This window comes from Hyperolius riggenbachi, chromosome 1 (assembly GCF_040937935.1).
Source record: "Hyperolius riggenbachi isolate aHypRig1 chromosome 1, aHypRig1.pri, whole genome shotgun sequence".
Lineage (NCBI taxonomy): Eukaryota > Metazoa > Chordata > Amphibia > Anura > Hyperoliidae > Hyperolius > Hyperolius riggenbachi.
This window is the reverse complement of record NC_090646.1, coordinates 120750188-120822276: the sequence shown is the minus strand read 5'-3', so window position 1 is coordinate 120822276 and position 72089 is coordinate 120750188. Positions and strand designations below refer to the sequence as shown.

Below are 72089 nucleotides of genomic sequence, written 5' to 3'. Positions count from 1 at the left end.
GGAGACCAATGTCCAGGAATCAGTGACAAAGCTGAAGCTGCGCTGGGGCTGGATCTTTCAACAAGACAACGACCCTATACACTGCTCAAAATCCACTAAGGCATTCATGCAGAGGAACAAGTACAACGTTCTTGAATGACCATCTCAGTCCCCAGTCCAGAATATAATTGAAAATCTGTGGTGTGAGTTAAATAGAGCTGTCCATGCTTGGAAGCCATCAAACCTGAATGAACTAGAGATGTTTTGTAAAGAGGAATGGTCCAAAATACCTTCTACCAGAATCCAGACTCTAATTAGAACCTACAGACTCGAAGTGTATAGAGGCTTTAATTTCTGCAAAAGGAGGTTCTACTAAATATTGATTCATTTCTTTTTTTTTTTGCTGCCCAAATTTATGAACCTGCCTAATTTTGTTTAAACAATTATTGCACACTTTTGTGCAAATCCAATAAACTTCATTTCACTTCTCAAATATCACTGTGTGTGTCTCCTATATCAGTGTTTCTCAACACGCGGTTCGCGTACCCCAGGGGGAGACCACAGCAGGGGGTACGCAGCCAGGAGGGGACTCAGTGCAAAACAGGGAAGCATGCCCACACATAGCAGCGGGGAGGGGGGTCCACTCCACCCCCTCACCTTGGGCTCCTCCGTCAGCGCTTCCCCCTCCGACACTCATTAATAGCAGCAGCGGCGGCATGGTAAAAGGAACGCGGACTTACTTTCGCGTTCCACACCGGAGGTCCTTCTCTGTCAGCGATGACGGTACTTCCTGTTTATCAGGAAGTAGCTTCAGGCTCAGAGAAGAACGGAAGTAAGTGTGCATTCCTTTTACCATGCCGCCGCCACTGCTGCTATTAATGAGTGTCAGAGGGGGAAGCGCTGACAGATGAGCCCAAGGTGAGGGAGGGGGGAGTGGACCCCCTCCCCGCCACTATGTGTGGGCATGCTCCCCCATTTTGAATTACATCCCCCTCCTGGCTATACTGTGGGCACCCATGCCTGGCTATACTGATGGCCCCCATGCACGACTAAACTGTGGGCACCCATGCCTGTCTATACTGTGGGCACCCATGCCTGGCTATACTGGGGGGACCTATGCCTGGCCATACTGGGGGCACGTATACCTAGCTATACTGGGGCACCCATGCCTGGCTATACTGAGGGCACCCATGCCAGGCTATACTGAGGGCACCCATGCCAGGCTATACTATGGGCACCCATGTCTATCTATACTGGGGGGTACCCATGCCTAGCTATACTGGGGGCACCCATGCCTGGCTATACTGGGGGCAACCATGCCTAGCTATTCTGAGGACACCTATACCTAGATATACTGTGGGCACCCATGCCAGCTATACTGGGTGCACCTATACCTAGCTATACTGAGGGCACCTATACTAAGGGCAGGCACCTATACCTAGCTATACTGGGGTTGCCTATACCTAGCTATACTGGGGCACCTATACCTAGCTATACTAGGGGCACCCATGCCAGGCTATACTGAGGGCACCCATGCCTGGCTATACAGGGGGCACCCATGCCTGGCTATACTGGGGGCACCCATGCCTGGCTATACTGAGGACACCTATACCTAGATATACTGTGGGCACCCATGCCTGGCTATACTGGGGGCACCTATACCTAGTTATACTAAAGGCACCTATACCTGGCTATCTATACTGGGGGCACCTATACCTGCGTTGGGATATATATATATATATATATATATATATATATATATATATATATATATATATATATATATATACACATAAATACACGTGGGGGGGGTACTTGGCTGGAACTGAATTGCGATAGGGGGTACTTGGGTCGAAAAAGTTGAGAACCCCTGTCCTATATGATATATTCAACTGACATTATTTTTTTTTTATCATAACAACCAACGATTTATACAGGAAAATGATGAAGATGAACAAGGTTGCCCAAACTTTCACATCCCACTGTGTAATCTCTGCATATGCGACGATAAATTGGTGACGATCGTAATTTGCTACGATTTAACAAAATTTCACGTACTTTTTGTAATTACAATAGTTATTGAGAAATCGGAATTGCAAAATTACATAATTGCGACTATATAAGAATTTTCGTAATTACAATATTTTTTTGTAATTACGATTATTTTCTTGCTGACATTTTTTGTAATTACGATAATTTTCATAATTATGGTTTTGGAGGTGTGTTTAGCTATTAGAGACAACAAAGAGATGATTTGCATATTCAGCAGTGATGCATTGTGGGAGACCTGAAACGCTCACTCCAACCTGACTAATCGCACATACCTTCTGTTTTAAGAAGGAAAACTTCTGTCAAACACTAATTAGTGACTCCTGCTGTGCTCTGCTATACTATAGCTAAGCACCCTCCTCTATAACGCAAGCCTGGGTACCTGCTGTAACTCAATCCTGGTGCCCACACTCAGGGACGAATCTAGGGGGGGGGGGGGGGGGGGGAGCGGGTCTCTTGCCCCAGGCGCAGTTTGTTGAATTCTTAAAAAGGCGCCAAAACTGGATAGGGAAAGGCAGTCTAGGTGCCAAAACCTGACCTTTAGGCACCAAAACCTGACCTTTAGGCGCCAAAACTGGATGAGGAATGGCAGTTTGGGCGCCAAAACCTGACCTTTAGGCACCAAAACTGGATGGGGAATGGCAGTTTAGGCGCCAAAACCTGACCTTGCCCCAGGCGCAATTTGGTCTAGATCCGTCCCTGCCCACACTTACCCCATGGTGTTTGGCCATACTATAGTCAAACTCAGGAACCACTAGCGCCCACATTACGCACACAGCACTGTCAAATCACAAAGGGCTTTGTGCCCAATTTGCCAGTTTTGGTCATCTTCTGCCATTAGTTTGTGTTTGCGTAGTTATATTAGCCACTCGCCCCATACTATGTCGTTTGTGAAAGGAGGCAAAGCCAGGCATGCTTGTGAGTTGAGTTGAGGTATGCAGCAGTGCGAGTTGTGATGGAGGAAAATGCTGGATTGCAACTCAACCTTAATTCAATTTTGGCAATAAAATTAAGGTGTGGCCCAGAACAGGAAGCTGTGTTTAGACAGGCAGCAACATGACTAGTGCAGGGAGTTGATGGGTATCAGGAGTATTAGGGGAAGTATTAGGAGGACGTTTGGTGTGCGGTGGTGTACAACTTTTTGTTAAAGGGAACCTAAACTCAAAGGCATATGGATGTTTCCTTTTAAACAATACCAGTTGCCTGGCAGTCCTGCTGAACTCTTTCACTGCAGTAGTGGCTGAATCACACACCTGAAACAAGCATGCAGCTAATCCAGTCTGACTTCAGTCAGAGCACCTGATCTGCATGCTCATTTAGGGGCTGTGGATAAAAGTATTAGGCCACATACAGACATCAGACCATAGTCTTTGGAAAATGAAAGATCACAGACCAATCTTACCACCCTTCCTGTAGTATAAGAGCCATACTCTACACAGTCTTTTCTATGGAGCTGAACTCCACATCAGAAAAAAATCATTGCAAGATGCTGCACACACAGATGCTGTACAGACACAAAAGATCAGTATCTGCAAAAGATCTGTTCCTGCCAAAAATCCATTCCTGCAAATTGCAATGATAGTCTATGAGATCTGCAGATCATCATACACACATGATTTAACTGACATTCATCTGCAGATCAGATCCACCAGGATGGATTTTCAGATCTGCAGATCTGCAGATGAATGTCAGTTAAATCATGTGTGTATGATGATCTGCAGATCTCATAGACTATCATTGCAATTTACAGGAATGGATTTTTGGCAGGAACAGATCTTTTGCAGATACTGATCTTTTGTGTCTGTACAGCATCTGTGTGTGCAGCATCTTGCAATGATTTTTTTCTGATGTGGAGTTCAGCTCCATAGAAAAGACTGTGTAGAGTATGGCTCTTATACTACAGGAAGGGTGGTAAGATTGGTCTGTGATCTTTCATTTTCCAAAGACTATGGTCTGATGTCTGTATGTGGCCTTAGAGACACAGGATCAGCAGGAGAGTCAGGCAACTGGTATTATTTTAAAAGGCAAAATCCATATCCTTCCATATCCTTCTCAGTTTAGGTTCCCTTTAAGTAAGGAGATCAGAGGGGGAAAAAATCATGAATGTGGGCTTTAAAAATGAGTAAAAATACTGCATTAAAACATACTGAGTGCTCAAGCAGCTGTTAAAGAATTAAACCTTTGGGACATCCCCAGGCCCGGATTTATGGCAAAGGAGCCTATAGGCACAAATGTCCTTGCACCCTAGACTTCACCCTCCACAAACCTACAAACTCCCTCCGAACTGCACCACAAGTGTGCTGGCTGTCCCAGCTGTCACTTCTCCCTTACCTTGCCTGTCATAGGTAGCTGCACCTGCCCCTTAGCATTAGGTAGCCAGAGCTATTCCTCAGTAACAAGTAGCTAGAGGTGCCCGGGGCCCCCAACTGATCTCTGTAATAGACAGTGAGGGAAATATCTCCATTGGGGAACATTTGGGGTGGCGCTAAATACTATTTCCCCCTCTGAGTCATAGCAACTCAGAGGGAGAAGGAATGTGGGCTCCAGCAAACGCCGGAACCCCAAATTACCTGTGTGCACCACTGCTGCAGTTGCGCCATGCTTCGGCGCTATGCAGTGCTTGGCGGGGACCAAAAAGCCCTGTCTTGCCTTTGGCCACACGGAGCATAATGCAACAAGTAAAGGCCCCTTGATTGTGTTCAAACAAACAGCCTGTGCTATGAACATTTGTATTGTTTTCTCCTCCTCTTGTGTTTCACTTTACCTAGTTTACTATATCCAAAGTTTTACTATATCTGAGTATATTATAACAAGATTTCATATAGATATATATATATATATATATATATATATATATATATATATATATATATATATATATGTACACAGTATATGTATTTATTTTTTTCTCTTGAGTTATCTCCTAGGAAATATTTTTTTAAATTCTTTTTAAAATAAGTTTTCAGCACATTGCAATTGAAAAGGTCCCTAAAAGTAGATGCAAAAATACGATTTAAAATCATTTTGAGTATTTTCTTGCCTGCTGGTGGTTTAAAAGGCATTTTATTGACAAGGAGTGTGGCCCCATTCACATCTAAAAGCGCAAAACCTCAACGTTTTGCGCAAGTGATTTTACGGTGATTTGTGCGATAAAATCAGTGGACACTTCAGAGCGATCGCTATTTCAAGCACTGATCCGCGATCGCTGCAGAATCCCCCAGAAAATGCTGCAGGTAACACGTTTGCGATTGGTGCTAATCCCAAAACGCCCGCGATCAGCGCCAATCATGGCAGTGAGAATATACTGCCATAGGGTAATATAGCACTAGCGCTTTAAAAAGCTTTAGCGCTTTAGTGATTAGCGGGAATCGCCCGCTAATCACTTAAGTGTGAATGGGCCGTGAAGAGAAAAATTACCTAGTAGAAAATTCAGGAGAAAAAGTTAATTGCATATGGGCCACAGTTTAATTTCATTTCTATGTGATTGCAATAATTTAGTTATCATTATGCTTTATTTTATAGAGCACCACAGTTTTATGCTGCATGTGAAGTAAAAAAAAAAAGTGAGACCCTGTACTATCAGGGTTTAAAATAATAATATTAATAATAAGATATATATATATATATATATATATATATATATATATATATATATATATATATATATATAGTGTATATACCCTCTTTCCCTGAAAAAAAGACCTACCCTGAAAATAAGCCATAGTTGGAATTTTGAGCATGCTTGAAATATAAGCCCTACCTTGAAAAATAAGCCGTAGCGGAAGCTAAAGAGGAGGAAGAGGCAGTAAGTGACAGTGTGGTGCAGTGCGAATCGGGCACTGATCCTGTCATCTCAGCACACAGCAAGGTTATCAGCTGTGTGCAGGGAAGACAGGACAGGTGCCTGATCCGTACAGTAGCATACTTTCAAATCCATGAACATCACAGTACAAAGGAACAGGAAATGTTCCGGTGAGAGACACTTTCTTATAGAAATATAAGACATCCCCTGAAAATAAGCCCTAGCACATCTTTTAGAGCAAAAATTAATATAAGACACTGTCTTATTTTCGGGGAAAGACGGGTATATATATATATATATATATATATATATATATATATATATATATATATATATATACATATATATATACTAGCTGGTCGCCCGGCGTTGCCTGGGTATGTAATTGGCTAGTGTAAGCTCTGCCTACTTTTTCTAATCCCAACACACAATTACTCAAGGATGACCTAGTTTGTGAGCTTTGTGGTCTTTGGCATCAATAATTGGCATTGAAATGAAATAAATCTAATTGGCTGTGGCTCCACTCCTTTGAAAATCAATAGGTGAATTTTGATTAGCTTTTGTAGGCTCCACCCATTTTCTGAATATTAATCCCAGTCACCCAGTGACCAACTGTGCAAAGTTTAAGAACCCTACCATTGACAGTGTAAGAAAAACAAAAGTTTGCTTTTAAACTTAAAACAGAAAGAATTTGCGATAATTCAGGTTGGAGTGAGCTTAAAATGTCGCCCAGTGCATCACTGTTCAATATATGCAAATTAACCATTGTTACCCTTAAAAGCTAAACACCTCCAGAACTGCTGGAATGCAATGATGCATCTTCTTGTTAATTTGTACAGAGCCATAATAATCCAACATGCATACAGACTGTTTTGGATTGTTTGATCCTCATCAGTGCATGGCATGGATTAATTTGGCTCTATGCAGTAGGGCTTGTAACACCGAGAGGTACAGACTAACCAGCCAGCTCATGGTGACCCAGAACTCATTGGAGTGTGTAAGGGACTACAATGGTCCTAAAAAGCCCCCTTAGTAAGATGTTAAGAAAAACAAAAGTTTGCTTTCTTTAAACAGAAAGAATTTGCGATAATTCAGGTTGGAATGAGCTTGAGATGTCTCCCAGGGCACCACTGCTGAATATATGCAAATTAACCATTCTGCCCTTAAAAGCTAAACACACCTCTAGTGTAACAGTGTAAGAATGGCTGCAGTTTACATTTCCCAGTGAACTTTGTATTTGTCTCTGCCCCCTTATTGGTTATAGGAATAAAAAGTATCCTATACTTTATTCCAGGTAATGTACTATGTGTGTGCCAAATTTCACTTTACATTCTGGCAGTTAACTTTGTAATTTTCTCCACCCACTGATGTTCTAATGTTTCCCGGGTATCTATTTGGCTGCTGATGGCTGTGGCCACTTTTTCTAACACACAATTGTCAATAGTCAATGACCAAGTTTGTGAGATTTGTGGTCTTTGGCATGAATACTTTTCATTGAAATTAAACACATCTGATTCGCTGTTTGTGGCCCCACCCCTTTTCTAAATATTTAACCCCAGTCACCCAATGATCAACTGTACCAGGTTTGAGGCTTGTGCCATTAACAGTGCAAAAATGGCAGCAATTAAATATTTGCCTTGAAAATCAATAGGTGAATTGTGGTTGGTTTTTGTAGGCTCCACCCACTTTTCTGAATATTAATCCCAGTCACCCAGTGACCAACTGTGCAAAGTTTTAGAACCCTGCAATTAATAGTGTAAGAATGGCTGCAGTTTACATTTTCCCAGTGAAATTTGTGTTTGTCTCCGCCCACTGAAGACTCGGCATTGCCCAGGTATGTATTTGGCTGGTGCTGGCTCCGTCCACTTTTTCTAACCCTAACACAAAATTACTTAATGACCAAGTTTGTGAGCTTTGCGGTCTTTGGCATCAATAATTTGCATTGAAATAAAATAAATCTGATTGGCTGTGGCCCCACCCCTTTTCTGAATTTGAACCCCAATCACCCAATGGCCAACTGTACCAGGTACAGGTGATTAACAGTGCAAGAGGCTTGTGCCATTAACAGTGCAAGAATGGCATCAATTAAATATTCCCCTTAAAGTTAATAGGTGGATTTTGATTGGCTTTTGTAGGCTCCACTCACTTTTCTGAATATTAATCTCAGTCACCCAGTGACCAACTGTGCAAAGTTTTAGAACCCTACAATTAATAGTGTAAGAATTGCTGCAGTTTACATTTTCTCAGTGAAATTTGTATTTGTCTCTGCCTACTGATGACCCAGCATTGCCCGATTATGTATTTGGCTGGTGCTGGCTGCGCCAACTTTTCCTAACCCTAACACACAATTACTCAATTACTCAATGACCAAGTTTGTGAGCTTTGCGGTCTTTGGCATCAATAACCTGCATTAAGATGAAACAAATCAGATTGGCTGTTTGGGGCTCCACCCCCTTATATAAATTTAAACCCCAGTCACGCAATGATCAACTGTACCAGGTTTGAGGCTTGTGCCATTAACAGTGCAAGAATGGCAGCAATGAAATATTCCCCTGAAAAATTAATAGGTAATTTTTGATTGTTTTTTGTAGGCTCCACCCACTTTTTAGAATATTAATCTCAGTCACCCTGTAACCAACTGTGCAAAGTTTGAGAACCCTACCATTAACAGTGTAAGAATGGCTGCTGTTTACATTTTCCCAGTACAATTTGTATTTGTCTCCGCCCACTTATGACCCTGCGTTGCCCGCTTATGTATTTGGCTGGTGTTGGCTGTGCCCACTTTCCTAACCCTAACACACAATTAATCAATTACTCAATTACCAAGTTTGTGAGCTTTGTGGTGTTTGGCAACAATAATTTGCATTGGAATGAAACAAATCTGATTGGCTATTTGTGGCTCCACCCCCTTTCTGAAATTGAACCCCAGTCACCCAATGATCAACTATACCAGGTTTGAGGCTTGTGCCATTAACAGTGCAAGAATAGCAGAAATGTAAATATTCCCCTTGAAAATCATTAGGTGAATTTTGATTGGCTTTTATAGGCTCCAACCACTTTTCTGAATAATAACCCTAGTCACCCAACAACCAACTGTGCAAAGTTTGAGAACCCTACCATTAACAGAGTAAGAAAAACAAAAGTTTGCTTTCTTAAAACAGAAATAATTTGCGATAATTCAGGTTGGAGTGAGCTTGAGATGTCTCCCAGTGCATCACTGCTGAATATATGCAAATTAACCATTGTTACCCTTAGAAGCTGAACACACCTCCAGAACCGCTGGAATGCAATAATGTGTCAGCTTGGGAAATTGTACAGAGCCATAATAATCCAACATGCATACAGACTGTTTTGGATTGTTTGATCCTTATCAGTGCATGGCATAGATTAATTTGGCTCTATGCAGTAGGGCTTGTAACACCGAGAGGTACAGACTACCCAGCAAGCTCATGGTGACCCAGAACTCATTGGAGCGTGTAAGGGACTACAATGGTCCTAAAAGCCCCCTTACTAAGATGTTAAGAAAAACAAACGTTTGCTTTCTTAAAACAGAAAGAATTTGCGATAATTCAGGTTGGAGTGAGCTTGAGATGTCTCCCAGTGCATCACTGCTGAATATATGCAAATTAACCATTCTACCCTTAGAAGCTAAACACACCTCCAGTGTAACAGTGTATGGCTGCAGTTTACATTTTCCAGTGAAATTTGTATTTGTCTCTTTTTGGTTATGGGAATAAAAAGTATCCTATACTTTATTCCAGGTAATGTACTATGTGTGTGACAAATTTCATTCAAATCCGTTCAGCCGTTTTTGCGTGATCGAGTAACAAACATCCAAACATCCAAACATCCGAACTTTCCCATTTATTATATTAGTAGGATATATATATATATATACATATATATATATATATATATATATATATATATATATATATATATATATATACACAGGGCCGGCCTTTGACCTGAGCGACCGGAGCGATCGCTCAGGGCGCCGGGCCGCCGGCTTCCAGGGGGGGGCGCCGCGCCGCTCTCCTGCCCCCCGGCCGCATATTGTTTATTTTTATCTGCTAGCTCACTTGCGGCGGCTTGCGCCGCACGACTGTCTCCCTCTGGCTCCGCCCCCTGGTGCCGCTGGGGGTGATGGGGGCGAAGACCAGAAACAAGTGCTGGAGCCTGCAGCCTCTTGGAGGCAGTGTCTTTGATAGTCTCCGCCCCGCGCTGCTGGCCCCGTGCGTGATAGGAGGAGGATGGAAGCCCGCCGTGTGCCAGGCCAGCCTCCCTGCCTTGACCTGGCTGTGTGTGGCAGTGGGTGACTGTCCCTCGAGACCCCGAGACCCGGGCTGGCCATCGCCCCAAGACCCCAACTGACTGGACAGACCATGTCACCAGCAAAAGTAAGGCTCCGCTCCCCATCCCATATATGTGCAGCAGCCATGAGATGTGTGTATATATATATGCAGCAGCCAGCAGATGAGATGAAATATAATAGATGCAGCAGCCAGCAGATGAGATTCCCAGCTGAGCTGACCACCCTGTGATCAAAGCAAAATGTAACACAACAGACAGCACAAGTGTGTGTGTGTATATATATATATATATATATATATATATATATATATATATATATATATATATGTATATATATATGTATATATATATATATATATATGTATATATATATGTATATATATATATATATATATATATATATATATGTATATATATATATATATATATATATATATATATATATATATATGGGATGGGGAGCGGAGCCTTACTTTTGCTGGTGACATGGTCTGTCCAGTCAGTTGGGGTCTTGGGGCGATGGCCAGCCCGGGTCTCGGGGTCTCGAGGGACAGTCACCCACTGCCACACACAGCCAGGTCAAGGCAGGGAGGCTGGATGTATATAGCTTTGATCATACAGCGGTCAGCTCAGCTGGGAATCTTATCTGCTGGCTGCTGCATATTATAGGCAACTAAAGGGGGATCTGGTAGCCTACGTATACACACACACACACACACTAAGTGGGGGTCTGCCTATATACATACACACTAAAGGGGGGATCTGCCTACACTAGTAGCCTATATACACTAAGGGGGAGATCTGCCTATAGTAGGCAGATCCCCCCCTTAGTGTATATAGGCTCTACTAGTCTTGTATATGTAGGCAGATCCCCCCTTTAGTGTATATATAGGCAGATCCCCCTTAGTGTATATATTATATATACACACACTAAGGATCTGCCTAATATATGTACACTAAAGGAGGGGACTTGCCTACAAGACGAGTAGCCTATATACACTAATGGGGGGATCTGCTTATAATAGGCAGATTAGACCCCCCCTAAAGTGTTTATAGGCTACTAGTCTTGTATATGTATGCAGATCCCCCCTTTAGTGTATATATAGTAGGCAGATCCCCCTTGGTGTATATATTATATATACACTATTTATTTAAGTATTTATAGCGCCGACATATTACACAGCGCTGTGCAGAGTATATATTGTCTTGTCACTAACTGTCCCTCAGAGGGGCTCACAATCTAGTCCCTACCATAGTCATATGTCTATGTATGTATTATGTAGTGCATGTATCACAGTCTAGGGCCAATTTTTTAGGGGGAAGCCAATTAACTTATCTGTATGTTTTTGGGATGTGGGAGGAAACCAGAGTGCCCGGAGGAAACCCACACAGACACGGGAAGAACATACAAACCCCTTCAGATAGTGCCCTGGCCGGGATTCAAACCAGGGACCCATCGCTGCAAGGCGAGAGAGCTAACCACTACGCCACCGTGCTACCCATACACTAAGGGGGGATCTGCCTAATATATATACACTAAAGGTGGGATCTGCCTACAAGACTAGTAGCCTATATACACTAAGGAAGGGGGGGGGATCTGCCTATAATAGATAGATCCCCCCCTTAGTGCATATAGGCTACTAGTCTTGTATATGTAGGCAGATCCCCCCTTTAGTGTATATATAGGCAGATCCCCCCTTGGTGTATATATCTGCCTATATATACACTAAAGGGGGGGGGGATCTGCCTATATATACACTAAAGGGGGATCTGCCTACATATACAAGACTAGCAGCTTATATACACTTGGGGCCCTTTTACAAAATCAGTTGCTCTCAGTTAAAACGGAAAGAAAACTGATTTTCAAAGTAAGTCCCATGTTTTCCTATGGCTTCTTTCACGCTTAACGCGTTTCAACTGAAATCTTTTTCCCAATGCACTGCGTGGTGTGTGGTGTGTGTAGAGAGGATGAACAGGGGGGGGGGCACCAAAATCTGGTTACGCTCAGGGCGCTGTGAAACCTAAGGCCGGCCCTGTATATACATATACACACACATATATATATATATAATTTTTTTTATTGAATGGGTGAACAATAACAGCACACATGCTGAGACGATAATAAACTAGTAGTAGTATGAATATCCACATCAGAACAACACATGATCCAGCACCTGAGAGCGTAGCACGGCAAACGTGTAATCTATGAATAACCCACTGAAGACTTCCCATGCTAATTTTTGCACCGCATAAAATCAAAGTCTATTTGTTGGCTGTGCCTGAGTGAGAGGAGTGCGCTGTGCTTCCTGCCAGTTCTCCTTCCTGCTGCCCCAGCACACAGATGGGCACAGATACAAGCTAACCACAGGAGTGAGAGGGAATGGGAGGGACCACAATCTTGTTTTGGGGTTTCTGGGAGGGAGAGGTGTGCATCTGGCACAGCTGCTAAAAAGCACTCCACCTTAAAAAGTGCAACAAAAACAAGACGCAGCAACACCCAGGGCTGAAGGGGAAGGAAGGGAGGTGTTCGGAAACCCAGCACTGCAAGTCTTCAAATACATCTCTAACACACTCCTATCAGTGGCCTCTTAACCCCTTAATTGTCAGTGTCTATTATCCTAGTCAGCCCGGTTCTACGTATTACTATCACCTATAATACACCATGCTCTGCAGGTTCCTTCACCTCATGACAGTTCTGCAGAGCTGGCTACTTAGCTGTGTGCGCTACCTAAAAATTAAAATGCCAATTAACTATATAGGAAGGGTGAGGCTGATGATTACCTTCAGGTGTCAGTTATTTTTCTTTCCTATAATAGAGCTAGTTAAATTTTGCATCATACTCTGCAGTTATTGTGTCATTTTCTTGGATCGTTAATGATTAAAGTGGAGATATCAGGCATGTTTTCCTATTAAACATTGATAAGGCTCGGGCCAGTTTGTGGAGTACATGCGGTGCAATCAGCAGGGCGGAAATGGCCAGATATCCACGGCCTTGGAGACCTCCTCGATCATTTTCCCTTATTACGAAATCGGCAGTTTCATCATGTGATGGTACATAGGGTCACTTCTCGGCTGCTGTCGACTTTAGTTCTTGGGAGAAAGAATCAACAAGCCAATGTTCCTAATGACTGAGTAAAGCACAGAATATCCTCATCGGAGGTAAACATACCATTTCAGCATTCAAAAAAGATACGCTCAATTTGATTTACTGGGGTAATTAGATTTTATAAATACAGTTAAACCCCGTTAACCAGAACTCAGTTAACCAGAAGTCTCAAGCATCCAGAGAAAAAAAATCTGGCCTCGCAGAATGTGTAAATCTACTTTTACACTTCTTTATATAGTAATAAACCTAATTTACATTAAGTCTTTTCTTTGTCTTAATTTGTTTTTAATTAATATATTTTAACAGGAATACAGAGTTTATGGTACGTGTACAGTGTGGGGTATAGTACTGTTTTTTAGTTAGGCCTATTTCTAACATTGGCTCTCAAGCAACCAGAAACTACACATATCCAGCATTCAGGGTTTTTCCTGTACTATAACATTTGTTTAGACTTATTTAGTTTAGGAACTGCAGTCAAAATAACCTAATGAATAAAGTCAGTGGCCTTTTTCTCCCACGTTATCTCCTAAGAGATAATTTTCATTTTCTCTTTAAAATAACTTTTCAGCGTTTTACAATTGAAAATGTACCCAAAAGTTGGTGGAAAGGTACTATCAAAATTAATTAGATTATTTTCTAGCTTGCCGGTGGTTTAAAAATCATTTTATGACAATGTGTGAAAATATCACCTGGGAGAAAACTTAGGAGAAAAGGTGAATTGCATATGGACCAGTGTTTGCTGTCATTGTAAAATCTTTCCTTTCCTTGATGTACTTTCCGAAATGTATCACAGGGCAGAAATATCTTTAGTGCTGGCAAGTGATCTCTGCAGTTTGTTTGTTACTGAGAGTTCTAACGCCAGCAAAAACTAGTGGGTGGGGGAGAATTCCACATAATAAACAGCCTAGGCTAAGCCTCGGTGGGAGGGTGGGGCTTCATACCATTCCATTATACAGCAATATATAGCTATAGGAAGAGTTTCTGATGTTGAAACCAGGATATTTAACATAAGTGGGTATCCTAAATACTTTACTGCATTCTACCACATGTCCCTACAGTGCCTCTTTATCAACTTAGATTATTTAATGTATCACTGTCTTCCATGCTAATCTGTTTATTCATTTATTTCAGCATCTAAATGAAACATTTTAGTTTGTATCTAATTGATAATCGTTATTTTTGAAGTTCTTTAAACAGTTCCAGGAAAGGAAGTGGAAATACAAAAAGGGAATCTGCCTCTGAGAAGAAGGCTCTCGGCCAATCAGCAGTGCGTGAATGACATAAGTGAGCTATTTTCTCTGAGTTTAGTCTGGATTACTGTAATTGAAAGATGTAGTGAAAAGTGGATAAGAAGGAATGAGATGGTAAAAAGATTTTTTTCATTGAAAGGAAGCCACTATAAAATAACAAAACATCTGCAAGGTCCCACATAGAACTGCTCTCTTCCTCACTCTCTATACATGTAGTGGAAGCTTGATTCGCGAGCATAATTTGTTCTGAAAAACATGCTTGTAATCCAAAGAACTCTTATATCAAAGCGAATTTCCCCATAAGGATCACTGTAAACTAAAGTAATTTGTTCTATAATCCAAAAACAGTTCAGGGACAAACCAAGGATTTTCAAAGGAGGGATTCCTGAAAGGTCTCCCTTAGCCACGCACAATACTATATATGATAGGACATCGTGCTGGGTACACATAATGCAATTTCCCGTCCGACCTGTATCCGATCTGCTCCCGATCGACAACAGGATCGATCAGGAGCAGTTTGGATACAGGTAATAATGAGGACAGCCAACATTGCTAATGAAGGGGAAAGTGAAACATTCACCCAGCAGGGGCACAGGGCTGTGCTCATACCTGACTCTGTTAAGTTCCCCAGAGCTGCTCCATGCTCTGTACACAGGCTGCTGCTCCATGCTCTGTACACACGCTGCTGCTCCATGCTCTGTACACACACTGCTGCTCCATGATCTGTACACACACTGCTGCTCCATGCTCTATACACACACTACTGCTCCATACTCTGTACACACGCTGCTGCTTCATGCTCTGTACACACACTGCTGCTCCATGCTCTGTACACACGCTGCTGCTCCATGCTCTGTACACAGGCTGCTGCTCCATGCTCTGTACACACACTGCTGCTCCATGCTCTGTACACACGCTGCTGCTCCATGCTCTGTACACACGATGCTGCTCCATCCAAATTCAACTGTAGCAGGGAAAGAACGGGCGGCAGTGCTATGAGCTGCAGGGTACCTGCAGATATTCTGGTGTCTTAACTTGTGCCTGTCCCTAGACACTGCACCAGTTCTAGTACCAATGGGGCCCCAGGGCAAAATTAACCTGGGGCCCCCCAACAGACAACCCCAAACAAATCGGTATTAGGGTCCCTTTGTTGCTGCTAATTTCCCTCCTGAGCCCTGAGCTGGCTGCTGGCACTCCCTTCCAATCTCCTCCCAACTTAACTGTTGCTCCCCCTGTAGAGTCTTTGACAGTGTAGTATCTCACCTGCCCACCAGCACGTTACTCTGCCAAAGACTCTGCAGAGGCCCCGAGGAGCAACAGTTAAGATTGGGGGAGACACCTTGGGGGCCCCTACAGGCTCTGGGGCCCTGGGGCGATTGCCCCCTTTGCCTCTATGGTAGCGCCAGCCCTGGGCAGCTGTAATCCCCCCTTGCTTTTGCCTATGCAGTTATAGAAAAATATTTAATACAAAGTACTGTACTGTATTAAATAAAAATGTAAACAAGACTTTCATTATAACTACCAAAATCACTGTTATCTGATGGCTCTCCCAAACCTTTTTATGTGTGTGGCTTATCCAATGACAGTTGCTTTTGCCTCCTCCTGAGGATTTCATGGAAATGGGACTTTGCACATTCTCTACAGTCAGATTAAGTACAATTAAGTACGATCCTGTTTAGCCTCAAAGGGAGAAGAACTATTGTCTCAGTTGTGATGACGTGACACATGCACTGGCTGATTATTTACAGACATTCCCCAAAAACAACCAATTTGGGTGGTTGGTGCGCCGAGCGTGTTGTTGCAAGGTTTGGGGGATTTTTGGGAAAAAGGAGTTGTCCGGATGTGGATGGAGCGAACCGTTATAAAACTCTGTACTCTATACAGTGCTGCTGAAGATGTCAGTGCTAAACAAATACACAATAATAATATGGTGGGACATAAGACTATGACTATGGTACGATTAGATTGTGAGCTCCTCTGAGGTCAGCCAGAAAAGGGAGACATAAGAATGAGGGGGATGCATAGGAGAAAGGGGGATACTGAGGTAGAGGCACAAGTCAGAGAGCCTGGTGGGAGAGAAGAAATGGCAGGAAGACCTCTCATCAGGACACCAGACTTCACCAGTGCTGTTTGGCAGGGCATGCTGTTAAAAGAAGCCACTGAAATCTGAAAGAGGAAAGGGTCATGGGGGAAGACAACAGGGTGGGAGTGGGAGCTGGGAAAAGAAATAAGATTACCTGCAATCAAGCTAATCTAAATTGCTTGGAGCTTGCTTCTCTGCTCACTACAGAAGTCATCTGTTAGCACCTGTATCATTGGCTTCTGCAACAGTAGACTGCCCTGCATTATTGATTAATTACTCTGATTAGGATAAATAATCAATAGTCTAGGGCATTCTGGTATTACAGCAGCCAGTGCACATGGCTACTAATGACAGGCAACTTCTGAAGCACTAAACACATCCTGTCACCTTTTCCTGCTCATGTCTTAGCTGCAGCACAGTAATAATTCTCTCTTCTCACCCTGCTGCTCTGCACATTCACTTAGTGCCGGCTGTGTGTAGAGAGTGAGGAGACACATTGCCCACAGGACAGGAAGGGGTGCTACATCTAGTGCAGGACAGGAAGGGTCAGTGCAGGAAGTAGTACAGTCCCCTGCGCTGCCTGCTGTTATTTTCCCAAATGTTGACTGAACTATGAAAAAAGGTCCCAGTTGGAAGAACACAGTGACTGAGCACCACAGTGGCACCCCTAGCCATGGCTACACTGGGGAATGTGAGCACCCGCAGCCTCATGGTAGTTATGCCACTGGACACATGTAAACGTTTCTTTGCTTGTATAGCAAGACGTTGCCTGTATATCAAGTCAAAATGTAACAAGAGTATTTGCTTGTATTGCAAAGCGCTCTCAAACCAAGTTACTCTCATTCCAAGGTTTTACTGTACCTATAAAAAGTCAGATTATTTGTGTAAACAGTCTAGAGTTAAAACGAAACTGCCGGTATATTTCCCTATAAAACTAAAGTAGAATTCCAGACATGTAGTTCGATATATTTGGTGAAGTACATTGGAGTACCTGCCAAAAGTTTTGTAATTCTATCCAGCCACCCCTCTGTGAAAATTATTATTATTCTATTATTGTTATTTAGTATTCATATAGCACCAACATCTTCCACAGTGCTGTACACTTAACTGTCCCTTAGAGGGGCTCACAATATAATCCTTACCATAGTCACATGTTCATTGTAGTCTGGGGACAATTTTAGGGGGAAGCCAATAAACGTATCTGTAGGTTTTTTTGGAAGAATATGAACATGAACCAGTCAACCCCATCATCTCTTTAGGTGTGAACTGGGGTTGATTTACAAACATTCGTTTATCATGCGGATTAATGCTTTGCGCGTGCAAGGCAGATCGTGTGATAACTGCTGTGATAGCAGTTATCACGCTTTTCTGAATCAACACCCGTGTGCAAAGCCCATTGGATAGTACAGGTCAGCAGCACACTGATGAGCTCATCATTCTGATCCATAAGCAAGCTTACACTATAACAGGGTTTCTTGGGAACTTTGCAGGGGCTCCTTGGCATTTTTTTTGTTGAAGTAAGTACGGTGGCGTAATGGTTAGCGCTCTCGCCTTGCAGCGATGGGTCCCCGGTTCGCATCCCAGCTAGGTCAACATCTGCAAGGAGTTTGTCTGTTCTCCCCGTGTCTGCGTTGGTTCCTCCAGGCACTCCGGTCTCCTCCCACATCCCAAAAACATACAGATAAGTTAATTGGCTTCCCCCTAAAATTGGCCCTAGACTGTGATACATACACTACACCATATAGACATATGACTATGGTAGTGATTAGATTGTGAGCCCCTCTGTGGGACAGTTAGTGACAAGATAATATACTCTGTACAGCTGTTTGGGTTCAAGGTGCATTTGCAGTTTCTGGGGGGGGCTCAGCGCACCTCTGATTGTCGGCCATTCGGAAGCGGCCTGGTGATGCGCTGATCCACCTTTTGCGCAATACTCTGTACAGCGCTGCGTAATATGTCAGCGCTATATAAATACTTAAATAAATAAATGAAAAAAATAATGAAGGGCACTGTATAAGGACATAAACGACCATACCAGCTTTTGAAGACCATGCCACCTGCAAATTAAATTCAGGGGTTCCTTGAGATGCGAAAATTACTTGCAGGGGTTCCTTGGGATCCAGAAAGTATTTGCAGGGTTCCTCCAGGGTAAATAGGTTGAGAAAGGTTGCACTATAAAGACAAGAAACACTGCAATGCAGCTGAGCCTGGTTGGCTCTCAGTGCCGCCCCAGCAATAGTTGCAGGATCTGTTTATTAGCAAGCAAATATGGGTACAGCAGCTAGCTGGTGACTAATTAACCTCTTCAGGACACAGGCTTACACCCCCTAAAGACCAGGCCATTTTTTGTAAAATGGGCCACTGCAACTTTAAGGCCAAGCTGCAGAGCCGCACAACACAGCACTCAAGTGATTCCCCCCCCCCTTTTCACCCCACCAACAGAGCTCTCTGTTGGTGGGGTCAGATTGCCCCCCGAATGTTTATTAATGTTTATTTGTTTGTTTTTTATTACATTTTGCTGTTTTTTTATATTTAGATATATCCAATCCCCATGATCAGCTGTCATAGGCTTCAGCCTATGACAGCCGATCACCGCCGAGACTCAGGAGGGGACAGCCGTGTTACACGGCTGTCCCCAGTACAGCGCTGCTGTAGATCGCAACGCTGTACCCGGTATTTAGATGGCGGTTTAGCCTTCCGACAGTCTCCAAGCAGCAATTGCTGCTCCGCCTACCAAGCAGGAGATGCGCGGCAGTTCCAGGACCTGGGGCGTAAAGTCCTGGGGCTGCCGCCGTGGCCACACCCATGGGCATGACGTGGTCGGCAAGCAGTTAAAAACAATGTGTACTGTATTGGTGATTTATATAAAAAAAATAGATGCTAGATATGATATGGTTCACCTGTGTAGTTTTAACCTCATTTTCTGTTTATCAGGGGTTCCTAAAATAATAGAGGTGTAAAAGTATAACAAGAATCAGGCACAGTAAAAAAAAATAAAAAAATAATAATGAAACTCTATGATTTGCGTGGTCTAATCTCACTGCAAGTTCCTGTCACTGACTGACCACCTGAGACTCCCTTACCGTACTCTGACTCTGCCTGACCACACTGCACCACCATAAAACTAAAAAGTAGATATTGGACTTGATTCACAAAGCAGTGATAACTTATCATGGATGTGAAAAAGTGGTTTGCACGCGTTTTAGCGATAACGTGAATTTATCGCACGAACGTGGAACGTTAATTCGCGTTCGCGCAATAACGCAATAACGCAAATTTTAGCACGCGATAACCATTTTCACGCTACATTTCGCACTAAGCACTTTTCCCAGCGTGATAACAGTTATCACTGCTTTGTGAATAAAGCCCATTGTGGTTGCTTCCATTCACAAAGGATGTGCCTCCTCTTGTTACACAGACACTGGCCACAGGCAAACAACTAGTGCTGACCATTGACAGACAGACACCGGTTACAGGCAGATATCACTCACAGGGCCCTATGCCATTCCCCAACTTGCCAGAGGTGAACACTGGCGAGGTCTGAAATTAGACAATGAGACCGTCACCTAATTGAGTTCTGTTTACTATCCAGCCAGGGGTACAAAACTTGCCTATTGAGTTCTTTTCCCTCTTTCAATTTCCCTGTTTCACAAGCCGAGAAGATATGCTGTCCGTCAACCATGGGCGAGCGAGAACTAATCACCTGCTTAGAGCAGGTGAAAAGTCTCTATTGCCCATATTTTGGCATCTGGGAGCCTTCTTTAGTACTAAGCGAATACCAGGTGTCAGTCTTGGCACTTCTGCCAAGTACCCTTGGCACCTTCACTAGTGCTTGCCACTTCTCACTGGTTCATTAAGAGCTATAGTATTCAGGGAGCTTTGAGCCACCTGCCAGGGCTTCCCATTAGTTTATCTTATCAGCCAATGAGAATCCTCCCTGAAGAGGATTTTCATTGGTCAGGATATTAGACCAATGAAAACGCTCCTCATGGAGGATTCTCATTGGCTGTTAAGATAAACCAATGGGGAGCCCTGGCAGGAGGATCAAAGATGCTTTTTTGGGGTTCCCCGAAGATTTTAGTGCTGAAGAGCTGGCAAGAAATGTGATGTGCCCCCTGGCAGCTGGTGGTGGAGCAGTGAGAGGTAGCATAGATGCCAAGGATGCTATGGGGGCAGGGAGCGGCAGGTCTGGGGATGCCGACAACAGCGTGACAAGCTGCAGTGGTAGTAGAGATGGGAAGCAGTGGCCAGAAGGAGATTCTTCAATCACCAGTATGGGAAAAAAAGTATGTAGAACCCCCTCAGATGAAGCATCGTCTCCAAAGCTTTCTTTAACTCCTTCTCACCCCTTCTCAGCTAGGTCAACCTGTGTTGGCCTCCGCCATAGTAGCCATACTAGCCCACATGATGCAACAAAGCCTTCCATTCTCCTACAAAGTCCTTGTTCATGTCATGGACAAGGGGCTCTTCCCCACCTCTGCCAGAGTCGTAGTGCTGAAGGCCAGCACCACAGCAGAAAACCTTGCTCTCCATTGCCCCTGCACCTAGGAGCATGGCTCAAGCAAATAGCTATTATTCCCAACAAAACTGACAGGTTTTAGGCTAGTCCACCTCCTCATGGGGGATTCTTAGTATTTTCTTTGTTTTCAAAAGTATTTCCTAAACTGCAGTCGCTAAGTCTAACTGCCAAAATAGTGAGTAGGGAGGTCGGCTAGCAGGGGCATAACTAGACTTAACAGGGCAAACATGATAGCATGGGGCCCCCTTGGTCCCTGAACCTCATGCAGGTCACGTGACTGGGAGCCGGGGAATGGCAGCAGAGAGTGTTTTGCTGTGAAGCAGCGTCTGGAAACAGGAAATAATTACACACGCTCCTCCAGGGAGGTTTTGCTAATTGGCTGCATTTGCGGTTGGGGAGAGGGAGGAGTCGGGGTCCCCAAAGCCTCTGGGCCCTCCTGCGATAGCAGGAGTCACAGAGGTGATTGCTACGCTCATGCCGGCTGGTATCTTACTATTTTGGCAGTTAGACTTAGCAACTACCATTCAGGAAATGCTTTTGAAGACAAAGAAAACCCTGAGAATCCCCATAAGTAGATGGACTAGTCCAAAACCTGCCGGCTCTGTCTTACTTTTTTCACTATAGTGGTCATTTGAAGGACAGTTATAACCATAGATTGTGCAGTGTTTTCTGTGTAGTATTGCAAAAACAACAAAAAAAAGATACCAGTGTTGTAAAATACATAATTAATCTTAAACATTCATGCACAGAGCAATTTGAAAGTTCTGGACCATTTGGAAATGTTCCCCTATGTAGAAATAAAGTTTTACTAGTTTGACAGCATGGGCAACATAGTGGCATAGTGGGCAGCACGCTTGCTTTGCAGCACAAGGATCTCAAGCTCAAATCACAGCCAGAGCACTATCTGCATGGAGTTTGAATGTTTGCCTCACATTTGTGCAGGTTTCTTCACACAACCCAATCTGGGTAATCTAGTTTTTTACCACATCCCCAAAACATGCAGCTAATTCAATTGGTTCCTCTCCTTACAAAATTAAATATATAATTGAAAAAAATTGCCTTGTACTATGATAAGTAAACTAAACTGTGGTATGGATTACAATGGCGATCTCTGCTGAGTAGAACCAGATCATCCACAAGGCAACCTAAGTAGGTGCCTAGGGCCAAGTGGATGTCAAGGGGCCTGGCTGCTATCATCTCTGAGTGTCTGCCCTTATTCTAGCTTACCTAAAAGGCTAGGTTCAAAGCAGGGAGAGTCAGAACTACTACCTTGCCTCGTGCCCCATTTTACCCTAATCTATATCTGCCCCTCAAGCAGTGGTGCTCAGCAGAGCTCGAATATTCGAGTAGCTCGAATATTCGAGCTCTTTTTCAGCTATTCGAGCTCGGTATTCGAGCTCCGAATAGCTGGAGCTATTCGAATGGGCTATCCGAGTACACTCGAATAGCCCATTCACTATTCGAGCTATTCGAGCAACCCGGCGCTATTCGAGCTCGGTACCGAGCTCGAATAGCGTCATAGCCCAGATTGATGTCCTTAGAGCCAATCAGAGGGCTCCCAGGCCCTCTGACGGCAGCCAATCACAGAGGGGGACCCTGGCCAGCCCCTACCCTATAAATAGCAGCCGCCATGTTCCGTTTCTCCGTGCTTGCCTGAGACTTGTACAGAGAGAGAGTTGCTCCTTTGTGCTTTGGCTTAGCAAGAGCTCTATTGTGGTCATTTAACTAGCGTTTTTGCTCACATACACCTCCTATACACACCTATATTGTTGTTAGTTATTTAGACATTGTATTTTAGTTAGTAGCTTGTGTGTTACATTAGAGACAGGCAGCTGCTGCAAGCTTACAGGTTTAGGCCTCAGGGGGGCCTTGCCTCTGTGGGCAGCTGTCCTCTGTTTATTTCTCTCATCTATACCAGTATTTCTGCTGTCCTTTACTAATAGTATTGTAGTTATACTGTACTAGGAGTAGGACACTCACTGACTGTCACTGTTTATAGGCTACTAGCTAGCTCCTGCGTGTGTGCACTCACTCACTGTCTGTGTGTACACACACTCTATTTCCTTCTGATTACTGATAGATTATTGTTAGTTAGTTGTACTTACTTACTACTTACTCTTACTGTACCCGTAGGGACACTCACTGTCACTGTTCATATAGGCTACTAGCTCCTGCGTGTGCGCACTGCACTCACTGTCTGAGTGTACACACACAACACACACTCTATTTCCTTCTGATCGCTGATTGATTATCGTAATTAGTTAGTTGTACTTACTGTTACTACTTACTCTTACTGTACTAGGAGTCTAGGACACTCAGTCACTGTCCATAGGCTACTAGCTCCTGCGTGCGTGCACTCACTGTCTGAGTGTACACACACCCACACTCCATTTCCTTCTGATCGCTGATTGATTATCGTAATTAGTTAGTTGTACTTACTGTTACTACTTACTCTTACTGTACTAGGAGTCTAGGACACTCAGTCACTGTCCATAGGCTACTAGCTCCTGCGTGCGTGCACTCACTGTCTGAGTGTACACACACCACCCACACTCCATTTCCTTCTGATCGCTGATTGATTATTGTAATTAGTTAGTTCTACTTACTGTTACTACTTACTCTTACTGTACTAGGAGTCTAGGACACTCAGTCACTGTGTTCATAGGCTACTAGCTCCTGCGTGCGTGCACTCACTGTCTGAGTGTACACACACTAAATTTACTTGTGATTACTACTGATTATTGTAACTGCTAGTTGTACTTCCTGACTGTTACTACTTACTTACTGTACTAGGGGACACTCACTCAGTCACCTCACCAACCAACCCACTCCATTAAAGTACCCCACTTTTTACCCGCCCTTTTAAAAAACTTTTGTCTATACGCCCAAAACATTGAAGATGTCTGGAAGTGGCAGCCAGCGCGGTTTGGGCAAGGGGAAGGGCAGCAAGGGAATCAGGAGGAGAGGGAGCAGCATTGTGGCAAGCCGCGGCCGCGGGCGCGCCACCATGCACAGTTCCGCAGCAGCAGCAGCAGCGTCAGTGGCTAACATTCCTCCCATAGCCACTGGCCGTGGACGCCTTGGGCGCCGCCCAGCAGGAGCATCTGCAACTCACGCTGCAGAGACACAGCAGCAGCAGCGTGTAGCACCTGCTCCCATTTTCCTCCAGCCGGGTCGGAAACGTCCCATTGAGGAAAAGGATGCAGACACTGTGGTGCAACTCATGACAGAGGATGAGCAGCCCGCCATCAGCTCTGCATCCGAGGCCTCCACCCTCACCACCACCACCACCACCACCACCACCCCTGTTCGCAGCAGCCGCCCAGCAGGGTCTGGGGAGGAGGCCAGTTCACCGTCACTCGCCGACCTGTCATTCAGCAGTCTTTTGACCCCAGGCATCATGAGTAAATTGTCTGCTGTTGTTGGCGATCTTGAGGAGGAGATGCTGATGGGCACTTTGGGGGATGAGGGATTGGACAGCAAGACTGTGGCGACAGTCAAGCAGCCCATCCATGCATCAGGAGAGGAGTTTGGGGGGTCCTCATCCCAGCAGGACATGTTTCAGGAGGGGGAGGATGATGATGACCGGTGACAGACAGAGACTGGGTGCCACCACCTCCAGGGGATGTCATCCTCAGCAGCTCTGAGGAGGAGGAGGAGGATGCGCTTGTGGGCCTTGCAAGGAGGCGCATCATTGCAAGCATTGGCAGCGTCCCACAGCCTGCTGGTGTCTCAGGCTCAGCAGCAGCAGCAGCAGCATCAGCCAGTACCACCACCAGCCGCACCCAAGCCCCCCCCCCCAACCACCACAGGGAGACAGGCAGCAGCGCTTCCATGCCGTAGGGGGAAGTTTCTGTCACCAATCTGGCGGTTTTTCACCATGCCCACTGTGTACAGCAAGTACGCCACTTGCAACCACTGTCAGCGGAAGTTGAGCAGAGGTGCAGACCCCTTAAAGTTCAGCACCAGCTCGCTCATCAACCACCTTGCGGCTAAACATTTCCACCAGCATGAGGAGTTCCAGAGGCTGAAGGCATCTGCTGCTGGCAGTGGCACCACACCCATCACTGCACAGCCTTCAGCAGCAGCAGCAGCAACAGCAGCCACCCGCCCTCCTGCTCCTCCAGCAGCACCAGCAGGAGTGCGGAAACGCACTGCTCCTCCCCCCTCTGCAACTCCTGCCGCCGACACTGAGGCCTGTTCTGGCAGCCAGTCCTCAGTGGCCTCCTCTGCTGTGTCTGCTGATTCCCGTGTCAGCAAAAGGCCACGCCAGAGCCTTTTGAGCGAGTCCTTCCAGGGGGTGGTTAGGGCTCTGCCTCCCAGCAGCCGTCGCGTGCGGCAGCTGAACGGCTTGCTGGCACGGGCCATGTGCTCCCAACTCCTGCCGTACACGCTCGTGCAGGAGGGGAGCGACATTCGTGCGCTGCTTGCTTGCGCAGCCCCAGACTGGCAGCTCCCCAGCAGACACTTTTTCTCCCGCAAGGCCATTCCTGCACTGCACCGCTTTGTGATGGCCAATGTGGAGCGAGGGCTGGAGCACGCGGTTGGTGAAAGGGTCCACGTCACCATGGACTCCTGGAGCAGCCGCTTCGGGACAGGCCGCTACCTGTCCTTCACTGTCCACTGGGTCAGCTTGGTGGAAGGGGGTGAGGATGGGAGAGCAGCAGCGGGCACAGCAGCAGCAGCAACACAGTGGGTGGTGCCACCCCGCAGGCTCAGGGGAACTGCAGCAGGTTCCTCCGATCCTCTGCCATCCTCCGGCACACCTGGCCAAACCCCCCGCCTCAGCAGCAGCGTGAAGGCCCGCCACTGCCAAGCGCTGCTGCACTTGGTCAGCCTTGGGAAGACCAAGCTGACGGCAACCCATGTGTTGGCCAAACTCCAGGAGCAGGAGAGGATTTGGCTGACCCCCAGAGGCCTCAGAGTCGGAGAGGTGGTGGCCGACAATGGGGCCAATCTGGTTGCCGCAATAGACAGGGGAAACCTGACCCACATCCCCTGTCTTGCCCACGTGCTGAACCTGGTGGTGCAGAAGTTCCTGCGCACCTACCAGGGGATGGGCGAACTGCTGGAAACGGCAAGGAATGTTGTGCGTCACTTCCGGCGCTCGGCTGCAGCCTGTGCGAGCCTGGAAGACGTGCAAAAGGAGCTGGATCTGCCACGCCATCGGCTGATCCTTGACGTTCCGACTCGCTGGAACTCCACCCTGGCGATGTTGGAGCGTCTGGTTGAACAGAGGCACGCTGTCAAACAGTACCTTGCCCTGGCCACTGTTTCCGCAGCTCAGAGAAGGGACAAGACCAGCAACATCCCGTCCATCGTCCCCGATGATGACTGGAGGCACATGCAGCAGGTGTGCTTAGTGCTGGCTCCCTTCCTGCAGGCCACAAACATGGTGAGCAGGGACCATGCTATGGTCTGCGAGTGGGTGCCCCTGGTTTCTCTGCTGAACAGGGCCCTCGATGCTTTGCTGGAACAGGGAGCGGCAGCCTTGGACCAGCAGGAGCGGCAACCAGCTGCGCAGTTCACCTCTGAGGGGGAGGAGGAGGAGGACTTGGTGGAGGTCCCTGACCTGGCTGCTGATGAGGGGGATCAGCACAGCGCAGCTGAGTTGGTGCGGGGGTGGAGAGAGGATGAGGCGGCAGAGGAGGAGGATGAGGACAGCACTGACGTCGATGTGCCAGCAGACGTGGCCCGCCTCTTCCCAATGGCAGCGCACATGCTGACGTGCCTGCGCAGGGACCCCAGGGTGATCCAGATGAAGCAGAGGGAGGACATCTGGATCAGCATGATGTTGGACCCACGCCTCAAGGGGAAGTTGAGCCAGTTCCTGCCGCCTGCAGGAGGAGACCCAGCGCAACAAATAAGGAGCTTGCAGCAGGCCCTTGTTGAGCGCTTGGAGGAAGCCTTCCCCCAGCCTTCCACCCCCACTGTCCAGCAGCCAGCACAGAGGCAGCAGCAGGTGCCTGCATCCAGCAGCAGCAAGCGCCCCACAGACCTGCTGTCTCTCAGCCACGAGCTCTACAGGACTGTAGAGGCTCCGGCAGCAGTGACTAGAGAGGAGATGCATGCAGCAGCATCCTCCTCCGGTCACAGCCAGCGCCTGACCCGCATGGTGGCTGACTACATGGGGTCGTACAGCGGGCTTGACAGCGATGCCCCTGTTGATCCCATGGAGTATTGGGTCAAGCGCATGGAGATCTGGAGCGAGCTGGCGCAGTACGCCCTGGAAGTGCTGTCCTGCCCCCCTTCCAGCGTGCTGTCCGAGCGCTGCTTCAGTGCAGCTGGTGGCGTGGTCACCGAGAAACGCTCACGTCTGTCTCACAAGTCTGTGGACAGACTGACGTTTCTCAAGATGAACCAGGCGTGGGTGGAAGGCGAGTTCCTGGCCCCTGTTGTCGGCGAGAGGGGGACATGAACTGGCTGCCGGAACCATCGTTAATGTGCCTTACCACCCTTTACCACCTCCTGGCTCCTGCTCACTAAGCCAGCCTGGTTCACTTTGACTATTACGTCGCCTGCAGCCACACATTTTACACCTACAGTGGGCTGCTGTGTACTGCCCTTCTGCTGTCTGTCTGTGTTTCCCACTGCCAGGGTACACAGAATTACCTTCTTCTGCTGCCACTCTGCCACCAGCTATTACGTCAAACAATAGCTATATTGGTTGCAAAACCAAAACCAAACAAACCATTAAAAAAAAAAAAGGTTTAATTTTTCTGAGGTGCCCGGGTTGAAAACTGTGTTGTTCCAGTTGTGTATTGGACACAATGTGGGCTGCACGACCGCTGTCTGGGACCTCCTGTTGTGTTTATTTACAGCCCTGGTATCACCGCTAGGTACCAGGGCTATTATGTCACGCTGCCTACCTGCTGCCACACTCACACTGCTCCTCCATACCTCCTCCTGCTGCTGCTGCTGCTGTCTGTCTGTGTTTCCCACTGCCAGGGTACACAGATGATTTACCTTCTGCTGCCACTCTGCCACCAGCTATTACGTCAAACAATAGCTGCTCGCCTACTCCTCCATTCCTCCTCCTCCTGCTGCTGCTGTCTGTCTGTGTTTCCCACTGCCAGGGTACACAGATGATTTACCTTCTGCTGCCACTCTGCCACCAGCTATTACGTCAAACAATAGCTGCTCGCCTACTCCTCCATTCCTCCTCCTGCTGCTGCTGTCTGTCTGTGTTTCCCACTGCCAGGGTACACAGATGATTTACCTTCTGCTGCCACTCTGCCACCAGCTATTACGTCAAACAATAGCTGCTCGCCTACTCCTCCATTCCTCCTCCTGCTGCTGCTGTCTGTCTGTGTTTCCCACTGCCAGGGTACACAGAATTACCTTCTTCTGCTGCCACTCTGCCACCAGCTATTACGTCAAACAATAGCTATATTGGTTGTAAAACCAAAAACCAAAAAACCATAAAAAAAAAAAAAAAGGTTTAATTTTTCTGAGGTGCCCGGGTTGAAAACTGTGTTGTCCCAGTTGTGTATTGGACACAATGTGGGCTGCACGACCGCTGTCTGGGACCTCCTGTTGTGTTTATTTACAGCCCTGGTATCACCGCTAGGTACCAGGGCTATTATGTCACGCTGCCTACCTGCTGCCACACTCACACTGCTCCTCCATACCTCCTCCTGCTGCTGCTGCTGCTGCTGTCTGTCTGTGTTTCCCACTGCCAGGGTACACTACACAGATGATTTACCTTCTGCTGCCACTCTGCCACCAGCTATTACGTCAAACAATAGCTGCTCGCCTACTCCTCCATTCCTCCTGCTGCTGTTGCTGTCTGTCTGTGTTTCCCACTGCCAGGGTACACAGAATTACCTTCTGCTGCCACTCTGCCACCAGCTATTACGTCAAACAATAGCTATATTGGTTGCAAAACCAAAACCAAACAAACCATTAAAAAAAAAAAAAAAAAGTTTAATTTTTCTGAGGTGCCCGGGTTGAAAACTGTGTTGTCCCAGTTGTGTATTGGACACAATGTGGGCTGCACGACCGCTGTCTGGGACCTCCTGTTGTGTTTATTTACAGCCCTGGTATCACCGCTAGGTACCAGGGCTATTATGTCACGCTGCCTACCTGCTGCCACACTCACACTGCTCCTCCATACCTCCTCCTGCTGCTGCTGTCTGTCTGTGTTTCCCACTGCCAGGGTACACAGATGATTTACCTTCTGCTGCCACTCTGCCACCAGCTATTACGTCAAACAATAGCTGCTCACATTACTCCTCCATTCCTCCTGCTGCTGTTGCTGTCTGTCTGTGTTTCCCACTGCCAGGGTACACAGAATTACCTTCTGCTGCCACTCTGCCACCAGCTATTACGTCAAACAATAGCTATATTGGTTGCAAAACCAAAACCAAACAAACCATTAAAAAAAAAAAAAAAAAGGTTTAATTTTTCTGAGGTGCCCGGGTTGAAAACTGTGTTGTCCCAGTTGTGTATTGGACACAATGTGGGCTGCACGACCGCTGTCTGGGACCTCCTGTTGTGTTTATTTACAGCCCTGGTATCACCGCTAGGTACCAGGGCTATTATGTCACGGCGAGCTGCCTGCCTCATTGACTGCCTGCTGCCACACACTCATCCTCCTCCTCCTGCTGCTGAATTTACCTCCTGCTGTCTTTGTGTTTCCACTGCCAGGGAGCACATACAATGGCGCTTCCAACATGCGTGCGCCCACCAGCTATTTGTTACGCTCAAAAATAGCTGCATTTCTTTAAAAAAAAAATTGAAAAGAGAAATACGTGAAGAAGAAGAAGACGATATTGAAAAAGAAGGAGAAGGAGAAGATGAAGATGAAGAAGAAGATGAAGAAGAAGATGAAGAAGATGATGAAGAAGATGAAAAAGAAGAAGAAGATGAAGAAGATGAAGAAGAAGAAGATGAAGAAGAAGAAGATGAAGATGAAGAAGAAGAAGAAGAAGATGAAGAAGAAGAAGAAGAAGAAGATGAAGAAGATGAAGAAGAAGAAGAAGAAGATGAAGAAGATGATGAAGAAGAAGAAGAAGATGAAGAAGAAGAAGAAGAAGATGAAGAAGAAGAAGAAGATGAAGAAGAAGAAGATGAAGAAGATGAAGATGAAGAAGAAGAAGAAGATGAAGATGAAGAAGAAGAAGAAGATGAAGAAGATGAAGAAGAAGAAGATGATGATGAAGAAGAAGAAGAAGATGATGAAGAAGAAGAAGAAGAAGAAGACAATATAGAAGAAGAAGAAGAAGATATAGAAGAAGAAGATCTAGAAGAAGAAGAAGAAAGATAAAGAAGAAGAAGAACAAGTATATACAGTAACACTACTGAACAAAATTAAGGACACAACTTCTCTTTCCACCTTTTTTTTTAAAGGAACATCCCCACATAATCACTTGCTGTTGTTACTTGGAAAAAAAGATGTTTCTTGCATCATTCACCCTCAAAACAAGTGTTGGAAGCTATTTAAGGCCAATTCGAATAGTCAGCTCGAATAGTGAGCTCGAATACCGACTCGAATAGTGAGCTCGAAGTCCGAGGTCGAATCGAATAGTAAAAATTATTCGACTCGAATATTCGACTGACCTCGAATAATTTACTATTCGAATTCGACCAAACTCGAATTTTAAAAAGGGGTATTTGAGCATCACTACCCTCAAGGTCAGTAGTGAAATAACTAGGGAGTCTGTGAACTCCACACTACAAAGCTGTAAGCGCTATATACAATACATTTACAACTACACCTGTTTGCACCCATTACAACCCTACTGACACCATGCACAGGCAGTCCCCTACTTACAGACCGCTCGAGTTACGTTTCACAGATACAAACAAACTTCATATACAAAATATACAAATCATTTTTAATTACATATTAATTAAAGTACACTGTATTGTTTAAAGTGTTATAAGTAGCTTAAAGTGAACCCAAAATGAAAATTAACTGAAGAGATAAACAATTGTATTAATCCACCTACTCCTAAAATGACTATTTTATATATATCCCATCGTTTTATTTTATAGTTAAATATTTACAAAGTAGATTGAATGTTTTGTTGTCTTAGCTCAGTGGCAACCTATTAAGGACTTGATTCACTAACCGGCGCTAAGCCGGTTAGTGAGCTTTAACAGTTAATGGTCGCAAACCTGGGCATTAGGTGGTTTGCGCCCAAACATTGAATAAAGCCCCGCTCAGTGCGTTCGCAGCGCGGGTAATAGCCCTGCCCTGTAAACGTCGCAACTGGTGCGACGAAACGCTGCAGGTAATAGCCCTGCCCTGTAAATGTTACAACTGGTGCGACAAAAACGGCGCATCAGGTGCCCCTTAAGCAGCGTTTCGAGGCCACCCGATGCGCCGTTTTCGTCGCATCAGTTGCGATGTTTACAGGGCAGCGGGTGCGACGTTAACGTCGCACCGCTCACTATTACCCGTGATGCGCGCTGTGTGCGCACTGAGTGGGGCTGTGCGCGAAGTAGCTTTGAGTGACTGTTAGTGCGCGCAAAGCTACTTAGGGGGCACAAAGTGGCTTTTCACACCGGCACTAACACTTAGCGCTGGTTAGTGAATCAAGCCCTAAGTGTCTCTAAATTAAAATACATGAACTACTGACCTTTCTCTATCTCTCCCTTGCTCTCAGAAGTTGTATTCTGCCAGGAAAACTTTTATGGCTTATATTCCTGAAAAGCTACCAACAAGACAGAAGCTGTCACTTCCATGCCTGAAAATTAACTTTTCCAGGTAGCAAAATAGAACAAGTATTACAGTCTGTTAGTTATATGTTTTGTACTGTTCATACACGTTTATCTCTTCATGTCACATGTCGCCTCAGGTACACTTTAAAACACTTAAAAAGCACATTGAAAACAGCTAAAAAGCATAGTTTATACTATATGTCCAGGGTTGTCTGAAAGTGAGTCATCTACTGTGGGATGCGAAAGTTTGGGCAACCTTGTTAATTGTCATGATTTTCCTGTATAAATCGTTGGTTGTTAGATAAAAAATGTCAGTAAATATATAAGGTAGAAGACACACACAGTGATATTTGAGAAGTGAAATTAAGTTTATTGCATTTACAGAAAGTGTGCAATAATTGTTTAAATAAAATTAGGCAGGTGCATACATTTGGTCATTTTCATTTTATTGATTCCAAAACCTTTAGAACTAATTATTGGAACTCAAATTGGCTTGGTAAGCTCAGTGACCCCTGACCTACATACACAGGTGAATCCAATTATGAGAAAGAGTATTCAAGGGGGTCAGTTGTAGGTTTCCCTGATGTATACCGCAGGACTCAACTTACAAACAAATTCATTTTACAAACAATCTCTAGGAATGGAATCCATTTGTAAGTAAGAGACCGCCTTTACTGTTTCATGCCCAAGTATCATATTTCACGCAATTTGTTTATAGCCTTCCCATGAACCTGCACAGTGCAGGAAGTAAAAATGAAGACATCCTTGCACTGCCTTTGGGTTTGCTGTGGAATTATAACTAAACAATTATTACTCGTATACAAAGAGAAGACCTGCTGTTGATTTTTCTTCTTTCTACAACTGTGGGACCGATCACTCCCACTTACCACTTCCTGTCAGGCTCTTCTGCAGTGGTATGTATCAGTAATAACAGAGAAGGAGCGCATGTTGCTTTTCACCCTTTGTTCGTGCTGCAGTGCATGTTAAATTATTCCCTGAGCATACTGGGAGAACATAGGATCACAGCCATTAATTTTAAAATAGTAACAGAGATTCATAGAAGTGAGATGAGTGGGTGTGGGTGGGGCTGAAAAACATAGGAGAGAACATAGTAAAAAATAGAAAGTTGGGAGGATGCGTCTGGTCACAGTGCGGATTGCCAGGTTATGTCATCACTGGAGATGAATTGCCTGTTTGGAGACACACAAGGCTTGTAAGCTGCAGTCTTGTGGAAGAGACGGAACTGATGGGAGCTCAATGCTAAGCTGGAAATAGGATACTTACTGACTGACCAATGAATGATAGGCTCATTTTTATATTATATTAATAATATTCTTTTAATCCTTCACACTGCTGCCAACCAGTTTGTAAGGTGTATGCGATAAAATTTGTGTCTTATCAACATTTTTTTTATTGTAGTATTGGGTGGACTGAAGGGATCGGAACGACCTGCCTTCATTTCTTGGAAACTGTATTGGCAAGCTCTGAATTCTGTAAATTCTGCAAAGTTGGCATATTTCACCCACACCCTGTGCTACAAGTTGTGGGTAGTCTAAAATATTTCTCAAAACACTACAGTCAACTATTTAAACAACCCGGCCCATATGCAATTAACTTTTTTTCCTTCGTTTTTTCCTAGTTGAGATTTTCACACCCTGTCAATAAAATACTTTTTAAGCCACCAGCAAGCAAGAAAATGCTTGAAATAATTTTGATGGTACTTTTTCACCTACCTTTGGTACTTTTTCATTTGCAGAGTGCTAAAAATTCTTTTAAATACAAGATGAGAATTTAACTCCTAGGAGAAAACTCAGCAGAAAAAGTTAATTGCATACAGGTCACCATGTGTATGATCAGACGAAATTCTCACCAGAGAGCCGCATTTTGGGCTCGATTCTCTAAAGTGTGATAACTGCTATCACAGCAGTTATCACACGATCTGCAGCCCGCGCCACTTTGCGTGCGCAAAGCATTACTCCGTGTGATAAAGGAAGGTTTGCGAGCGATAGCAGTTATCACCCTTTAGAGAATCGAGCCCTTAGTCCGCATCTAGTCAAATGTCCTATAATATAATAATACCCACCGTGTTGGACTTTTCTTCAATGTGTGCTCCTAATAACGCTTTCAGGTGAACCAATTCAAAGTTATGCAGGTATAAAAAGCGCCCTGTGAGGAAGAGAACTCACCCGACTCATGTGACCACTGTTAGATTGGTCAGATATCGCATTGGGCTCTGAATGGTCTCCTTGATGGATCCTTAAAGCATACTGGTACAGACAGCCTCCTCAGTGGATAGCGGAAACCTCATAAAAGAACGCTCCAATAGCATAATTCCATTTAAAAACACGAAGACTTTATTTTTAAAATGCACGACACATGCGGCTTCTTGATTTACATGCTCAGAGGTTTGCCGGCTCTCCCCCGTTGCCTCCCGGGCAGGCTTGCAGAGTGACCAGTGCGACCAGAGTAACTTGTACCCCTGTCAGTCACCACTGTACTTGCTTGTTCATCTGTTAGGCTCCACCCGACATGTTTCGTCACATCTCGCGACTCCTCAGCGGTCTGTAGTGTGGTGGTGTAGAGAGACAAAACATAATCAAATCCATTTTATTTGCAGGCCTGCCCTCGAATAAGGGATTGATTTTGTCCTGTTACAGTATGTTACTGGACAAATTCCCTGAGAAATTCACACTGAAATGTAAAATGGTTTGGGAACTGGAGGTCCAGGAGCATACTGGAAAAGACTGCAAGGAGGCCCTTCAGGAGATTCCTCTTTTTAATGCCATGCAAAAGCCATTGCAGCTACAATTATACATAGGTCCACTATACTCCCAAACAGTTGTATCATGCTGGCCTATTGTCCTCTCCTGACTGCCCTAGATGCAAAAGGGATCATGGAGACTTAATACATATGGTTTGGAATTGCCTCAAGCTTTGCAGGTATTGGACTGCTATGTTGGATGCAGGGGCGTATCTGGGTAATATTGCGCCTATGGCAAACACTGAAATTGCCGCACCCCCCCCCCCCCCCCCCTCTTCCACCATCAGAGCCCTCTTCCCCTCTAAAAACAGCATCCTTTCTTACGTTACTGTGTTATGATTGCCTGTGTTTTTTTGGCTCTGGATATTACTGAAGTTACATTTTTTGGAAATATCTCTTCTTATTTCCTCTCTGTCCTCTTGTCTAACACTAAGCCAAGTGCACCCTATGTACATAAGTTAAGTAGCCATGTTCCCCAGTTAACAGAATGAATCCGGTCTGAGTGACAGAGAAGCACAGGGCAGGCATGGTGGTGCAGCACAGGAGCAAGTATAGCGCCCATGGTGCTGTGGCGCCCATGGCACAAGCCATGCTTGCACCCCTCTAGATACGCCTCTGGTTGGATGCAATGCATAGATTGTATCAGATCGCCATTCCAAGAACAGTTCTGTTGTGTGTACCGGGGGCCTTTGACGATGGTAGCGTGACTGAGCAAATTAGAATGGCAATTCTTCATTCCTTGTTTATTGTGCTGGAATCCTCCAGCTATGGAAAAGTGATCGGCCCCTGCAGCAGTTAGGGGACCTTGGGGCGGTTGCCCCCTTTGCCTGAACGGCAGTGCCGGCCTTCATCAGGCCCCCACATTTGCTATGTGGGTTAAACAACTTACTGATGCCCTTAAAGTGAACCCGAGGTGAAAATAAACTGATGAGATAAACAATTGTATCAATCCTCTTACTCCTAAAAATTACCTTTTTTAGATAATTCATGGGTTTATTTTATATTTTAATATTTACAAAGTAGATTGAATGATTTGTTGTCTCTGCTAAGTCGCAGCCTCTTAAGTGTCCCTGAGTGGAAATACATTTATTTATTTATTTATTGTATTTATAAAGCGCCAACATATTACGCATGAACTACTGACCTTATCCTATTTCCCTCTCTTCTCAGTAGTTGCATTCTGCCAAGAAATCTTTTATGGCTGCACTTTGCTTATTAGTAATGTTACTTATTAGTAATGTTCCGTGACCTGTTGGAGCTGCGGTTGGTGGGCCCTTGAGAAAGGGCTTTTCCTGATGTTCCTTTTCATTGAATACTTATGGGCTTTGTAACATTATGTGTTTCGCTTATACTATATTGACTGTGTCGCTGTGTTTGTATGTATATATTTCTCTGCAATTTTTCAATAAACTCAGTTTTGTTGATCAAAAAAATAATAATAAATGTTATTCTCTTGTGACCAGTCCAGGCAAATCAAGTCATTGCTACTCTGTGGAAATGATCATTTCATTCTGCATAAACTCTTCTCAAGGAGATGTCATGGAGGAATGCAATCAGTTTGATCAGGTGACCAACTTTTAAAGGACCACTGTAAGCTGAAATAAAAAAAATATTAAACTTCCCTGGGGCTTCTACAGCTCCTCTGCAGACATCCTGTGCCCGCACCGGGACATACCGATCCTCCTGTCCCCCCACCACCGCTCACTCCCGTTATCTGCGGCTGCGCGGCCGTGGCTTCATGCGTCTTACTGTTCACATGTTTGGGAGCATCCTGCGCAGGCACAGTACGAGGTTTTGCGCCTGCATAGGATGCTCCCGGGAACATGAGCGGGAGTGAGGACACACATGCCCATGGTCGCACAGACGCAGTGGCCCACGACATTAAAACCACAGATAATGGAAGTGAGCCGCAGCAGGGGACTGGAGGATCAGTATGTCGAGGAGAAGGCACAGGACATCTGTAAGGGGCCGGTAGAAGCCCCAGGTAATTTTAACTTTTTTTTTTATTCTAGCCTACAGTGGTCTTTTAAGTATCTGAATGGCCGGTCATGATCATCTGATCATGTCTGACCTCTGCTTCCTGTTTTAGCCCAAGAAGCAATAGTTAGACGTGATCACATGGTCTCGATTAAACATTCAGAAACCTATACTGTATAGCCACGTGATCAAAAAGCTTCTACACGAATTCTACTACAGCAGAATTTATGTAAAATAATTGTATCATCTTTACTCCTCAGTAGATCCTTTTGTTGGTTTTCTGTAGGCAGCATGTCTAATGGTGATAGAGCCTAATGGAGGAGGAGTGTTGTGTCTGCAAGCGTGTCTTGGACTTTTCCTGGTAGTCCAGGATGTAAGGAAGAACTGGAGAAAGCTCATTTGGCAACCCTGTCATTGAAGAGGTAAATAAAAACTCTATCATAATATTGCCCTTGTTTAACTCTCTAGTAAGGCCACATCTGGAATATGGAATTCAGTTTTGGGCACCACATTACAGGCAAGATATTGCAGTTTTAGAGCAGGTGCAGAGACAAGCAACAAAATTGATACGTGGGATGGAAGGTCTCACTTACCAAGAAAGCTTAGATAAACTGGGTTATTTAGTGTGGAGAAAAGACACCTTAGAGGAAATCTAATTAACATGTATAAATACATCAGTGGGCAATATAAAAGCTTGGCGGGTGAGCTTTTTGTCCCTAGGCTTTCACAGAGGACTAGAGGACATGATCTGCGCATGGAGGAAAAACGTTTTAGACATTTATTTAGGAAAGGGTTCTTTACAGTAAGAGTGATTATGATGTGGAATGCATTGCCACAGGAAGTAGTTATGGCAAATTCTATATCTGCATTTAAAGGGGGTTTAGATGCTTTCCTTACGTTGAAAGACATCCATGGCTATAATTACTAGGTAATGCCCAGTAGTGTTGATCCAGGGATTTTATCTGATTGCCATCTGGAGTCGGGAAGGAATTTTTTACCCTTTTGGGGCTAATTGGACCATGCCTTTCTCTTTTTCGCCTTCCTCTGGATCAACAGGGATATGTGAGAGAGCAGGCTGGTTTTGTACTTGTTTGGTTGAACTCGATGGATTTTTTCTACCCAAAAACCTATGTAAGTATGAAGAATAACAAGTGGATGCATTTTAACTCCGTACTATCCACAATAGGCACCTATAATGGGAAAATGGGTAAGAACCTCCCATTGGATAATTACAGCATGGATGATTATGTTTCCCAAAGAATGAGGTCAGCTGACTACCTGAATATACTGACTGACCAAGTTATTCCATCAGTGAATTTCTTCTTCCCTGAAGGCATGAGCATATTCCAAGATGACAATGCCGGGATTCATTGGGCTCATATTGTGAAAGTGTGGTTCAAGGAGCATATGACATCATTTTCACACATGGGCCCATATGCAATTAACCTTTTCTCCTGAGTTATCTCCTAAAAGATAATTTTCATCTTCTCTTTAAAATAACTTTTTAGCATTTCACAATTGAAAAAGTACCAAAAAGTTAGTAAAAAAGTACGATCAAAGTTATTTTGAACATTTTCTTGCTCACTGTTGGTTTAAAAGGCATTTTATGACAAGGTGTGAAAATATCACCTGGCAGAAAACTCAAGAAAAAAAGTGAATTGCATATGGGTCATGGACTGGCCACATCAGAGTCCAGACCTTAATCCCACTGAGAATCTTTAGGGTGTGTTGGAGAAGAATTTGCACAGTGGGCCAGCTTTCCCATCTTCCAAGATCTTGACAAAAAATTAATGAAACTCTGGACGGAAATAAATGTTGTGCCAATGGAGAATTTTATTGAGATTAGTTTTATCAGTTTGAAGGGGACATCAGGAAGGGGTAAATTGATAAGGATCAGGTTTAAACGCTTAAGCTGGCCATACACTAGGCCGATTCCCCGCCGATTGACAGCAGATTTGATCACTGGGATCGAATCTGCTGTCACGTCGTTCATGGTACACGCTAAATTTCGATCTATTTAGTCCCGAAATAGATCGATCCCGTCGATCGTTCCGTGCGGGAAATTACCATCGATTGCCCACGGGTATGGAGCGCGTCGCTAGCGGCGTTTGAGTGCCTGATGACCAACGCAATACAGCTGCAATACATTACCTGCTCCGCCGGCGCGACTCCCCAGGTCTTCGCTGTCTTCTCCGCTCTGGTCTGGTCTCCGGGTCCGGTATGCTTCACTGAACTTCCTGCCGAGACAGGAAGTTTAAACAGTAGAGGGCGCTCTACTGTTTAAACTTCCCCAAGACAGGAAGAAGTGAAGCATGCCGGACCCGGAGACCAGACCAGAGCGGAGAAGAAGTCAGCGGAGACCTGGGGAGTGGCGCCGGCGGAGCAGGTAATGTATGCAGGGGGGGGGGGGGGGGGGGGAGAGCGGCGGCAGCACCACCACCTCAGATCGTGAATGGTTTCATGCTGAAATCGATTCACAATCTGTTTGCAGTAAAGGCAGCCATACGATCGCTCTTTGATCAGGTATGGCTACCTTTAATGTTGTGTGTGTGTGTGTGTGTTAGGCATCAGGAATGGTTTGCATTAAGAGGGAGGTAGAAATTAGACATCAAGAAGGGATTTTGCTTTAGAAGTGTCAGCCACTAGCTGTAGAAAAACAAAGAAAGAAAATACAAAAATAACTTCACAAGACAACAAATAAGTAGGAATTGTGAAGCATAACCCCACGTTAGCACTGATTTCAGCATTGCCAGATGTAAATGGTCACATACTGTATATTAATATGATGTTCTTGAGTCCACATTCTTTTGGCCATGTAGTACAGTACTAACACAAGATAGATTTATACACTTTGCTTCAGAGATACGTCTCTTTGTTCATGTGATATTGGTCTGCTGTTACCAGTTTCCTATTAATACTTCCCAGTCAACTGAGAATGTGCAGCAGCTCGATGGTCAGAGTGATAGATGCCAACATGCTTCTAAGATATACGTCCGGTCGCTGACATTAGTTATTATTGAGTGTGACCGAATCCAATCAGTCCCTAATCTGGATGAACAATGCCTTCCATTCCTGATATGTCTTGAAGCAGTTACTTCCCTGATTTATATTCCGATGAGATTAGCTCCAACGTATGGGATATATCTCCGCTGACACATTTGGTAAGAAAACTCTCGCGCTGTGTCACGCAGATCAGAGAGAATACAGTTGAAGAATGACATACTTTTCTATCTGAGAGCCCAGCCAGAGCCTCATTTAACCCCAATGAACTGCAGAGCACCCTGGGAACAAATCTTGTAGCAAGTTCAAAGCTCAGATAGGCTTGTTTCACTTAGGCAGAATAATAAGAGCTCCCAAAGGATTGGGAGGAGAGCATGACCCAACATCATCCATTATTGTTTACCGTCCAGGCCCAGTGCATTGTGATTTAGCTATGGGAATGCTATGGTCAGGAATTTTCAGTTTTTTCCTGATAGCTCACATGTTTTCCCAGGCAATATGTATTGTGGTTTAAATCATGTGCAACGCTCATGCAGAGGCATATCTGAAGGAATATAAACCAGTGGTCCATTATATCCTCCTATCTAACTGCAGTGTAACTTTCCTAAAACAGAAGATATTGCTCCCTTCTACCAGTGCTATAAAGGGGAACTCTGCTTGTCAGAAACCATTAGTTAAAAGTCAATCACACAGAATGAAATAACAGCACCCTTTCTATCCCCTGCAGCTCTTGAGCGCTTTGAGTCCGACAGGAGAAAAGCGCTATACAAATGTTCAGATTATTATTATTATTATTATTATTATTATTATCACATCTGTGCCAGTTTCCTGCATCCATTGGCCTATGGCACACAGGTGCCATGTAGAAGAGTTAGTTGTTATTATGCATGAATATAGTGCTGACCACACTGGTCTGATCTTTCTGAGTGTAGCCACAGGGACAGCTAACTGGGTCACTGGCCAGCCATGTTGCCGCCAAAGCCCCAGGGGACTCTCTGTCTCTTTCTTTCTTTCTTTCTTTCTTTCTTTCTTTCTTTCTTTCTTTCTTTCTTTCTTTCTTTCTTTCTTTCTTTCTTTCTTTCTTTCTTTCTTTCTTTCTCTCTCTCTCTCTCTCTCTCTCTCTCTCTCTCTCTCTCTCTCTCTCTCTCTCTCTCTCTCTCTCTCTCTCTCTCTCTCTCTCTCTCTCTCTCTTTCTTCCTCTCTCTCCTACCCTTCCTTAGGATATTCTGGGGGACATCCAAATCACTGCAAGCTGTTGATCATGGCAGAGAATGCAACAGCTCCACTCACATAGCACTCAGATGACCTCTTGGGACGTTCTTCACTATTTTCTATGATCTATGTTCTGTGGCTGGATAGTGTACTGGTTAAGGGATCTGCCTCTTACACATGGGGACCAGGGCTAGAATCTTGGCTCTTCCTGTTCAGCAAGCTAGCACCTATTCAGTGAGGAGACCTTGGGCAAGACTCCCTAACGCTGCTACTGCCTATAGAGTGCCAATAGTGGCTACAGCTCTGGCACTTTGAGTCAGTCAGGAGAAAAGCGCAATATAAATGTTCTTTGTTTTGTCTATTATGTATGTGCCAAAGAAAATTCTGGGTATAACCCCCATTGTGCTTGGTGAAATAAAGAAATGATGATTCCTATAGCTATCAGTTTGAGGCCAAGTTCATAGTGACCATTGGATTGGGTACCCTGTGACAGCAGAAATGTAACACTATGGATCGGGATAGTGGCACTGCGTGTTATGCTTGCATTAGGTTGGGTACAGTGAAGCATACAGTTAATAAAAAGTATACTTCACTCCTGCTGTGACAAACTGCATGCGGAGTGTTACCAAACCGCAACCCGTTATACCGCAAGGCAACCTCTGTACTGTGAACGTTGCATAGGTGGTGCACTGCAGTGTGGTAAGCTGCAGTACAACATAGCTATTACATTGCACCGCAATGCATCACTGTGAATGTGGCCTTACAGATTTGTATTGTTTCTTTTTCAGCTACATTACCATTATCTTTTAATACTGTCTGAATGAAGATAACATGTGCAAATATTTTAAGAAAGAAGACAAATACAGTACATGTAGTGAATATACCGTATTTTCCGCCATAAAAGATGCTCTGGAAAATATAAGACGCACCAGGGTTTAGAGGACAAAAACCAGGGAAAAAATATATATACTAAACCACCCTGTAAGGAAACGCGGAAAGGCCGCCGTCTCTCGAAGTGAGGCGGCTGTTTCCGCGTCCAGCATGGCGTCACAACGCGGAAAAAACGCCGCATGCCGCATAGGCAGTGCGGCGGAATCTGCATTGGTAACGGCGGAGTCCGCATCAGAGGCGGCCCCCGCACTAGATACATTGCATGACAGTACTGGTGTGGCTGGGACTGATAGTCCACCAAGATTCAGACTTACACGCGCGCGAGCACAGAGGCAGAGTTTAAATAGCAGTTAGAAGGGAGTCAGCTGACCAGCTGGGTCAGCTGACAAATTCCACTGCTCCCATTGGACCAGCAATTAGGGAGGTCCTGGAAAGGTCCTAGAGTATATATACTGCTGGTTGTTTACTTGCTCTTTGTCTGGCGTGCGATCACATTCGTGGGACCACCCAGATCCGTAGTCAGATCCGTTAGTGTGCCGGGACCAGCTGGAGCTGTAATCCTACACTAAGCTAGATTCTGTTGATAGCTTAAAGTACTAGTTTGATTGTGATTATCTGTTATGACCTTTGCCTGCCTTGACTATCCTTCCGAACTCTGATCTTGTACCTCAATATTTCTGTCACTCTGTTGCCGACCCCCGGCTCGTTTCTAGACTCCGCCTCAGCCTCCTGATTCTGTACCTCGATATTTCTGATACCCTGTTGCCGAACCCTGCTTGTACTTAGACTCCGCCTTTGTTTCCTGACCTTGTACTTTATCTGTCTGTGTGTGTACGACCTGGCTTGTCCGACCTCGAGAACCGACCTTACCGTTAGAGGCGGTTCCTCGCTCTGTTAGCGACCCTTCCTCCTGAGGGTCACTTCCAGACATCCTTCCTACTGTCAGTCTGACTCCTCCCGTCTTGGAGAGCTCAGGTCTGCGGAAGGAATCTGTGCAGTACTCCTTGCTGCACTGAGGCCTAATCCTCAAAGTGTTACTGTTACACCAAACACTACACTCTACTCAGGTGAACAGAGGTTAGCTATTATATCGGATTATCGGTGAGACTGCAGATCACTTATAATCTGGTATATATCTGTATTCCCAGTGATACTGCAGATCACCGGTAATCAGATACGCTCTGTGCTCACCGATCGTTACAGAACGCCAGACCAAAAATGCAAATGGACGCACACACTGACCGTCTGGGCGCACTTGCCACGTCGGTGGAAAACATCAACCAAGTGCTGGGTAGCCACAAGACTATGATTGATGTCCTATCAGGCTCTGTGCGAACCCTCCAGACATCAGTTGATTCAGTGCGATCCCCTCCTAGTGCTGACATACGTATGCCCGTACCAGATAAATTTTCCGGCCACAAGTCTGACTTTCGGAATTTTAAGAGTAGAGTGTTATCGTACTTCGAGTTGAGACCCCGATCTTCGGGGACTGAGACCCAACGGGTCACCTTTATTAAAACTTTGCTGACTGGTGACTCCCAGTCATGGGCATACAACCTGCCTCCTACCGATACTGCTCTGACCTCGGTAGAGGAATTCTTTAAGGCCATGACCGTAATTTACGACGACCCTGACCTTGCGGCAACCTCTGAGCGGAAGCTCAAACTTTTGCGGCAAGACAGGGGTTCAGTCGAGGATTACGCGGCAGAATTTCGCAGATGGTCAGTCACGGCCAGATTTGATAATTTTGCCCTCATGGTTTACTTCTTGTCTGGGTTGTCGGAGGAGGTCTCCGATTTAATGCTAACCTTGCCCGAGCCCAGGACAGTCGATGAGGCCATCACATCGGCCATTCGAGTCGACCGTCGATTACGCCAACAGAGGCAGATTCGGGGCAGTCACCGTGCCAGCTTAACATCATATGTGGCACCCTCCGCTGCACCCTTAGTAACGCCATCTCCGTCTGTCTCATCTCCTCCGGCCTTGCCTCCACCCGAACCAATGCAGATTGGTTGTTCGAAATTGACCCAGGTGGAGCGAAGGCGGAGAATGACGGATCAACTGCCCGAACAAGTCGGGAAACGAATTTGCCTAGGAGTAGTGGGGGGTGACACCCTAGGCACGCCACTTGCACCCCTTAAAGAAAAGAAATTGCTTCTCCCTTGTACAGTTACATGGGAGAAGAAATCTGTGGCCACTGAGGCTTTCATTGACTCAGGCTCAGCGGCCAATTTTATGAACTTTAAGTTTGCTCAGGAGTTGGGTATTCCGCTCACTCCTGTGACACCCCCCATTCAGGTCACGGCAGTAGACGATTCCCCTCTACAACGGAATCGTGCTCTGTCACAGACCCCGGAGGTGAAGGTCACCATTGGGGTACTGCATGGGGAACAATTATCGTTTTTTGTACTGCACATGTCTACCTCAACTATTATCCTAGGCATGCCGTGGTTGCAACTTCATTCACCTCAAATAGACTGGGCCACGGGTCAGTTAACCACTTGGTCACCTCGTTGTTTTCAGCGGTGTTTGGGGAAGTTGACCTTGGGGCAAACCAGATTTCAGGTGGAAGGGGTACCAGATCAGTATTCTGAATTTTCCGACGTGTTCTGTCCCAAGGCAGCTGATAAATTGCCCCCACATCGTCCTTTTGATTGTCCCATTGATCTCCGTTCAGGTTGTGTTCCCCCCCGGGGTCACTTGTACAATCTATCAGGGCCCGAAAAATTGGCCATGCAGGAGTACATCCGTGAAAATTTGGCCAAGGGTTTCATTCGCCCGTCCCGGTCACCTGCTGGAGCAGGGTTCTTTTTTGTCAAAAAGAAAGACGGAGGCCTGCGACCCTGCATCAATTATCGCGGTCTCAACAAGATTACTATAAAGAATCGCTATCCGTTGCCACTGATAGATGATTTGTTCACTCAGGTTACTGACGCTAAGATTTTTTCTAAGCTAGATTTGCGGGGCGCGTACAATCTGATACGTATAAGAAGGGGCGATGAGTGGAAGACGGCCTTTAATACACCAGTCGGGCATTATGAGTACCTGGTGATGCCTTTCGGGTTATGTAATGCTCCGGCCGTTTTTCAGGAACTCATTAACGAGGTATTCCGGGAGGTGTTGGGGAAATTTGTACTAGTTTATCTTGATGATATTCTTATCTTCTCCAACAACCTCACTGAACATAGAAACCATGTGAGGTTTGTGTTAAATCAGTTAAGGCAGAACTCGTTATACGCAAAGCTTGAGAAGTGCATCTTCGAAGTAACATCTGTCGCGTTCTTGGGGTACATAATTTCCACCACAGGCCTGTCTATGGATCCTGCCAAGGTCTCCGCTGTTCTGGAGTGGCCACAGCCGGTTGGGTTGAAATCCCTTCAGCGCTTTCTTGGCTTCGCCAACTACTATAGACGGTTTATAAAGGGGTACTCCACGGTCATTGCTCCCCTTACCTGCCTCACTAAGAAGGGGGCAGATACCACTCACTGGTCTCCTGAGGCTTTACATGCTTTTGCCACCCTGAAGGGCCTATTCTGTTCAGCACCCATCCTCAGACATGTGGATGCCTCTTTCCCGTTCATTGTGGAGGTGGATGCCTCGGAGGTTGGGGTGGGGGCTGTGCTGTCTCAGCGGTCAGGCTTGCAGGGTAGAATGCACCCGTGTGCGTATTTCTCTCGCAGGTTCTCCCCTGCAGAGAGGAATTACGATATTGGCAACAGGGAGCTCTTGGCCATCAAATTGGCTTTCGAGGAATGGCGACACTGGTTAGAGGGAGCTGAGCATACCATCACGGTTTACACCGATCACAAAAACCTAGAGTACATCGAGGGGGCTAAGAGGTTGAGCCCTCGCCAGGCTCGATGGTCGTTGTTCTTCTCCAGGTTTAGTTTCATGCCTTACACCCCGAGAAACCTGGTGGGAGTTGTCCGGAGTCCACTCCTCGGGGGGGTACTGTAAGGAAACGCGGAAAGGCAGCCGTCTCTCGAAGTGAGGCGGCTGTTTCCGCGTCCAGCATGGCGTCACAACGCGGAAAAAACACCGCATGCCGCATAGGCAGTGCGGCGGAATCCGCATTGGTAACGGCGGAGTCCGCATCAGAGGCGGCCCCCGCACTAGATACATTGCATGACAGTACTGGTGTGGCTGGGACTGATAGTCCACCAAGATTCAGACTTACACGCGCGCGAGCACAGAGGCAGAGTTTAAATAGCAGTTAGAAGGGAGTCGGCTGACCAGCTGGGTCAGCTGACAAATTCCACTGCTCCCATTGGACCAGCAATTAGGGAGGTCCTGGAAAGGTCCTAGAGTATATATACTGCTGGTTGTTCACTTGCTCTTTGTCTGGCGTGCGATCACATTCGTGGGAGCACCCAGATCCGTAGTCAGATCCGTTAGTGTGCCGGGACCAGCTGGAGCTGTAATCCTACACTAAGCTAGATTCTGTTGATAGCTTAAAGTACTAGTTTGATTGTGATTATCTGTTATGACCTTTGCCTGCCTTGACTATCCTTCCGAACTCTGATCTTGTACCTCGATATTTCTGTCACTCTGTTGCCGACCCCCGGCTCGTTTCTAGACTCCGCCTCAGCCTCCTGATTCTGTACCTCGATATTTCTGATACCCTGTTGCCGAACCCTGCTTGTACTTAGACTCCGCCTTTGTCTCCTGATCTTGTACTTTATCTGCCTGTGTGTGTACGACCTGGCTTGTCCGACCTCGAGAACCGACCTTAACGTTAGAGGCGGTTCCTCGCTCTGTTAGCGACCCTTCCTCCTGAGGGTCACTTCCAGACATCCTTCCTACTGTCAGTCTGACTCCTCCCGTCTTGGAGAGCTCAGGTCTGCGGAAGGAATCTGTGCAGTACTCCTTGCTGCACTGAGGCCTAATCCTCAAAGTGTTACTGTTACACCAAACACTACACTCTACTCAGGTGAACAGAGGTTAGCTAGTATATCGGATTATCGGTGAGACTGCAGATCACTTATAATCTGGTATATATCTGTATTCCCAGTGATACTGCAGATCACCGGTAATCAGATACTCTCTGTGCTTACCGATCGTTACACACCCATGGTCCTGGAGCATCTTGTACATGTTCTCTCCCAGATGGTGTCCTCCTGTGTCCCCATGTGTCCTCCTATATCCCCCATGTGTCCCCCTGTGTCTCCCATGTGTCCCCATGTGCCCCTATGTCTCCCCATGTGTCCTCATGTATCCCCTATGTGTCTTCCTGTGTCTCCAATGGGTCCTCCTGCATCCCCTATGGGCCCTCCTGTGTCCCCTTCTGTTTGTTCCCCTTCCCCTGGGTGCCTACCTCCCTCCCCCATGTGTCTCCTGGCCCCCGGGTGTAATTGAATAGCAGCAGCATTGCCTTCGCCATGCTCCTGCGATGATTGCAGACCTCTGCACTCCCCCTGTTAGCCTCCTCTCCCTCCCTCTTGTGTCTCTGCCCCCCCCCCAGGATGTTGCAGTGAGTAGCAGCAGGTGGCAGCTTCCCTTCACAATGTGCCTGAGCCGACTGCAGAGATCCATCTCCCCTGCACTTCTCATTCTAGTGAGCAGCTTGAACTGTGCGTCATCAGATGAAGCCGCTCGCTAAAGCGAGAATTGCAAGACAGATGGATGTCTGCAGTCATCACAGGCACATTGCGAAGGGAAGCTCCCACCAGCCACTACTCACTGCAACACCCGGGGGGGAGGGGGGGTGGGGGCAGAGACACAAGAGGGAGGAAGAGGAGGCTAGGGGAGGGAGAGTGGAGGTGTTCAATCGTCATGGGAGCATGGCAAAGGTAAATTGCCTCTATTCACATTACACCTGAGGGGGGGGGGGGGGGGGAGAAGGTTCAGGTGACACAAGGGGGAGGGAGGATGGCAAACGGGGGGGGGGGGGGGGCAGGCACACAAAGGCAGGAAATCCCCGAGGTGGCAGCGGGTCGGCAGTTCATATCAGCAGGCATTCGTAAGTCGTGCGCCTTGTCGTATAAGATGCAGGGACTTTTTCAATTGGGGGGGAGTGTGGCTTATATGGGGGAAAATACAGTACTTTTTCACATGACTTTGTATAGGTGTGTATACGTCACCCACCAGGAAATAGGACATCGGCCGGGAGCGGGGGTTAAGCGTGGCTTAACACTCACCTGATTGCCGCTTCCAGTGTTGCATCTCCATGGCAACAGGGCCACGCTGTCAGGACTAGAGATGTCGCGAACCTCCGATTTTCGGTTCACGAACACCGTTCGCGAACTTCCGCGGAAGGTTCAGTTCGCATAAACGTTCGCGAACCGCAATAGACTTCAATGGGGAGGCGAATTTTGCAAACTAGAAAAAATTATGCTGGCCACAAAAGTGATGGAAAAGATGTTTCAAGGGGTCTAACGCCTGGAGGGGGGCATGGTGGAGTGGGATACATGCCCAAAGTCCCGGGGAAAAAAAATCTGGATTTTACACAAAGCAGCGTTTTAAGGGCAGAAATCACATTGAATGCTAAATTGCAGGCCTAAAGTGCTTTCAAACATCTTGCATGTGTATACATCAATCAGGTAGTGTAATTAAGGTACTGCTTCACACTGACACACCAAACTCACTGTGTAACGCACCGCAAACAGCTGTTTGTGTAGTGACGGTCGTGCTGGACTGGTGCGCAACATGGCCAGAGTGCAGGCTGTGGCAGTTTTCCAGCCCATATGGTCGCCAGGCTGTGGTAGCTCAATGATAGACCAACAGTGACTGTCAAGCTGATCAAATTTGGTCTGTCCACAATGAAGCAACGATTTTATTATCTTCTTGTATGTAGGTAGGCATAGGTAGGAGTCCCAGTATAGGTAGGTAGGTAGGCATAGGTAGGAGTTCCAGTAGTTAGCTAGGCATAGGTAGGAGACCCAGTATAGGTAGGTAGGCATAGGTAGGAGTCCCAGTATAGGTAGGTAGGCATAGGTAGGTGCCTCAGTTGTTAGCTAGGCATAGGTAGGAGACCCAGTATAGGTAGGTAGGCATAGGTAGGTGTCCCAGTAGTTAGCTAGGCATAGGTAGGAGACCCAGTATAGGTAGGTAAGCATAGGTAGGAGTCCCAGTATAGGTAGGTAGGCATAGGTAGGTGCCTCAGTAGTTAGCTAGGCATAGGTAGGAGACCCAGTATAGGTAGGTAAGCATAGGTAGGAGTCCCACTATAGGTAGGTAGGTGCCTCAGTAGTTAGCTAGGCATAGGTAGGAGACCCAGTATAGGTAGGTAAACATAGGTAGGTGTCCCAGTAGTTAGCTAGGCATAGGTAGGAGTCCCAGTATAGGTAGGTAGGCATAGGTATGTCCCCTAGTATAGGTAGGTAGGTAGGTGTCCCCGTATAGGTAAGTAGGTGCCCCAGTAGTTAGGTAGGCATAGGTAGGTGTCCCAGTATAGATAGTTAGGCAGGACCTGGCTGGCACAGTAATAACAATTACCAAGGTCCAGCTGCAACAGATAGGGCTGTATAATGTCAGTGTCAGTGAGCAACACACAAAAAATAAGCACATCAGGAAAACATTAGAGCTCTCAAAAGAGCTGTTGAGGGGTGCTATTTTAGCAATAACAATCAGCCAGGAGCAAGCCAAGAGCCTAACTAATCTTTCCCTAGGAGAAAAAATCTGCAGCAGCTCTCCCTAGTCTGTCTATTTGCAGCAGGCACATGAGTGAGTGTCATGGCCAGCAAGCCTGCCTTATATAAGGGGGGGGGGCTCCAGGGCTTAGTGTAGCCTGAATGGCTACAATGTGCCTGCTGACTGTGATGCAGAGGGTCAAAGTTGACCCTCATAGTGCATTATGGGGCGAATCGAACTTCCGCAAAAGTTCGCATGGTCCTGGCGAACGCGAACCCCCAAAGTTCGCCTGGAACCGTTCGCAGGTGAACCGTTCGTGACATCTCTAGTCAGGACATGAGGAGATGGAATAGTCCAAAATCTTTTACATCTGTCTGCTTTTTACTACCTACTGTAAGTGGCAGCAGCATAGAAAAAAAAATTATTTATAGTGCATTCTACTCTGGGCGGAAATGCACATTTTATATGTAGGTATGTATTTAAAATTTTTCCTTGATAAGTATTAATACTTTTGATCACATAGAACTGATCTATTTATGGAGAAGGTTTTTTCCATAATAGTGCCCCACCACCGTGTTATGCGTTTAGCGCGCAATGTAAGGCGCCTGAAGGTTTGCACGAGTAAACATTTAGGTACGCGCGCTAACAAAGGTTGTCAGGCGCACTTTGCTGCGTTAGCGCGTGCAAGTTACATTGCGCACCAAACGCATAGCACGGTTGTGCTATGCTTTAGCACGCTTTTGTTAACCAAGCCCAATGAGAGATGATCATTGATCAATTGTTTTTAGGTTTAAAACAGGAAGAAGTGATATATGATCACATGATTGCAACCATCCAATTAGACAATTAATAATAAATCACCTGATCAGAAGCTTTTCCGGAAGAAGGAAATTTGGGCACCCAACAACTAATGGAAGATTTGGGCACCCCATAGGCGCTAATGCAAATATCGGCTATTAGGCGACCAAAGCAGAAATTTGGGTGCACAATCTGAAAATTACAACATTATAGTTTTTTAAATTTTTTATCATTTTGACAATTAGAATGTTATGGTATTATTATTAGTATTAATAATTATCATTTTGACATTTATTGTTTTGAACAATTTAAGGTTAAGAAGGGGAGTTTTAGGGTTAGGCATCAGGAAGGGGGTTTTAGGGTTAGGCGTCAGGAAGGGGGTTTTTGGGTTGGGCATCAGGAAGAGAGGTTTTAAGGTTAGGCGTCAGGTAGGGGGTTTTAGGGTTAGGATTCAGGAAGGGTGGATTTAGGGTTAGGCGTCAGGAAGGGGGTTTTAGGGTTAGGCATCAGGAAGGGGGGTTTTAGGGTTAGGCATCAGGAAGAGAGGTTTTAGGGTTAGGCATCAATAAGGGTGGTTTTAGAGTTAGGCATCAGGAAGGGTGGTTTTAGGGTTAGGCGTCAGGAAGGGGGTTTTAGGGTTAGGCGTCAGGAAGGGAGGTTTTAGGGTTAGGCGTCAGGAAGGGAGGTTTTAGGGTTAGGCATCAGGAAGGGAGGTTTTAGGGTTAGGCATCAATAAGGGTGGTTTTAGGGTTAGGCATCAGGAAGGGTGGTTTTAGGGTTAGGCATCAGGAAGGGAGGTCTTAGGATTAGGCGTCAGGAAGGGAGGTTTTAGGGTTAGGCGTCAGGAAGGGAGGTTTTAGGGTTAGGCGTCAGGAAGGGAGGTTTTAGGGTTAGGCCTCATGAAGGGAGGTTTTAGGGATAGGCATCATGAAGGGAGGTCTTAGGGTTAGGCGTCAGGAAGGGTGGATTTAGGGATAGGCGTCAGGAAGGGAGGTTTTAGGGTTAGGCGTCAGGAAGGGAGGTTTTAGGGTTAGGCCTCATGAAAGGAGGTTTTAGGGATAGGCATCATGAAGGGAGGTCTTAGGGTTAGGCGTCAGGAAGGGTGGATTTAGGGTTAGGCATCAGGAAGGGTGGTTTTAGAGTTGGGCATCAGAGTGGGGAGGATTCTGTGTGAGTGTAGGGTTAGGTTAAGTAGTAAAATATTGTTAATGTATACCAATATTTTATTACAATGATTTACACTATTTACACTTTGAAAACAAAGAATATCTGTAGATATTAACAATAATTAACGTAAGTGGGAGCCCATTTTTCATCGCACCCTTATTTCATATACGCTCTTCACCATGAATTCTGCTTAAAGTTAACGTTTGTAAAATAATCTGATTGTCTCCTATCTGAGCTGGGTCCACAACCAAAGTAACATTACTGCTGGAGTTGTGCTGTAACTGCTACCATTTAATTTGCTGGTGTGATTCCTGATTCTGATTCTGAACATGAATTGTAACATGTTTATACATAATAACTCATAAAAACATACTGCTACACTTTAGCACTTTAGCTGTTTAGTGCTTCTCATAGATTCTGGACAAGATTGCTGTTTATTGTAGCTGAAAACAAGTTAAGAAGTGTGGCGAATTATAAAAAAAAAAAAAAAAGAGAGAGAGATAGAATGACAGTCATTGATGTGCCCATTTCTAGGCTGCACGCATAGCCGGTGGTTTTGTTTTTGGAGATATGCCAATGTCCCACACATGCCGCTCTCGCTATGTGCAGTGTCAGCCCGGTGACATCACTGACAGCAGGCAGGAAATGACAGATTTCTAGGGAATAGCTTCTGCATTACATGTAGCGTGCGGTGTGATTGACAGCCTCTGTTACATGAACACACTCACATGACAGAACACCTGGCTCTCTGCTGCTGCTTCTCATTATGTCATTAAATAATCCTTGTTTTGATGATTTGCTGACTACGTATTTCTGAAGGTAGGGCTGATGTTTACAAGCAGGAGAGCTACAGGATGTTATTATTGGAAACCATTGAGATTCGTGCTATCAATTGTTTTAAAGGAGAACTGTAGTGAGAGGTATATGGAGGCTGCCATATTTATTTCTATTTAAGCAATACCAGTTACCTGGCTATCCTGCTGATCCTCTGCCTCTAATACTTTCAGCCATAGGCCCTGAACAAGCAAGCAGCAGATCAGGTGTTTCTGACAATTTTGAAAGTTCTGAAAAGATTAGCTGCATGCTTGTTTCTGGTGTGATTCAAACACTACTTCAAACAAATAGATCAGCAGGGCTGCCAGGCAACTGGTATTGCTTAAAAGGAAATAAATATGGCAACCTCTCACTACAGTTCTCCTTTAATGTTAGTTCGATCCATTTTATAATTCTAGTTAACACCTAATCCCAGTGTGTTTTGATTTAAAGGGAACCTTAAAAAGAGGAACTTTCGCGAAAATCTTAAAATTTAAAACACATACAAATATGAAGTACATTTCTTCCAGAGTAAAATGAGCCATACATTAACTTTCTTCTATGTTGCTGTCACTTACAGTAGGTAGTAGAAATCTGACATTACCGACAGGTTTTGGGTTAGTCCATCTCTTCATGGGGAATTCTCAGTATGGCTTTTATTCTTTATAAAGACACTACCTGAATATTATTTATACAACGATGCTGGCCAGCCTCCCTGCTCGCTACATACTTTTTGGCAGTTGGACGGAGCAACTGCCATTCACTAAGTGCTTTTAAAAATAAAGAAAACCCTGAGAATCTCCCCTTGAGTAGATGGGCTAGTCCAAAATCTGTCGGTAATGTCAGATTTCTACTACTTACTGTAAGTGACAGCAACATAGGAGAAAAGTAATTTATGGCTCATTTTACTCTGGAAGAAACGTACTTTGTATGTGTTTACATGTATTTTAAATTTTAAGATTTTTAGAGGTCCTTTAAGTGACATCCATGTGACATGATGAGATAAACATGTGTATGTACTGTGCCAAGCACACAAATGTTATGCTTTTCTTCTTTCTCTGCCTGAAAGAGTTAATATTCTACTATGCAACTGACAGTTTTTCTCCAGTCGGGACCCAGTTGGACTTCTGATAAGGTATTACATACATAAAATACCTTGCTCTGGTAAGACCAGTTCTCTGTCTGGAGAGGATAGATAAAAAAAAGGTAAATAATATATCTATGTGAGCACTCATTTGAGACACAGAGACAGAATGTTACATTCAGCTGAGATTAAACAATAAATATGTTTTTTTAAACAGTTTTATACATAACATAAAACTGTGGGATATCTAAAAGTCATTTTTAGGAGTCGGAGGATAGATACAATAGTGTGTTGTCTCCTCACTTTGTTTTCACTTAAAGGAAGCCAGAGACGGTAATAAAGAAAGAATTGATATTTACCCAGGGCTTCCTCCAGCCCTGGGTAAGTATAGATTATTTCTTTATTACTGTCTCTGGTACACTTTACCAGCCTTTCCTGACATTGTGCTGGGGTATAGTTCCACGTGTTGCATCTTTAAAGGGAACCCGAAGTGAGAAGGATATGGAGGCTGACATATTTATTTATTTTAAACTACTTACTTTTACTATCAGTTCATAGATCTTGCCTTACCCTGTTTCGGGCAGACAGTCCCTGTTTCAGAACTGATTCCTTCTCTCCCTCTTTCTTCTTTATTTTACCTTCTTTCTTCCTTCTTTGTTCCTCTTTCAGGACTAATGTACTGATCTAAATAAATATATATTTTTTCTACTGAAAAAATGTACTTAATGTACTCTAAACTTTATTTCTATCCTCTAAATTGATATATTGTCTTATTTTCAAAGATTAATATGAATATAAATATGTTTGTATTATAAAACTATGTCTTTTGCTTTTTGAATTTTTTTGTGATATCATGACTAGGGGTGTGTCAGGGGCGTGATTAGAGGTGTGTCAGGGTTGTGATTAGAGGTGTGTCAGGGGTGTGATTAGAGGTGTGTCAGGGGCGTGATTAGAGGTGTGTCAGGGGTGTGATTAGAGGAGTGTCAGGGGCGTGATTAGAGGTGTGTCAGGGGTGTGATTAGAGGTGTGTCAGGGGTGTGATTAGAGGTGTGTCAGGGGCGTGTCTTAAAGTGTCCCTCTTTCTTATCTCAGAAAGTTGAAAGGCATGTCAGCTGCCTGGGTGTCCTGATCCTCTGCCTCTAATACTTTTAGCCACAGACCCTGAACAAGCATATGCAGATTAGGTGTTTCTGACTGATTAGCCGCATGCTTGTTTCAGGAGTGTGGTTCAGACACTACTAATGCCAAAATAATCAACAGGACAGCCAGGCAACTGGTTTTGTTCAAAAGGAAATAACTATGGCAGCCCCCATATACCCACCAGTGTTATTGATGGATCACAGCTCTTTTGGCAGCACAAAGAGGGGTCTACACAGAATAAGGCAAGTGTGTGCTGAAATAATTGTGCAGTGATGGAATAGCCTACCAGAACACGCGTACCTCATACAGACTACAGTATATTATTTCACAAGCCTATACAGTGCTCGGGTAATTTAATGCTTAAACTATGTTGGTGAGCTAGCTAGATCTTGACTCACCTCATATTATGTCATTTATTTTGTGAAGTTACAATAGCAGGAGTGATCGAGATGAGCTTCAACAACAGGTGGATCCACTAAAAAAGGGAGCACTTCTGATTGGTGACATAAGTAGAGTCACATGATGAACACATTCATTTCTCCTACACGAGTCTGGAGTTACAGGTCTGATTACAAACCATTGACATCAGCTATTGGTAAGAAAAGTGACTCGATTGGTATGTTTTTTATTGTACAACTCGGACAGTACAGATTATCTTTAATGGCACAAGCCTCAAACCTGGTACAGTGGCTCATTGGGTGATTGGGGTTCAAATTTAGAAAAGAGGGTGAAGCCACAGACAATCAGATTTGTTTCATTTAAATGCAAATTGATGCCAAAGACCACAAAGCTCACAAACTAGGCCATTGAGTAATTGAGTAATTGTGTGTTAGGGTTAGTAAAAGTTGACCGAGCCAACACCAGTCAAATACATACCTGGGCAACGCTGGGCCATCAGCTAGTTGATTTATAAAGCACCAACATATTACATGGCGCTGTACAAAGTAAGAAAAAAAAATTGGGGTACATAGTAATACAGACAATGTTATAAACCAAATATGGACGCTGGTACAAATAACAAAATTGGTAATTACAGCGACAAAGGTAACTTGATGAATAAAATGTATAACAGATTGCAAGATACAAAATGAATAACAATTTCCAAGACACAAAAGGGTGTGAGAGCTCTGACCTTGCAGGCTTATAATTTTATTAGGGCACGTTCACATCACAAACGCGGATGGCCATGCGTGCGGACCGCGTGCGGACCGCAACGCGTACGAACGCACGCCATCCGCGTTTGGGTGCGTTGCGTGGCTGATCCCATCACTGAAAAGTGAATGGGACAGCCACGCGTTTTTACAAAAAATGCATGCAGCATGCGTTCCCGGACCGCACAGGTCCGGAACGCATGCAGTGTGAACATCAGACATTGCACTCTATGCAATGTCTGATGTCGTGCGTGTCGGCCACCTGCACGCGTTTCCAAAACGTGGCTGGAAACGCGTGCAGTGTGAACGGGGCCTTAACCTCTTGAGGACCACAGTGTTAAACCCCCCTAAAGACCAGGCCATTTTTTGTAAAATAGGCCACCGCAGCTTTAAGGCCGCACAACACAGCACACAAGTGATTCCTCCCTCCCCCCATTTCTCCCCACCAACAGAGCTTTCTGTTGGTGGGGTCTGAATGGGAATATAATTCCCATTCACCGATCTAAGTCCCCCACAGAAAAAACGACGGTCTCTAATCAGAGGCCGCAGTATTTCTGCAAAGACAAAAGTTTCCCAGCCTCCTTGTAGTTCCTGGAAGCATGATCGCACGCTTCCAAGACTTTTTTGACTGAAATAGTAAACTACACCCACATAAATTTTTTACATTACATTATTTTACATTTTAAATTATCTGTCTCCCTTCCACACCAAAAATTACCCAAATACATGTTTTAATAAAAAATAAATAAATTAAAAAAATTACAATTAAAAAAACAAAACAAAACAACATAAATAGTTACCTAAGGGTCTGAAATTTTTAAATATACATGTCAAGAGAGTGTCTTATTATATTTTTTAAAATTATAAGCTTGTAAATAGTGATGGACGCAAATTAAAAAAATGCACCTTTATTTCTAAATAAAATATCGGCGCCATAAATTGTGATAGGGACATAATTTAAACGGTGTAATAAGCGGGACAAATGAGCAAATAAAATACATGGGTTTTAATTATGGTAGCATATACTAATTTTAAACTATAATGGCCAAAAACTGAGAAATAATGAATTTTTTTCAATTTCTTTCTTAATCTTCCTGTTAAAATGGATTTAGAAAAAAATAATTCTTAGCAAAATGAACTACCCAAAGAAAGCCTAATTAGTGGCAGAAAAAAAGATATAGCTCAATTAATTGTGATAAGTAGTGATAACGTTATTGGCAAATGAATGGGAGGTGAACGTTGCTCGGATGCATACGATTTTCGACACTGTAGGCTGAAGTGGTTAATGAAAATTGTGTATTTTTTAAATTTATCCTGTGGTCCCACCCTTCCTCCGCCACCCAGCCTATCACTGTCAGCCTATGACAGCGGATAACCGCCAAGACTCTGGAGGGGACAGCCGTGTCACGTGGCTGTCCCTAGTACAGCGCTGCTGTAGATCACAGCGCTGTACATGCTAATTAGATGTCGCCTACCAAGCGGAGATGTGTGCGCAGCGTGCGCAAGATCTCCTGCAAAACGAAGCCCCAGGACTTTACGCCAATCGGCGTTAGGCGGTCCTGGGGCTGCCGCCGCAGCCACGCCCAACGGCGTGACGCGGTCGCCAAGTAGTTAAAGAGGGGATTGGGGGAGGCAAGGGGTGAAGTAATATACAGCATTCATACAGGCAGTATATTTCTAGCTTATCAAGTGAGGAGTACGACTTGATCAGAGGTCGAAAAGGGAATGGCCTAAGAAAGTGAATTTTGAGGGAGCGTTTAAAGATTTCAAAGGTTGGTGAGTGACAGATGTGTTGTGGAAGGGAATTCTAGAGGGGGGTAAAGCACATGAGAAATCTTGTACGTGAATGTGAGGAGGTGATTCTAGAAGAGGACAAAAGAAGGTTGTGTGCAGACCTGACATTGCTGTTGGGATGGTATCTGGAAACAAGTGAGGAAATGTGTAGAGGAGAAAGATTGTAGAGAGCTTTGTAGGTTAGCGTTAAAATAAATCCTCTCGCTAATTGGCAGCCAATGAAGAACTTGAGAGGATGTTGACCTTATAGAATTGATTATCCTTCCTGGTTTCCCCTAGATCTGTTTCTGATTGGGTGTTGGTGCCACAGTGAGAGGAGAATGGGGTGGTCAAAGTGCTACTATGCTGCGGCCCATTCCCCTCCCCCATGGGCCCATGCTCCTTGACCCCCTCACCCCCGCCCCTCCAGATGCCACTCCCATTTCTTCCCAGCATGCCATGCTTGATAAGATCACCACATGTGTGCATATGTACTCACGTCTTATTTTTACCTCTTATGCCCTTAAATAGTAAGCTTGTTTTGTCATGGGAGCCCTTTATTCTAGTGTTTCTCTTGATATTATATCTCTGTGTAGGTTTTTTAAGGTGTGCTATTCAATTATGTATTATCTGCTTTACTCTGGTTATTCACGGAGCTGTATGCAGTTATTGTGCGTATTTTCTTACTGTACAGAGAGACAGAAGATTAAAGCATTATAGTAATCAATAATAAAAATGCTTTAGCTATGTTTTATGTAATTACCAGGATTTGTGTGAAATTTTTTGTTTTTGTTGACACATTTGGGCTGGTCTTATAGTGTAAATCTTGTACATACAGCCAAGGCCCTTGATATTATACATTTTGCTGCTTACCTCACTAACAGATTAGCACACGTATGGTATGATTAACTATGCCTTTAACAAAGGATCTGTTTTATTGACATATCTCAAGGGATACTCCTGTAGTAAACACCACATCATGCTTGTGTACCTGTGTAGGCGCTTGGTATCACCAGTATAATCTTTCTCTTTCCGTGAAAGAAATGGAAGCCTTCCTTCATTCTACTGTAAGTTAAAGAGTACCTGTAGTAAAAATAGTGAAAAGAATAAAATGGCTTATTTTTTTTATAATATTAATTTATAAATTATTTAGTCTGGGTTTGCCCATTGTAAAACCTTTCCTCTCCCTGATTTGCCTTCTAAAACCTACTAATCACAGGTGGCAACATCTATAGTACTGGCAGGTAACCTCTGCAGAATGTTCGAATGTTCTGACAGTTCTAAAGCTAGTGAAAAAGATCTCTGGTCTCCCAGAATGCGCTCTCTGTGTGTGTGTGCGTGGGGGGGGGGATTCCAAATAATAAACAGCCTAGGCTAAGACTAGTGGGAGGGCAGGGCTCCATACCGACTTAATATATAGCTGTAGGAAATGTTTCTGAAGCTGAATCAAGGTTGCCCACACACGTGCAGAAGACACTGATCCATTGGGGGTTGGCGATCCTTAGAGGCTGCCAGCAAGACTCCGAAGAAGACCGGAGCTGGGGTGAGGGACACAAATGACTTCTAGGGGCTGGAAGAAGCCCCAGGTAAGTACAACTACATTTCTTTGGTCACCTTGGAAATTCTTTAAGAATTAGAGCATTTTTTTTTTACAATTCTCAACTTGCGATCACTGTGATTGGCTGGGTGATCACTGTGCCATAGACTCCTGATCAGTGCATAGAACTCAGCTGCAGCAGTGGTGCATGTCCACTATCGCCATGGGAGCCAATGTAGTCTATGATATGTACAATCTACGCCATGTCAGGCTTCAACAACCATACACACAGTGTAGATGTAACAATGCACAGCTCTAAAACAGTACATATAGTAACAACTATAAGTATCATTCTTGGAACTGTATTTTTAAATTTTAAAATCTGTGATACCCATATTCATGCCTGCAGCTGTATATCTGTCCATACAAGCGCAATCAATAAATGGTAATTAATAATAATAAAATGTGTACCATGATGCCAAATTCCCACTGGTCTGTCAATATTCTGTGTGCGTTTTTCTGCACGCATGTGTGTTTTTATGCAGAAAAATGCATGCGACTTGAGCACCGTTTTTGTTTTTAAATGACGTTCATAATGGTGAGTGCTGTTGGGGGTGGGGGTACATTATTATCTACCTACAAGATGCTGTTCCTCTGGCCCCTGGCCTGGATGGGATTTGCCAACTTCTTGACCCAACCAGCAGCATCTGGAGGATTTTGAAACTCTCAGCAGTGCCTAATGTGCACACCGGCATGTATGCCAGGATATGTAGTCTATGGACAGATAGTACAGAGCTATACTTGCAAACACAAACTACATCTCCCGTAATGCATTGCGGCACGCACATGCGCAAGAGACACCCCTGGGAGCTTTGAAATCCTCCAGATGTTGGGTGGAGAAGATGTCGAATCTCATATGGGCTTGCACCCCCAAGCCCACACACCATTACTGACCTCCCATCAGGGCAGCCATCAGGGGGGGACAACTGACACTGCAGTGATAGACAGAAGCCCTGGGCCCCCCCCCAAAAGCAATGGAAGGGCCGAATGTGCTGGCTGCGGGCCTGTGGCTCACTAACCAGCACACCGCTTTCCAGCACTGAGAGAAGAGTGACATCAGCGCGTGAACGTGGGGAGCAGATGAGTGAGCCCGCTACAGCAGACTTTCTATACTGGGGTACCACCTATATCTGGTTACAGGCTACCTATACTAGGCCACCACTTATACCTGGCTACCTATACTGGGGCTGGAACCACCTATACCTAGCTACCTATACTGGGGCACCACCTATACTTGGCTTGTTAACCGGGAACTACCTGTATTTTGCTAGTATTTGGCTCCACCCACAACATGCCATGTACACTCCAACTTTTTGCCGCATCCTGCTGTGCATGCCGCTTTCTTCAGTGTCGGAGCCATGCACAGTTTTCGCCGCAGCGCACTTTACGCACGGACATGGATAGGGGTGGCTAGTGGGCAGGTACAGCAACCAGTGGGTGGGCCCAGGGAAGGGGGGCCCAGGCCTGATGATGTGTGAGGGGCCCCAAAATTTCTGATGGCAGCCCTGCCTCCTATACAGGGAGGTTCATTTAAATAAATAATAATAAAAATGTGCTCAAATCGCTTTAAGTGTGAACTAGCCCATTTAAGCACATTTATCCACATTGGTTCCCAGTTGAAATGCATTGTCCCATGCAGAAAAAATGCACACAAAAAAAGTGTGAATCCTGCCTTTATAGCTAGAAAACGTCGGCACCTGCTACCAACTTGGTGCAAGTGGTAAATTTGTATGGTTTTTATGCCTTTTTTTCCCCAACAAATATCTCAAAACTGCTGTTTTGGTGAAGAGAAGAATCCATTAGTTCACTACATTCTTCACTAAGAATTAGTTCACTACACTTTTGTGTGTCCTTTTATTGAACGAGGAAAAGAAGGAAAAATAGACATTACACAATACCGTAATTTGGACACAATGAAAACCATGTTTAATAACAAAGCTAACAAATAAATACATTTAGAGCACAGTCACTGATCATATCTTCCTATATATACAAAGGGGAGGAAGATGAGAGGGAAATGGCAGTGGGTGTGGGTTATATAAGACTTGCTAGTTTTTATTGTGCTGCCAGGATAGTTCACTTGCAGGTGACAAAATAAGTCTGCATATTGTCCCCATGCAGACCCAGCCTGATCAGTGCCACACACAACGTGACATTGTGACTGAACCAGGGAATCGATAAACAAATCCTCCACATACCCTTTGTTGGACATAACGACATAGGATGTAAATGTCCTTATATTTCCCAGGCTGCACCTGATAGGCAGAACTCAAAACAAGCCACTTGTTTGCCATAATCTCCAAGGACAACGCCACATACCTCACCATATATCTTGCTTGTTAATGGGAACCTGAAATGAAAGGTATATGGAGGCTGCTATATTGTTGGAGCAGAGTGTTCTGTAGATACGGATAGGCACACCATTTAACAAGTTAGAACTCTTTACTGAAGGAAAACATGCAAATCATAAACCACCATCAGGAAATTCTTAGAACAAAGAGAATATGGGGTGAATACAGAAAAGGACAATCTCAATAATTACCATTGCATTTTACACACAGTGACATCTTGTGGTTGTTTTACTATACTGCAGATTAAGGTAACTATGTTGTTAAATCTCTAACACGTATTTATTTCCTTTTAGACATTACCAGTTGCCTAGCTGTCCTGCTGATCTCTTTGGCTGCAGTAGTTCCTGAAACACTCACCTGGAACAAGCATATGATTAATCGCCGCCAGATATGGCTACAGCTCGGCTATAGAGAACTCTGGCACTGTATTCGGCCTGAAAAAGTGGGTTGAGACCCATTAAACGCGTTGCCAAGTGCATATTAAAGTTCTTTGTCATTATCAAAGTCATATCTGACTTTGTCATCATTGAGGTAAGCCACATCACCCCTTCTATTTTAATTGTTTTTAACACAGTTTTATCATTTGGGTGCCTCTTATCCCGCTTTGTGTTACACACTCTCCTTCAGGAGGGCTAGTCTTTTTGTTTAGGGCTTTCTACCCCTGCAACCATCTAAAGCTATTTTGTGACAAGAAGCAGAAAACCGAGAGACCAATATAGTGTAGTATGTATTGGAAAATGGGAGAGAATTGAATGAAGCGTAAGTCTTATACTTACAAACCTGGGTTATCACCAAGGCAACTACTGTATGGGCAGGTGGGGAGTACAAGCCTGTCCCCACTCAGGACTAATGCTGGGAATACACGTTAAGTTTTTACTTTAGATAGATGGGTTCGATAGATAAATTCCAACCTGTTGGATCTGGTCGATTCTACTTTCGTTTCGATTCTCCTCATTCAAGTGAATGTAATTGATAAGAAAAGGTAAGGAATCGAGAGGAGAATCGAGCAGTGAATCGAAAGTAGAATCGAACGAAAGCGAAAACGAATGCAAAAACGAACGCAAAAACGCATCGTGTATTCCCAGCATAAGACATCGCTCTCTGTGGATAGAGGAAAAAAGAGGGTGTAACACCCTCACCAAGGGTAGATATCTTAATTTGTAGAGATGTACAGAGGCGCCAGAAGGATAAAAATTCACTAAAAACATTTAATGTTTTTCTACTGAAATCGACAGCTTTGTGTCTGTTTTGGGTCGGCTGATCCACCACCGCCTCCCAAATGTTTTAAACGTTTTTAGTGAATTTTTATCCTTCTGGCGCCTCTGTACATCTCTACAAATTTTATGACAAGAGAGCAAGGAATGATAGCTAAGTGAGTTGTGCCCCCCTCCTACACTGTGCCCTGAGGCTGGAGCCTCTCTCGCCTGCATACACGGCACAATTGAAGTTATTTTAGCAAGGCCATGTGCGTCGGAGTCCATTGGTGAAGGTAGGGACATGAGCTGGAGGACTGGTACATTGCTAAGGTAAGCAGAGACTGAGGACCCGGGTGATGGCGTTAGTATTATACAGTAGTAGCCATATAGCATTATATCTCGTGTAACTTTTGGATTATGGTTTGAAGGTAAAGTCCCACTGTGCTTACAATTTACTGGTGAAGTCCTAAATTCTGGATGGCAATATGGATGATAAGTTCAGAGAAGGAACTGTATTAAGCCCAATAATGGCTTTTTTGACAGCGTATTATAAAGAAAGAATCTGCATTGCTTTCAAAGTGAACCAACCTTTATCTCATCATAAAAAAACAAGAAAAAACAAAAAACTTTTTGCTTTGCTTTTCACGTCTACTTTCTTGCCCAAAGGGACACCTTCTTTTTGAAGTTGAAGAAGTTTGTATTTAATGCTCACTTATGCATGTCTGACTGTACCTCAGCGTGGTCATGTGGTCACTTGCAACACAGGGCACATAAATAGCAAAGTGTCTGAGACACAGATATTGCGTCACTGTCTGAATGTCTGTCGACAGATCTTGTTCCGTTTGCACAGACACTAATGTGTGCAGACACGTTAAAGTAGCACTATTGCAAAAAATCATAAAATTTAAAATACATTTGTACACATACATTTAATAGAAATACACCTCTCCCGGTGTAAAATGCACTGTAAATTACTTTTTCCCTATGTCGCAGACACAGTTGGTAGTAAAAATATGACAGTTCTGACAGGTGTTGGACTAGTCAATCTATTCATGGATGACTCTCATTATCTTCTTTGTGCCTGGTACACACTTTCAATTTTAATTGGCCAAACACTGACCAAATTTACCACCTCCATGTAATATGAGGTACTATGAGCAGGTTGTGTTGGTAAACCTTTATACTACATGGTAAAATTGGTCAGTGCTTGGTCAATCATAATTGAAAGTGTGTACCAGGCTTTATTGTTTACAAAGGCAATCCCTGGAAAGGATCTACCACTTAATGACCAGCCAAAGCCGATATGCGGCTGCTGGTCGCAGTGGTGTTTCCATGGAACCGTTTCCTGTCAGTTCACGGAGGGAGTCTCCGTGAACAGCCTGCAAGCCTCTGATCGCGGCTCGCAGGCGAAATGAAAGCACCCGGGGAAGAAATCCCCGGTGTTTACATTGCACGGCGCTGCTGTCACAGCAGCGCCATAAAGGAGATCTGCGATCCCCGGCCTCTGATTGGCTGGGAAACGCCGCCCTCTGATAGGCAGGAGAGGGAGGGAAGGAGAGGGAGGGGGTATAACGCTGCGGAGGGGGGCTTTGAGGAGCCCCCCCGCTAGGCAAAAGTGAGCGGCGGCGATCAGACCCCCCCGGCAGGACATCCCCCTAGTGGGGAAAAAAGGGGGGAAGTCTGATCGCCCTGCCTGCTATCTGATCTGTGCTGCGGGCTGAAGAGCCCACCCAGCACAGATCATTCAAAATTCCTGCGGTCCTTAAGTGGCGAAGATCTTGGCCAGCCTGCCTACACACTATTTCATTGGCTCTTGACCCTGTGATAACTGCGAGCCAGTCACATTGGTTCACAGTGATCACAGGTTCAGGAGCCAATGAAATTGTCTCCTGGTTGGCTCACGGAGCTCTGCTGTCACAGCAATGGCAGAGCAAGTAGGCTTCAGTGACGGGAGAGCGGCACAAATGGCGAGAGCGATGGGTCCATGTGGCGTGATGTGGGTGAGCCCTGTTTTTTGTACCAGCCCAGGCCCGGATTTACCTCACAGACGCCTATAGGCACAGTTGTCCTGACACCCTAGACTTTACCCTCCATGAGTCTACAAACCCCCACCAAAACGCATCCAGCTGTCACCTCTTCCTTACTTGCTTTGCCTGTCATAGGCAGCTACATGTGCCCCTTAGTATAAGGTAGCCAGAAGTACCCTCATTTTTAAGTAGTCAGAGGTGCCCCCAACTATTAGGTAGCTAGAGGAACCTCAATATTAAGTAGCTAGAGGTGCCCCTGACTGAGGGGAGATCTCGTCAGTGGAATGCCAAGGGCATTTACACTCTCACCGGGACTCTGAATAGGGAAGGAGGGAGGCGCTCACGAAGGGGAGTGAGCCGCCTTTCCATCATCAGGCACCTATAGGCACGTGCCTACAGTGCCTTATGGTAAATTCGGCCCTGTACCAGCCATCTCGGAGTCAGAGACTGCTGGTACTCAAGTGGTTAAGCCACCAGCAAGCAAGCAAGAAAATAATTTTGACAGTACATTTTGACCTACTTTTTTAGTACTATTTCAATTGCAGAGTGCAAAAGTTATTTTAAACAGAAGATTAATCTGAAATGATCTCAGAATGAAACAGAAATGATCTCCTAGGACAAAACTTAGGAGAAAGTGTGAATTGGACCAGGCCCATAGTGTGCAAGTTGCCTGTGTCTAAGCTCTACTAAAGTTAGGGCTGGTGCACACTACAAGAGCTTTTCTAAGCGCTTTGTGATTTTAAAAGCTCTTGCTAATGTTATCCTATGTGTGTGTTCACTCTGGAGCGATCTGCTTTTGTTATAATCACCCATAGCACTGCATTAGCAAAAGCTTTTAAAATCTCTAGCGTTTAAAAAAGCTCTTGTAGTGTGCACCAGCCCTTAGGGCCCTTTTCCACCAGCGCTGGCTGAATCGCAAAAACGCAAACCGCTAGCGATTTTACAATCGCTACGGTTTGCTTTTTAACATAGGAATCGCGGTAGGTCATTTCCACTACCGCGATTCGTTTTTGCCGGGAACACGAACGCGCGGCGGAGCAATATTTGCCGCGATTTTGCTATGCAGTGCATAGCATAGCAAAATCGCGGCCGCGAACGTCGGGGAATCGCCGGTAATTGCGATTCAGCAATCGCTAGCGTTCAGCATAAACGCTAGCGATTGCTAGTGGAAAAGGGCCCTTAATGTGGGATTCCATATAGCAAGAATCTGATCGCTTCTTACACACGATTAAATCATAATTGGTCTAAACTCCCTTTGTCCCTATTAGGTAAAACACATTCGATTAAAATGACACTACTCCCAAGAATCCTGTATTTGTTCAGAGTCCTTCCCATCCCAATTAACACCTCACACCTGTCCAAACTCCAAAAGCAAATCAATCAATTCATCTGGTCCAAAAGAAAGGCCAAGATTAAATATCTTTCGTTGGCCAAGCCCAAGGAATCAGGAGGCCTCAACCTCCCTATACTACTGGACTACTATAGGGCAGCCAGGCTTGCACAGTTAGCTCTAGTTAACAATGGCAGCATGGCTCCTATGTGGGTAGAGCTGGAATCATCACTGGTCTCCCCTTTCCTAGCTCAGGGTCTGATGTGGGCATCCAAAATCCCGTTAAAACTCATCCAAAACTCATCACCTATTTTGGCCCATTCCCTCAGACTATGGATTAAACTAAGGTATATATACAACTTAAAACTTAGAACTAGTCTAATGTCTCAGATAATTGGGAGTCCTGACTTCCCCCCGGGGTTACGCCCTAACCTTTATAGATGGTGGATCGCAAAGGGGCTGGTCTCTTTGGGAAAGTATACTAAGGCTTTTCGATTGATGAACTTGAGTCAATTCTATTCTGAGAGAGATGTGCCCCCGGTAGAGTACCCGAGAGCCTCACAAATCTTTAAGTACTTGGCCACTATTGATAACAGCAAAGAAATGATGGTGTACACACCATTCGAGATAAGATGCAGAAATGGTCCGCTAGACAAGGGTTTAATTTCAGACATTTATATTCTGTTAAAAAAAGAGGTAACTGAAGAGAAAACTAAATTCCAGATCGCCTGGGAACACGATTCCGGTAGAACTATGTCCGCGGAGAGATGGAGCCACTGCTGCTCTACACTCCTCAAGAACAGTCTCTTCTATTCCTCGATAGAGACTTCTTTAAAGCTTTTACACCGGGTTTATTTCCCGCCAGCAAGAATGCACGCAATTTGCCCTGACCAAACGGATCTGTGTCCAAGAGGCTGCGGACAGAAGGGAACTCTCTGGCACATGTGGTGGCAATGCCCACGGGCCAAGGCTTTCTGGAGGACTATTTGGGGTCGCATCTCTCTCATATTTAATATACAGTTGTCTCTCGACCCATCGGTCGCCCTGCTGGGTAACAGACCCAGTAATCTTTCCAACACTGCGAATAAGCTTCTACACCATGTTATGGCATTGGCGAGGAGACATATCGCTTATAATTGGAAGGCCAGGTCTCTCAATCCTAATCATGTGTTTGATGCGCTCAATAAAGTGATGTTGTCTGAGCATATACTTGCCAAAGTCCACGATAAGGTGGACTATTTCTTCGCAACTTGGACTCCTTGGATCGAACTTCAGGATAACTTAGGACTCGAATACACTCTTCATTCTTTTTAAAGTGAACATTGTAATACAACCTTTTGGCACAGGGTCTACATTATGACATATATACATTTTTTGTGGGGTGAATGTAGTCACAGCTATGTATAAGTGGGAGGGGAGTGGTGCTGGCGGACCGGATTAAGCTTCATAAGCACTACAGATGTCTGCAGCTCTGTAGGAGTTTTACTCCATCGCTGTAGACATCCATTCTTTCTTCTTTCTTTCTCCTTTTCTTTCTCCCCCTCTCCTCTTTTTAACCCCTGAAGGGTACCCATTGGCATGTTGTGGTACCCCCACTCATGGGTCCTTTCTTGTATCACCTCCTCCCCCTACCCACCCTTCCTACCCAATCTTTCTCTCCATCTTTTCTCCCCCTTTTCCTTTCAGTCTAAAAAAACACAAAATTATTTGGGATTATTGTTTTCATTTACTAGATTACTCTAGATGACATAGGAGGTAAGAAATTAAGTTCTTAATTATATAAGAATGTTTCACTTTTATATTCACCCATTACTGCTATTTGTTAAGAACTCCCCTATGGGGGATATACTAAGAATGTTTGTACGCTACCTTGTGAACTTGTTTCTTACATACAATAAACACCCTTGAAACGAAATCAATGCAAATGACTGAAACAACGTAGATTGTTTTGGTTTCCTGCTCGCTCTTTACAGTCTTTACAGTCACGCCATTATACACTCTCCAGATACAAGGAAGCATGTTAGGAGAAAACAAATAGGAGTGGCTAGAACCCCCTCCTTCCGAAAATCATGAAAAATGTATTTCTCGACGACGCGCTGGTTTAACAGCTTCAGCTCAACATGCATGAACTGTAACTGGGTGCTCTGACAGAATACCTATAAAAATAGCGCCAGAGGCTGCTGCTAGTAGAATATCAGTAAGATTATCAACATTCTACGATTTAATTCCAATGGTAAAAAATTGGTCATCTTTAGGGCTTTTTTCCACTATGAAATGCGATCGCGTTTCAATTTCCACCATGCGATTGCGATTGAGCTACTATACTCAGTATAGTAGAGCTCAATCGCATCCAAAACGCGGCAGGAGGACAATTGCACTTGGACCAAAATCGCAGTGCAATCGCTCCACACTAATGGAAATTGCTTCTGCCTTTTCCATTAGTTTAATGTACCTTGCGTTTTACGATCGGAATCAAATCGCAAATGGCAGGGTAGTGGAAAAAGGCCCTGACTGATATTTTACTATCACCTAAACTAACCCTTCTCTCACCCATAGCCCTTCCTCTCTACCTATGCCTAACCGCAAGCCCCCATCTCGTGCTGCCTAAAGTTAACCACTCCCCCTGGTGCCTAACCTTACCCAAACCCCTCTTGGTGCCTAACTTTAACTACCCCCCAAGCCTAAATATAACCAACTCCGGGCCTATCCTTAGCCCCCTCTGTAGTTCACTGCAGTAAAAACGCATTTAGCAGCAATGAATGATAACTATGGTGCCCAATAAATAACGGCACCATATCACTCATTGCCACCAGGGGCGTAGCAATAGGGGTGCAGAGGTAGCGACCGCATCGGGGCCCTTGAGCCAGAGGGGCCCCAAAGGGCCCTTCCTCAACTACAGTATTAGCTCTCTATTGGTCCTGTGCTCATAATAATCACGTCTATAAATACTTTGAATAGTGGTAATCATTAACAAACTGTTCCCCATCCCCTTCTTGCACCTCTGACACTATAGTTGCCATTGGCAGATTTTGGTGCGCCATATAAATTGTTATGTGTGGAGTGCTTGGGGGGCCCCATTGTAAAACTTGCATCAGGGCCCACAGCTCCTTAGCTACGCCACTGATTGCCACTGGTCACTAATAATTGTTGTGGTGCCATTTAACCAGAGCTCCTCCTGCGCCATTTTTAACTTCTACAGCTCTAACAGCGATCGTGATTTGCGGGCAAAATTTTGCGATTCAGCTCAATTGGCACTTGGGATTCCTATTCAATAGAATGAGAATCACAGCGCAATCGCCCCCAAAATTCTGCATGCAGCGGGTTCACGATTGATCAAAATCACAACCACTGCTGTGTGAATGTATCCATAGGGATACATTAGTAGCAGCGCTTTGCTGATCGCCGGCGGTCAGCAAAGCGCTGAAAAATCACCCAGTGCGAACCAGCCCTTGGTGTTTTTAACGTAATTAAACCTGAAATCTTAGCGTGACTCCTGCAGATAAACAGTAGGTCAAATTATCTGCGAGTCTCTCTTTTGTAGTGAAAAATCCTGTTCTAGCAAGCACTGAGCCGGCAGGTTCACCAAAAGGCTACTGAGCACTCAATGGAACACATTATGCTGGGTGGATGCTGTCTGGCGATCTGCCAGTTTTTCCTGTTTTTTTTTTTGCGATAGGCAATTTTTTTTTCAGAACTCATGTTTGCCTAATCATGGTATTACACTATCCTTCCTTAGCAAATAGAATGACTATAGGATGAGCACTGTCAAACTCCTTGAACTGAATGTAAAAGCAAAGGACCTAGTGTTTTATAGTGTAACGCTTTATTTGCTTAATGATTTTGCTTACTGACGAGTTTCTGAAGAAGAGTAAAATGATAGATGGAGTTGAGCTAAGCAGAGATCAGGCGATCATCAGACTGCAGGTAGGGGCGGGATACATAACACTATTGCATACCGTATCAACAGACAGCCTGAGCACAAGACAACATACTCACAAGCTGACTGCCGCCAACCTTGTACGCTAAGGTTAGGTAAGGAGGACTCTACCTCCCACTGTCTATGTTATGGGTAACAATGTGGCATAACAAAACATATCTTTATGTTACAACAAATGCAGTAATGCTGGATTGGAGTATGATTACATCACTATATCTACATTTTTTTATATGACTTAATATAGATTTGTTTGCTTTTGTTTTCCAGTTTTCTTGCAATGCGGAGAATGGACAGCAATGAATACCCCAGAAATGTATACTTTAAAGCGGACCTGAACTTTCTCTCTACTCTAAAATATAAGCAACAGCATAAACAAATCTATTTGTTACAGCTGATTCAAATCCTGCAATAAATCTGCAGTGTGTCTACTTCCTCTATTCATGGAAGCAGACATAGGGTTAACATCCTGTGTTTAAAAATTAGCTGCTCTGCTGAGGCAGCCAGCTGACACAGCTGATAGATCAAATCACACTGGTGATTAGTAACTGATGAGGGGGAAATAAACAGGCAAAACTCGCTAAGTACATACATGGTGGATTTCTCTCTGTTTTCCTTCAGTCCTGTGTAAGAGTTCAGGTCCACTTTAAGGCCATCATTCTGATGCTGTATCCACAACATTACTGCTGATGCGGTCACACAGACTCCTATAAGGCACATGAGCAATGGGTATTTACTACACCTGACTGCCATGTGTTTAACTTCCCATGCTGAGTCCAACATTGCTGCCCTGCTCCAGAGCAACAGGCAACAGGCAAGCTACTGACATAAACGAGTTTCTCAGTGCCAGGCCCGGATTTACATCACAGGAGCCTATAGGCACAGATGTCCTGGCACCATAAATGTTGCCCTCCATGAACCTGCAAACACCACAAGTGTGCTGGCTGGCCCAGCTGTCACTTATCCCTTATTTCCCTGGCCTGTCATAGGTAACTACAGGTGCCCCTTAGTATTAGGTAGCCCGAATTACCCTTAATATTAAGTAGCTAGAGTTGCCCCTGACTGAAGAGAGATCTGATCAGTGGAATGACGAGAGCCGAGTGAGTAACCTCTCATTTACACTCTCATCAGGACTCTGCCTTTCCATCATCAGGCGCCTGTAGGCATGTGCCTACAATGCCTTATGGTAAATCCAGCCCTGCTGAGTGCCAAAGCACACCTTTATATGAATTATGGCAATCAATTTACTAATCTCTTTGGAGAGTGGTGAATCTTAGGGTACAAAAATGGGTGTTCCTATTAGATACTTACAATAGAGCCCAATGGGTTTTATGCATGGTGGTACACACGTTGAGATTTTCTGGCAGATTTACTGCCAGATGGAGTATTTGCAAATGTCCAATCTGATTTCCGATCGTTTTTCCGTTCATTTCTATAGAAAACTGATTGGGAAATTTATCAGCAATCAGAGCGGACATGTTGGAAATAATGGCTCTGGCAGTAAATCTTTCAGAAAATCTCAACGTGTGTACAGTCACTGAAGTAGCTACAGAGCAATGGGCCCAGGGCAGAGCTTACAATTTCACTATTTACCTTTAGTAAAGGGATGAAAACAGATGTACAAATCATTTGGGTATTGTTCAAACACTTTAATGACTCACCCTCATTATTGCTTTTAAGTCTCCGTTTGCAGGTCATAAAAATAACGTATCTAATAATATTATATTAATCAGTTATGACTGATATGAAGACATTCTTGATTGAAAATACACTGTGAAGCATTGTAGATGAGTCAGGGGCGTAGCAATAGGGGGTGCAGAGGTAGCCACCACATCAGGGCCCTTGGGCCAGAGAGGTCCCGAAGGGCCCTCCCTCAACTACAATATTAGCTCTCTATTGGTCCTGTGCTCATAATAATCCCTTCTATAGATACTTTGAATAGTGGTAATCATTAACAAACTGTTCCCCATCCCCTTCTTGCACCTCTGACACTGTAGTTGCCATTGGCAGGTTTTTGGCGCAACATATCAGTTGTTATGTATAGAGTGCTTGGGGGGCCCCATAGTAAAACTTGCACCGGGGCCCACAGCTCCTTAGCTACGCCACTGAGATGAGTTGCTGTGAAGCTACTGCCTCTTGTCATTTTTGGATGTCCTTGCCTGTGGACTTTATAAGTAAATCTGGTATTTGGCTGTTATCTTGCTTATTTTCACTAGCCACGGGTCTCCCGTAAGCATAAACCACTCCTGTGGGTCTCATTTGGAACTTGTCTGAAGTGTCACACTGTCCCTTACCAGGGAGTTACATATCAAAGATTTCCTGCTGCAAATACAAGCCACAAGAATGAGAAGATCAAAGGAGAATGAATTTTGCAGTATTGCCTTTCTCCTACATCTGGTGTTCCTTACCATTATTACACCGGGTCAGTACATGTCACAGTGTGAGGTGCAGCCCACACATTGTCTGCAGCCTGCCGACTGTCACAACAAACAGGTCACATTGTGTTTTTGAACTCAGTACTAATAGATACTTCAGCAATGTCACCCAT

General features: G+C 44.9%; 1 long non-coding RNA gene across 3 annotated transcripts; it reads left to right on the top strand.

The window, feature by feature from the left end:
• The first annotated feature begins 14433 nt into the window (after positions 1-14433).
• LOC137546070 (uncharacterized) lies at positions 14434-69887 on the top strand. Of its 3 annotated transcripts, XR_011026173.1 has the most exons (6): positions 14434-14534; positions 31716-31816; positions 36795-36930; positions 54609-54777; positions 61348-61585; positions 69812-69887. It is a non-coding gene; the product is annotated as an uncharacterized lncRNA (long non-coding RNA). The 3 variants fall into 3 exon arrangements; XR_011026166.1 differs by lacking the exon at positions 31716-31816; XR_011026172.1 differs by lacking the exons at positions 31716-31816; positions 54609-54777.
• The last annotated feature ends 2202 nt before the right edge of the window (positions 69888-72089 follow it).